General features: G+C 39.2%; 3 protein-coding genes across 3 annotated transcripts; 1 reads left to right on the top strand and 2 right to left on the bottom strand.

The window, feature by feature from the left end:
- Window positions 1–493: 493 nt before the first annotated feature.
- Window positions 494–4865, bottom strand: s100a10b (S100 calcium binding protein A10b). The gene is made up of 3 exons (XM_036592963.1): window positions 4733–4865; window positions 3014–3163; window positions 494–721 (listed from the first exon to the last, which is right to left on the bottom strand). Exons 2-3 carry the CDS (start codon window positions 3152–3154, stop codon window positions 578–580), a joined length of 285 nt encoding a protein of 94 aa, XP_036448856.1. The 5' UTR covers window positions 3155–3163; window positions 4733–4865; the 3' UTR covers window positions 494–577.
- A 7721-nt stretch (window positions 4866–12586) lies between these two features.
- Window positions 12587–21075, bottom strand: krtcap2 (keratinocyte associated protein 2). Its single transcript, XM_036592939.1, has 5 exons — window positions 20929–21075; window positions 18861–19015; window positions 16046–16109; window positions 13760–13826; window positions 12587–13163 (listed from the first exon to the last, which is right to left on the bottom strand). The coding sequence occupies exons 1-5, from the start codon at window positions 20930–20932 to the stop codon at window positions 13043–13045; spliced, it is 411 nt and encodes a 136-aa protein (XP_036448832.1). The 5' UTR covers window positions 20933–21075; the 3' UTR covers window positions 12587–13042.
- Window positions 21076–24029: 2954 nt separating this feature from the next.
- trim46a (tripartite motif containing 46a) lies at window positions 24030–51728 on the top strand. The gene is made up of 12 exons (XM_036592926.1): window positions 24030–24171; window positions 26165–26420; window positions 29324–29474; window positions 33798–33996; window positions 35887–36033; window positions 38031–38126; window positions 39722–39975; window positions 41662–41783; window positions 41975–42313; window positions 47950–48179; window positions 48276–48343; window positions 51210–51728. The coding sequence occupies exons 1-12, from the start codon at window positions 24112–24114 to the stop codon at window positions 51598–51600; spliced, it is 2313 nt and encodes a 770-aa protein (XP_036448819.1). The 5' UTR covers window positions 24030–24111; the 3' UTR covers window positions 51601–51728.
- Window positions 51729–72089: the final 20361 nt, after the last annotated feature.

Genomic DNA, 72089 nt, shown 5'->3' with positions numbered 1-72089 from the left:
TCAGCTTGTTATCAGTGCACAGTTCAAAAGCCAGTATTCATGATGGTATAGGGATGCATTAGTGCACATGGTGACTGGCACATCTGTGAAGGCACCATTAATGCTGAATGATGAAACGAAAAATACAACAAAGGAGACCCTGAACTGATGAGCAGCTGAAATCCTGTTAAGCAAAAATGGGATAACATTTCACTTTCAAAACTGCAGCTGTTGTTAAAAGAAGAGGTGATGAAATACAGTAGCAAACATCTCCCCGTCCTAAACTTTTTTGGAACCAAATGGGCATATATTTTTCAGTTTCGACATTTGATTTGTTGTACTAACTTCAATGAAATAGAGTGTTTTTATTTACATTTGGCACAACCTTTTTGGAAATGGGGTTGCATAACAGAAGCCAATGGGCAGTTATTATTATGAAATGAATATGTGTATACATGAACTAAACCCTCTTATGAACCCTTAAGACTTTGAATTTACACACTCAAACACAGGCTTGTTGTTCGCAGTGGTGTTTATTAAAGCTCATTTATAAAATGACTCAGTAGAAAACCCGACTTTCTTCTCTCTCATCCTTCTTTTACTTCTTCACCTGGTAGCACTGTTCGCAGGCGATGGACAGACCGACCACCAGCGCCACAAACTCTTCAAAGCTGACCTCTCCGTCTCCGTTAGTGTCCAAATCCTTCATTATCTTATCCACTGTGGCAGGGTCTTTCTGAGCCTAGAGAGAGAGAAAGAGAGTGAGAAAGAGAGGGCAAGAGAAAAAACAGAAGAGAGAGAAAGAGAAAAAACTAAGAGAGAACGAGAGATGAAAGAGAACGAGACAGCAAGAAAGAAGAGAGGGAGTTAGAGAAAGAGGGTGAGAGAAATAAGAGAAGAGAGAAAAACAGAAGAAAAAAAAAAGCAGGAGAGAGTGTGAGAAAAAAGAGAAGAGAGACAAAGAATGAGAGGAAAAAAGGCAAGAAAAAAGAAAAAAGGAGCGAAAGAAAAAAGAATGAGAGATGAAAGAGAGTAAGACAGAGAAAGAAGAGAGAGGGAGTGAGTGAAAGAAAGAAGAGGCAGAGAAAGCAAGAGAAAAGAATGAGAGCAAAAAAGGTGAGGGAAAAAAAGAGAGGGGGAGAAAGAGGGTGAAAAATAAGAGAAAGAAAAAAGAGTGAGAGAAAATAGAAAAGAGAAAGAAAAAGCAAAAGAAAGAGAAAAAAGGAGAGACACAAAGCAAAAGAGATGAAAGAGTGAGAGAAAGAATGTCTGAATATATCTGTCTGTTATCAAACTGGCTAAATGAATGAGCTGGTGTGAGAGTTTAGGAACAGACCTGCATCCTGGAGAGGAGAAAATATATTAAAAAAGAAAAGAAAAAGGAAAAAAAAGGGATCTGAACTGAAGGTTATGAGTGAGAGAGTGGAGGAGAAGTAGAGGAACTGAGTGATTGAGCAAGTGCCAGAGGAATGAGAACAAAGGGTGGGGGAAATGTGTTCCAGGGCGAGGCTCAACATTCTGAGCCCCCTGAGAGAAATTTACAAAGTAACACAATGATATCAGTTAAAAATGGCATCTGCATTCTGAGACTGTGACGATTACTCGATTGACCTCTCAAAACCCAGACCAGAGGACTGTAAAAATGAAGAGTCAACTCAACTTAAAATCATAAAGTTACTCATTACACAGCTTTTCTTGAGCTGACTCAACTTGAGGACCTCAGAGTTCACACAACTTAAAAGTTCTTCCAACTCAGTTTTCCAGTTCTGCGTCTCAGTTATGTGATGCCATAGCCATCCGTAAGTGGGTACCACAACAGAGAAAATGACTGATGAGATTGTGAGTTGGGTGAGCTCGGGTCTTCTCAAGTGTTACCTTACAGTTTTTTGTTAAGCTGACTTTCATTCTTAACAACATAAAGCTTATTATTCTGTAACAACATGGACTTCAGTTCAAATTGAGTTATTCTTAGGTTGCAGAAGTATGTATTAAAAGTGGGGTCAGTCCTGGACATATAAAGGGAAATACCTGATTAAAAATGGACCTTCTCTAGGAAACAGCTCTAATTAGTTGACAATTTGCATAATGTTAATAAGTTAACAAGCAAATTTGTAACCTATTTTCAATTTTTCTACTGGTTTCTATTACAGAAAAAATATACTTTAATACACCATCACTGTCGGAACAAAACCTATTTTACAGAGGCTTTTTTAACAGAATTAGAAACTATAAAAAGGGTAAAAATATCAAGGTAAAAATCTTGTTTTCTTAACTTCCATTTCCAATTAAGCATGTGTATCTTTACAGAAGAAGGAAAAATCCTTCTTTACTTTCAATGTAAGTCAATGGAACCAGAATTTTTGCCAAGTCATTCTGGGCCATTTCTATTGGTTCATTCATCATGAAATTTACACACAATGCAAAGGCCAACAGGCATTTCAAATTATATATATATAGTTCAGAATTTGGATAAAAAAATGCCTGCAGAAATCTAGAAAACAATGCAAATATTTTACCTTTGGTATATACTTCTATTTTACTTTTTTGGTATATACTATATACAGTCTTTTAAATCCTTGTTTGTCTTTTTCCAATATAGTGTATTGGAGAGATTGTTTTTTTTCAGTTTAGTCCATTTTTATTGTTTGGCCTTTCAAAAAAAAAACATTATTCATCAAGCATTAAGGTAATATAGATTTCTTCATTACCTTGTCAACGATGATATAATCAATAGTGATATAATCAACAGTGAGATGCTTTTGTATTCACTGCCTTTCTGTACTCTTAAGTACCTTAAGTAAAGGAAATGAGTGAGGAGGATGATGAAGAGCAGGGAGAACCAGACTACTGTATACCTTAAGGGAATTAGTGAAGAGGATGAAGAAAAACAGGGGAACCGGACTACTCTACCTAAAGGAAGCGAGGGGAAGAGTGAAGAGGATGATAAAGAGCAAAGAGAAAAAGGGCTACTGCGCCTGAAGTGAGGGGACGAATGAAGAGGATGATGAAGAGCAGGGAAAACGGGCTACTGTACCTTTAAGAAGCTGGCGAGCTCGGCCTCCATGAGCTGTCTGAGCTCTCTGCGGCTCAGCGTGTTGCTGTTGCCCTCTTTCCCCGCGTAACGGTGGAACACTGTGATGAGGGTTTCCATCGCTCTCTCCAGATCAGACGGCATGGTGGCTCACTGAGGAGAAACCATTTTGCACATTCACATCATTTTGTACGAACCTCATGAATTATACAGCACATCTCCATTCAAATTAGGCATCTCCTCAGCATAAAGAGCAACCGTGCAAGTAAACCCCTCCTCCATTCCTTGAGTACATACCACAAATCTTCCCTTGTAGAACTGGCTATGTGATAGGAAGGTGTACATCATAAACACCAACTAGAAAACTTAAGATTTGTACGTATTAGTGTAAAAATACACACACATGATATGTAGGATATGTGTTCTAGATAAATCTAGAGTCAGAATTGTGCACAGTGATGGTGATAGGAACCAGACGTCCACCTCTACAAGCTCCCTCACAGAAAGTTACTACATGAAATGGTTAGATATACACTGCCTGATGTCTGACACATTGTTTTGTGATAAAGGTTTGCATTTTAATTGATTCATGGTGGAGGGGCACATGCAGGGCGTTGTGAGACAAAATAGTCCCCCAAGAAAACATATTTTTTCCCGATTTATGACTATTTTACCATCATAACATTACATCATGCTTAACTGGACAACTTGGTGGCACAGAGAATCATGTTAAAGGCAAAATGTACGTAGACATAAGGCAGACAAATAGTGAAGAAACAGTAATAGATCAACAGGATCTATTTATGGTGGAGGGATACATGCAGGCCATTGTGAGAGAAAATAGTCCCTGAAGAAAACTTATTTTTTTCCAAATGTATGACTATTTCACCATCATAACATTACATATAACACCTCAGAAGGCACGTGGAGGTTCACTGGTGGTTTTGGATAGTAGATAAAAGGGCTATATTTGTGTTGTAGACATCGTGACCCCTGGTTCCTATCACCACTGTAATGAAATCTAAGTCAGTACGTTTCTCTACAAATGAACCATTTCACATCAAACCACTCTGCATGACTTTGTTTACATTTTAAGGACTGAATTATTTAGAAATTTTACAAAAGTGGTCAGTCTAATGGGCATGTTCAGTGCTACAACTACAGTACGCTCCCCCTAGTGCAGACCAGCTAGCCTTAGCACTGGACATTTGTCTCGTTTCTCTCCTTCTGGTCCACCATGAGCTTCTTCTGCTTCTCCATCCACTGACTGCGGAGCTCAAATGGCCTTTTTTCCTGACCAGCGCAACTTGCGTAAGAATGCGTAATGCCCCTGGAATGCGTTAGTAGCAGCATCAATAAAAAAGACATAAAGTGCTGCTTTCTAAACCCACACTGTGGGCTACTACACCAAATGGTCAACTGCAGTCAATTCAACAGCGTAGTTCACTGCAGGTGAGTTTGCTGGCCCTGGTGCCGGCCAACGTGCGTCATGCGTAACTGGACAACGTGTTGGCGCAGAGAATCGTTTAAAAAGCAAAACGTACGTAAAACGTAAGGCGGACAAATCATGAAGAAACAGAAATAACACAACAGGATCGAGTCTCAAAGCTTTTAAGCCGCTCAAAAGAATAAGTTTAAAAACTTTTCTATTCTTTTAAAGATTCTGGCTGACAGAATGTAAAGAGAGAGCGACTTTATTAAGACACTAAAGCAGGAACTTACCGCTTGTTGAAGACGGAGAGGAACTGTGAGAGCAGGGATTTTTGCCTTGCAGGGGAAAAATGCCAATGTTTGCAGGAGACTTTATACTCAGGCACCGCCCGAACGCTGCGCATGCGCAGTGTGCTTCTCCGGCCTCTCCCAGCGCTGATGAGTGAGCTCAAGGCGGAGGAGGAGGAGGTGAGCAGAACAGCTTGAAACCATCCTAAAAGGGGAATTCCACTGATTTTACAAAATGTCTGCCTAATTCAGTGGTTGAGATGTAAACGAAGTCCTTCAGAGTGGTTTGATGTGAAATGGTTCATTTGTAGACTCAGATGTCTTTACTGTGGTGCTGAATGGAACCAGGGGTCACAATGTCCACAACACAAATAAAGCCATTTCATTTACTATCCAAAACCACCAGTGATCCTACACGTGTCTTCTGAGGCTTTATATGTAACGTTGATGCTGGTAAAATAGTCATAAACCTATAATTCTCTGGGGACTATTTTGCCTTAGAACACCCTTCTTGTATCCTTTCACCATGAATGAATTCAAATAAACTGACTAAAATACGGTTTAGATCATAAAGCTGCCATAAGATAATGTCGCAGACATCAGGCAGCATATTCATAACCATTCTGTGTAGTAACTTTCTGTGAGGGAGCTTTTAGAGGTGGACGTCTGGTTCCCATCACCACCACTGTGAACAATTCTGACTCGGCAAGTTTCTCTAGAACAAAGCATTTCACACCAAACCACTCTGAATGACTCAGTTTACATTTTAGCCGTTGAGTCGTGCAGAAAATGTGATGAAATAGTGATTCAAGTCGAAACAAAACTCAACTTCAAGTAGAACAAAGAACCCAACTTGTGTTGGAATCAAAAGGTTTTGAGGTGTAAGTAGAACTCCAGTAGAGCTTCCTAAGCCCACCCATCATCTATTAGCATGAAATAAAAGTTTGTTAGGCTCTGTTCTTCTCTTTTTTGGTCTAAAGTATGACAAAGTCAAAAGTGAGAGGTGTGAGTAACAGGAAAACAGCCCAGAACTAACAAGAACAGAACGAGATTAAACAAGACATAGGTGATAGTAATAACATGTCGAAGGAGTACAAAGTGGAGTGCTTTACTTGCAGATATACTTGAGTGTTTAAATACAAATCCTTCTTGGGTTTTTATTCACTGATTCTTTTCCCTCATTTATAAATCACCTCTATACTGAGGGGAGTAAGTCAACTCCACGCCTCTACTACAATGCTGTGTATATAGACTTACAGCATTGATATTTGTTGAGGGAAAGTTTATAGAGAACATGGTGGAGTTGCCACCGCCCTACTGATTCTCAGTCTCTGCTTCTCTTTCACAACCCAGTGAGTCATAGCTTCCAGAGGTTCTCCTAACCCACAGCCCCATGTGTGTGTGGGTAAGAGAGAGAGAGGAAAAGAGTGTATTTTGGACATGTGTCAAGAGGCGGTTGTTATCAGAACATTATTCTGAAAGGAAGGGCTGCATACACACTAATCCTGTCTGGTTAGAGTGTTCTAGACTGCAGCAATGTTGTAAAACAGTGGATTAGCAGTGGCCCATGACCTGTTACGGTACACTTAGGGCTGGATGATATGGCCCAAATTCCTAACTGTGATATATTTTTTACCTCTTATTTACATGTTTCAGTTACATGGAGCAATTACTAACAATGATTATATGATTGCGGTGATTAAAAATATCTTTAAAAACTGAATGAAAATGAATGTGCTGCATAGGCAATGGTGCAATCTTTGCACTCAATCTTGGTTTCATATATATATAATAATAGTTATACTTTTTCAACAACATCTTTGATTTAATAAGCTTTAATATGTCTAAGTAGCATTTGAGTATTATTTTGACCCTGAACCCCCTCCCCCAGTAATCTGATTTTTAAAAAAGCCTGAAAAGATATATGGGAGTACAAAATTTGCGGTAGGAGAGACTTAAATCTTGTCAATAGTTGTTGCTGATCAGTGTAAGATGAGTTGTGTGGTTTAAAGTGACCTGCCTACTTCCTGGCCGTGTCAGCCAGTGCTGAACAGCAGGTGTTCTGCTGTTGCTATGTTTAATAAAGAGTGTTTGTGTAAAGCGCTATGTTTCACATTGGTGTCAGAAGTGGGATGCATCCCCCAGCAGTCTGGAGAAGAATCACACATTTACAAAACTCTAACAGGTCTTGCCTGGTGGTTGTTAGGAGTGTTTCTTTATATCTTTTAATCAATTTTTTTGGGAGTTTTTTTCCGACTGATTTTCCGTTCCTCTTTATTATGCATAGGGATTCTCTTATATCTAATCTTCTCAGAAGAAATTTTTTCTCCAGAAAATGAATAACTTGCACTTAATGGCTGTTTTGACTGGAAATTTTAATTATTGACTTTGCAGAGCACTGTATACAGTATTTCTTTAAACAGTGCTGGGGTCAGGGTGGAGGGGAGCATTTTCGTGAAAGCAGCCCAAGCCCTACACCCTCCGTTTAGCCTGTGAATGTCAGTGCTGGGTGTGTCCTGGTAACATCATTCTTGTGCAAACATCTGATTATTTCCCCCTTACAAGATCGTCCAAGCCAGAAATCATGTCAGCTCTTTTAAGGACAATTATGTATGACGTTCAGCTGTGTCTGTGGCAGCGAGTGAGGGAGTCCAGAGCAAAGATATGTCTTAAATTCCTCCCCAAGTGACAGAAACCTTGTAATTATCAGAAACAGCCATTTTTGCCAGGTGGGGTTGAGCACAGAGGGAGAGTGGGCTTGCGCAAACCTGTGATAATCACAGCTCTTTTGAAAGTAATGTTTAGCCCAGACATGTCTAGCTGTTATACAGCCCATGAGGTCCAATACCTTACCTGTCCTCCTTTGTTAGAGACGATCGTTCTAGAGCCTTCAGGAGTGTTCCCATTCTCTACATTCCAGGACAGCAGTGTAAGAAACTAGAAGGGGAAGTTCACCAAATTTCACATTTCCAATTCAACTTATGGCCAGTTGATCCTTTATAAATTAGGCTAAACTAAGGCTGGAATCTTATTTCATAATTGGAATGTATCCAGCACATACAGTCATGTGCAAAAGTTTGGGTGCCCCAGGTCAAATGAAGAATACAGTTTAATTTAAATGTACAATTACTGCCTATTTACTAAGTTTAACACATGGGGGGAAAGAAAAACTTTAAAGAATTTGGCCTGTGCACACACTTTATTTTTTTCCCAATTTTCAACATTTCTACATTTCTCTATCATTCAGAGTGGTTTGATGTGAAGTGCTTCATTGTAGAGAAACTTACTGCCCCTGATTTCTTTACAGTGGTGGTGATAGGAACCAGGTGTCGCAATTTCAACAGCACTAATGTAGCCATTTTATCTACTATCCAAAACCACCAGTGAACCTACACGTATCTTCTGAGTTTTTGTTTGTAATATTGAGCATGGTAAAAAAAACAGCAGTAAATTAGTTTCCTTTGAGAACTGTTTTGCCTTTTTAAAGCATGAACTTAAATTAATTTATGCCAAAACCTAACAAAATGTCCGGAAAACAGTGAGGCATAAGTGCATACCTATCCATTTTGTATAATAACTTTCTATGAGCACACTTTTGTGGGCATTCAATTCGTCAGACGTCTGGTTCCTATCACCGCTACTGTGAAAAATTCGGACTTGGCAAATTTCTCTAGAATGAAGCATTTCACATCAAACCCTTCTGTGGGACTTTGTTAACATCACAGTCTTTTAATTATACAGATTATTTCATAAATATGCAATATTCCCCTTTAAGTTTGTTCCCTGTTCAAACTTTTTGCATATATGACTATATATTTTTGATATGAAGAATGCTAATGCTGCTTTTTTTAACAAATAAATGTTTAGTCAAATGTCTTTACATACTGTTTTCTGAAATTCTTTCTTTCTTTCTTTATCAAAAGCAGAAGATTTCTTAGTTGTAACCTCAAATGACATGAACAGGCCACCCATATACACCAATGTTATCCACAGAAGGGTGGGCCAAAACATTTTTTGTAAGGGCAAGTCAAACTCACATGTGAATAGACTGGATCACCTGACTGCAGTTGTCCACTTACCAAGAGGTCATTGTTTTAAAACTGGTTCTCAAACCGGCCCTCAGAGAATCTCATCTCACAACACAACCTGCAACACGTAGAGCAAAAATGCGGCTTGTCTAGGGCAGGAGTGTCCGGTCTTGTCCGTAAAGGGCCGGTGTGGCGTTTTTATTCCAACAAAGCAGGAGCACACATGATGAACTGTTTGAAGACTCAACTGATCAAACAAGTGGAATCAGATGAGCTCCAGCTTGTTTGGAATGAAGACCACACCGATCCCTTTGTGGATAAGATTGGACAACCCTGATCTAAAGGTTCCTGAGGACTAGTTTAAGAACCACTCTTCTAGAAGGATATCAACACATAGATTTGAGAATACTTTGACAAATGTTTGTCAATAAACATTAAGAATAAATTTGAATTAAGACTGTTCAGAAACGCTGCCGACTTCTCTGGGTCTATTACGTCCTCTATTACAGCTTCCATTCTTTTCAGGAGACTTGCTTTTAGTTTTTTTCAAGGAAATCTGCAGTGATATTTTTCCAAAGTTCAGTCTTAGAAGTTCTTCCTACAATCCAAGTAATCCATAATATAAATTCAGACACTTGTCCAGTTTCGGTGTTCTACAGCACATTTTCTTCTTTTCTTCCTTTTCTCCATAAGGGAGCTTGATTTTCTCCTCTCTCTTAAAGATGAAAGCTTTAATGTAACGTTTGAGGCATGGAGGCGGGATGCAAATGTGAGTTATTTTTATTGAAATTAGAGTCCATGACAAAAAATAAACTAAACTAAACTACAAGCAAACAAGCGACAAGGTTACATCCACAATGCAAGACAAAGACTGAACAAACACAGGGGTATAAATACACAGAGGGGAAATAAGACACACCTGGGACTAATGAGGGGCGGAGCTACAGGCAGGTGGAACAGATAACAAGGGGGCAGGACCAGGGAGGAGACACAGAACAACAACAAAAAGCACGTCACAAGAAAACAAAAAGACACATGGCTACCATAGAGGGGGCGAAAGATGCACTGAGAGGGACAAAGGGAGAATCCGTAACATTTAAGGGCGCTTTATCTGAAGTCTTGGGGGTCTACCGGGTCTTGCAGGTGCTTGTTGGGAGATCCAATGTCTCTGTATCTTTTAATTTTTTATGAACTCTAGTTTTGGTTGATGTAAGATATTTTACTTTAAGCAACCTTTTGCCAAATTTGAATCAAGGAAATTTCAAAGAACCAAAGAACCAGTTTTAGTGCACCAATTCACACAAAAACAATTATTCGCTATTGATCTTCATAGTATGTATCTTTAGATTAACACTTAATAAAGTCAACATAAGCACATTACATGGATTATTCTACGAAATTGGTTGAAAGTCAGAGTTCAAGCACATTTCAGACTTTTAACTGACTTGGACTTCAGACTAAAATTGTTTTGAGTTACCCTATAACTTAATTATGCTCAATTTATTACAATAAATGTTTGAACATTCCATTTAGTACTAAAACAATCATAACACTAGTAAAACTTTTCTAAATTTTCCCACAGTGACTGCTTCATTAGTGACAATTTTAGCTCATTTTCAGCAGAACTCAGAAATGCTAGCCAGTACATGACTAGCAAACACAGCTGTGAACAGTCGTTCACACATAAAATCATCAAGTTTTTCATTAAAACACAAAAAAGTTTACTTAATTGCAGAAAATGTGTTTTGGTAGTGACAATACTGAATGTTGTGTGCTCATTTTCAGCCTTTGGGAGGCATTTACTTCAAAACAATGGGATCTAACTGCTCACCATGTGGTCATGAGAGACAGGGATGCAGTCTCATTTCATGCTTTAAAATGAAGGGGTGTGGCTAAAATAAGACTCCGTCTATGGGCTAAAAACCTCTGTTTTTCGGGGGTGAAACGAAAACGTGGGACATTTTTTACATTTAAAAATGAAACTTATGATGAATGTAAATCTTTCAATCTCAGTTTAAAAGATAAAAAAAAAAAATTAAAAAAGTCTTTAAAATGGAAAAAAAAATGTAGGAGTTTGGGACAGACACCTCCCAACAGAAAGTGCCCTATAAATGATGATTTTGTATATATTTAGCTTATTACCATCTCAATTAATGCCCTGGGTTTAAATAGATCATAACATAATCCAGTAAATATCTAAATTCTGAATACTTTTTTATTTATTTATTTATTTATTATTAAGGGACTGCAGTTTATTCAGTAGAAAGGTCCATTTACAGTTGTATGCAAAAGTTTGAACACCCTGGTCAAATCATGTTTTGTTGATTTTCTAAGGGAAAATAAGTCCTCTACATCGAGCAGATGTAAAAATGACCTTTTCCTGATCATTTTGGAGCACTAGGTCTTTGTGTTGTTCCATCCCTATCAGTGTTGTGCCAGCTTTGGCTGACTCCTGTTCCAGTTTCCTAAAACGTGTTTTTCTCATCTTGTACAGGCTGCGTTGATTTTTGTCAAACAAACCCCTCACATTCGAAAAGTCTTTAAGTATGAACATCTTATGACATACTGGGCCTGTTTCTCAGAGCCAGATTATGCCTGTAAAGGCTGAGACAGGATGTGTTTAAAACTAGCAACACTTAACTGTTTGAGAACTGAAAACACTAATTGTTTCAGTTTTAAAATTTAAATTTTTCATTATTTCATAATGCGCCACGTTTTTAATTGGGAACAGGCAGGCCGGTCTAACACTCGCACTCTCTGATTGCACAGCCATGCTGCCATGACAAAACATAAAAAAAACCTCCAAAATGTGTAATTATCTTTTAAGTATTAATGGTGCCTTCACAGATATGAATGTTACCCATACCATGACAGACCCTGACTTTTGAACATTTACACTGGTAACAATCTGGATGGTTCCTTTCTTTTTTGGTCTGGAGAATGTCCATTATTTCCATAAACTGTCATAAAGGTTGATTTGGCAGACCCAGAGAAGTCAGCGGCGTTTCTGGATGTTTTTGACGTGGCTTCTGCAGTGTGTAGTCCAGTCTTAAATCAAACTGTGTTTACTGGCAAAGGTTTGTCAAACTATTTTCGTGTCCCTGTGTTGATATCTATAAAAGAAGGCTATCGGGTTTTATTGTAGCGCCCTCAATTCTGGTTTTTGGCTTTGTACCGTTTACATCTTTACACAGAGACATTTCTCTGGATTACCTGAATTTTATGATATTACGCACCATAGATTAAGTAATTTCTAATTGAGAAATTTTTTCCTTGAAATGTTAATTATTTGCAAACATTTTCACATTTTTGGTAAAGTGGTGGGCCTCGACCCATCTTTGCTCAGGACTATGCTCCTTTTAAACCAAAGCACGAGTGCACCAGTTTAATATGTTTTTTGAACATTTCACAACATTCCTAGATTTTTCGGAACATGTTGTGGATATCGATTTCAGAATATATATATATATATATATATATATATATATATAAAAATTCATTATAAAATCTAAATTCATTTGATAAGGCAAACATCAAACATCTTGTCTGAAACATGGCCTGCGAGGTCAACAGCGTAGATGCGGGGAAACAAATGAAAAACTCTGCCGTTTTCCTTTAAATGTCTTTGCAGTTTAAAAACGTGTTGCTGTTGTATACTTACAGGCAGTCAGGACATGACCGAGGACTGAGACGCTGAGAGTCTCATGATGCTCAGCAAACCCTACGGCTGTTTGCTTATAAACAACACAAACCCATTACTTTTGTGTGCTTCTGCTACAGTGAAAATGAAGGCATAAATCAGTCAGAATGAAAAACTACAGCCATTTGATAGTCTTTTTCAGTGTTTTAATAACAAATCCTTTAACAAAAATACTTTGTAAGTGGAACCAATTCACACAGCTATGACCGGCAAGACAAGATAGTGACTTATCTTGACATTTCCTGTCAGGAATCACTGTAAGTGGGAGGCCAGATTATTCCACTGAAGAAACTCAGGCTTTTCCATGTGAACAAGCAGGCTGCAAGACTGCAACTGCGTAAACATACAAATATGTCCATTAATAATATGCTCTTTAAACTCCCAGCTAGCCTTAGGGCAGCTGTGATGCCATTCCAGAAACACCTGATTGGGACTTAAAAATGACTGGGAATGAATGGAATGTAGAAATCATACAATCTTTTAACTTCTAAAGAAAATGTTACTGCAGTGTAATGATTCGCTTCACTGTGGTACACTGACGCCATGTGTAGGGCTGTTTGGACAATAACGGACAGTTTCAGTGCTTTAGTTCTTCCTCTTTCCCTTGCTGGTGGTTTTGGCGGGAGTTGCCACCGGAACCGCAGCCTGGTAAAGAGCTGCAGATACTTTGTTGATGTAGTAGAGGGCGAAGAGTGAGAATATCAAACTGCAAAGGGAAAGAAACAAATCATCAAAATATGATTACAATTAAAGCCTGAGAATCACTACAGGCCTCATGGAACAATCACCCACAACTAGGGCTGCAACAGACAACTAATTTGATAGTTGCGTAATATATCGATTACTGAAACGAAATAGCTTGTGTAGCTATTAGCTTTTAAATTAGCTTGGGGTTGTTTTATGCATTTGCTAACCAACAATGAAGACAATAATGATGAATAACATTCACCGTTTTAATGAACTTTCCTGCTAATACAAAAAAAGTAAATAAAAACGCGAGACAGACGCGTAATGACGTCACCAACTAATTGACTACCAAGTTAGTTAAGTAAGTCGAATAATCGTTGCACCCCTACCTACAACACTATTCTACTGTGATATGTGGTAAAGACACTCGGTAAATGTTCTGCCCTTTCGTCAGGAGATCGTGGGTTCGAATCTCAAAAAACTCAACTATTTACATTTTTTCCCCATATCTGTAAAAACTGTGGATCATCAGTATCAATCAACCAATCTCATTTGTGCTCTACTTCGAATCTTAAATTCTTTAAAAAATAATTGCATTTCATTTCTTTAGCTTACCATGTGGTGACACACACGCGATGCACCAAACCGGAGGCAAAGAGGGATAGAAACAGGCACAACAGAACTGAGAGAGAGAGAAAGAGACAGTTAGTTTATGCCTATGTGTTCACTAAACATTTCAAAGCCCTGTTAATAACAACTGTGTCATTATTAAACCTAATGCACGCTTACACCAATAAGTCAAAATACTATGACCACCTCCCTAATATTCTGTTGGTCCTACACATGCCACCAAACCAGCTCCAACCCGCCAAAACGGGGACTCCACAAGACCTCTGAAGGTGCCCGGTGGAAGACATTGCTGCTGTCGTAACAAAACCTCGTATCTCCAAAATGGTAACATTACAGGAGAAGGAAAAAACCCACTTTACTTTTAATGTAAGTCAGTGGAACCAGATTTTTTTCCAAGGCAATTTTGTCCATACAGGTATTTTGTCAGGTAATTATGTCAAAAACTGAAAAACCCCAAAAATGGAGATACATGGTTTTGTTCCTGCAGCAGCGAGATATACATATTATATATACATATTAGTGGTAAGTGCAGCGCCCGGACAGTCTGTGGCGGCACATAACAAAAACACAACTGGATGAGTGAGAAATCCGAGCGGCTCCCTCTGCATTAAAGCCAGGTTAGATCAGGAGTCACAACACAAATGATAAGAAGAGACATTTTGTCCTTTCAACATAAATCAAACCAGCTTGGGAGCCGCAACACAATGTCCAGTATGTCTCAGTGTGTGTTAATGTCCTAGTATAGACTAAACAATATAAACGAGAGCGCAGATTTACTTTGCTCTGCTTTAAGCTTTAGCTCAGCTTTAGCCGCCAGAAAACTTTTCCTCAGAAGTTGATCAGTTAAATGTCTCTCAGCGTACGACTGTCTTACGAGGCTGAAGTCGCTTCTTATTCTCCAGCTTCTTGTTCGAATTTACCCGTTCCACCTTAAATTCTGACTGAGGCGCTGAATGAAAATGCGGCACCGTTTAAGGTGGAACGGGAGAATTCGAAAGAGAAGCGAGTTCAGCTTCGCCACTTTTTAGTGTGTGACAGTCTCTCGTTGTAGATTTAACGTATCAGGAAACCAACTGCGCTGCTTATAAACGCGAATAACGCATCGCTGCTGTGTGACCTGCAGTCTGCACGCCGGTTCTCAGTCATTGCGAAACAGGGCTTTCGCGCTATGTTTCACACAACCCGTCACAAAGATACTTTACTAACACAGCGATCCCCCCCGTCTCTACAACGAGACCAAAACCGAAGTTATAAAATCACTAAAGAAAACGGGTAGAATAGCTGTAACGTGCTGTGTGGATATCCACTGCCACTGGATCTTATTTCACCGTAACTGCGCATTTTATCGCAGATGAGTAGCAGCAGCTTCTCGTGCTCCAAACAAGAGCACTGAATGAGAGCCGTCTAGTTCACTTGCCACATCACTTCCATTTGATTTATTAAAAAAGATATTGGAAGTAAATTCATTATGGATCATTACAAATACTTTGCTTTAAAAGTACCGAAACACTTTAAATAACAATAACACTGAGTCAGTTAGTCACTTTAAAATGTATATTGTATCTATATTCTGTATATTTTGTGTATATTTAATATATTTCAGTTGGTTTTTCTTGTATTTTTATTTTAACTTATTTACTTTCTGTAGAGTGATGTAGCTTCTGTAGCTGAGCCTCACCACAAGCATTTCACTGCATAAATATCCTGACATGTTGTGCAAATGACAAATAAACTTGAACTCGAAACTTGAGCTCACACAGTGAGAAAATGTAAATGCTATATAGGAAAAAAAGATGCATCGATAATCGTTTTATAATCGCATCGCAGCCCTCTGAATCATAATCGAATCGTGAGGTGCCTAGAGATTCCCACCCCTAATATATATATATATACGCATGTCAAGGTGTCATTCATATATATATATATATATATATATATATATATATATATATATATATATGTATATATTTATGAATGACACCTTGACATGCGCCAGTGTTGCAAGACAACACAGAGGAATTAGACCTCCGCATTTAACCCATCCATGCAGTGAAACACCCATGCACACATACATGCACACTAGTGAACACACACACTAGGGGGCAGTGAGCACACTTGGTAGGTGCCTTGCTCAAGGGCACTTCAGTCACATACTGTCAGCTGAGGGGATCGAACAGGAGACCTTCTGGTCACAAGGCTGGTTCCCTAACCTCCTGCCCCCATAATAATGTGATTATATGAGAATTCACTATTTCAGACTGGCTCACTCACTCTCTGGGAAGATTTTTGCCTGGAAGCCTTTACCAAAGACAAGATTCTCCAGATTATTGAAGGCCTAGAATTAAAGGTTAAGGAAAAACATAGGAGAACAAATTCTGATGATACTGTGAAAAGCAGGGCTTTGTTCACATAGAGCCACGCGCAAAGGTTTAAACACCAGGTCAAATTTCATGTTTTGTTGATTTTTTTTTCAAGTTAAGATAAGTTAACATATCTGCTACAGAGAACACACTTAAATATAGTATTTTTCTGCAAATTCTAAAACAGAATCTGTGCATTACAATATGCAGAAGTCTGTTCTCTGTAGAGGATGTATTAAACCTATTTTCACTTAGAAAATCAACAAAACATGCCATTTGCCCAGGCTTTGCATTACGACTCTTAGGCTCACATGCTGAGCAAAGCCGCCAGTGGATATCTGCACCCATTATTTGAGCACATATTATGATGCACTTCCTCCTCCCTCACAGGACAGATATTTTTGTGAGATTTAGACCAGAGTTGTTATCAACAAAAACTAGCAGCTAAAGAACATGTTTGTTAACTGTAGTATATATTAAAATGAGTTAATTTAAAAACAGAAACTCAAAAATCTGTAATATCCACTGCATCATGAACTAAACAGAATTATAGAAAAAAAAAAGAAAAATTTCTAATGGATTTTAGTCTTATAGGAAGTGGACCCCTTCTATAGCAATACAAAAAGCAACCAGGAGATGGCGATGTTTTTAAAAGAGGAATTCAAATCTGTTTTTCAAATTTTCTGCAGAATTCAATCATTGAGATGCAAAGAAAGTCACTAAGAGTGGTTTGATTTAAAATGGTTAATTGTACAGAAACTTGCCTAGATTTATTTACAGGGGTAGTGAATCGAACCAGGGGTCTTGATTTCTAAAACACAAAATATGGCCATTTTATTTACTATCTAAAACCACCAGTGAACCTCTGTGTGCCTTCTGAGTTTTTATATGTAATGCTGATGATGGTAAAGTTGTAGTAAATCTGAAAAATTAAGCTTTCGTTGGGCACAATTATGCCTTACAACATCCTGCATGTACCCCTCCATCATGAATGGATTTTAATAATACATTTCTGACCAAAATGTTACCTTATTGTCATAAAATGTGTCAGGCAACAGGCAGCGTATTCATTATCATTTCATATAATAACTTTCTGTGAAGGAGCTTTCAGAGGCATTAAACTTTTCAGACGTCTGGTTCCCATCACCACCACTGTGAACAATCCTGACTATTACTCTAGAATGGAGCATTTCACACCAAACCACTCAGAATGGATTTGTTTAGATCTTATCTTATATCTTATATTTTAAGATTAGATATAAACAAATTATATATTTTTTTATATATATCCATATATATTATTAAATATTGACATATCTTACCAACTAATTATGCAGAAATTTTGAAAAACTGGTTGAATTCCCCTTGGAGTAAAGCTTGCACAGCCTAGCTAAGCACAGTTTGCTGTTACGCTAAGAGGTGTTTTGTAGTTTAAACAGACTTTATGCATTTTAAACTTTTTACCCCACCCTCCTCAAATACAGTCATATGCAAAAGTTTGAACACCCCTAATCAAATGACGTTTTGTTGATTTTATAAGTGAAAGTAAGTTGAAACATCCTCAACAGAGAACACACTTCTGCACATTTTAATAAACAATTACTGTTTATTTTCTGAATTTAACATTTTGACAGGCACATTTTATATTTTATGTCGTTCCACTATGTTAAACTTAACAAATAAACAGTAGCTGCGCATTAAACTGTGTTCTCTGTAGAGGACGTGTTAACTTATTGTCACTTAGAAATTCAACAAAACATGTCATTTGACAAGGTGTGCCCAATACGACTGTGGCCAATATTACAATATTTTATTGTTATTGTGATCAATTGTCACAGATTTGCTTTTTTAGGGCATATGATGGATATTGTCAGCATTTAAAGAACACTATCTACAAGTGCAGAGAACGCAATAAGGCCTGTTTAGTTTGATTTAGTGCAGTTTGTAAAACACTGAATCCTGGAAATCCCTGTAGTTGTAGGTTTATTAGTATTATTATTATTATTATTATTATAAGTATTTTTATATAGTACAATACAGATTCTATTTGGTCTGTTCCAACTTATTAAATATCAGAAAAACTAAATATTATGCATCTTGTAATGTCTTTAAGTACCGTTATATATGTTTTTGCCATATCACCCACCCCATCTTCCTAAAATGCTTCTTTGTTATTGATGTGTACAATCCCTGTAGTACATAAAGGGGAACTCCACTGAATTTTCAAAATTTTAGCATAATTAAATTGTTAAGATGTAAAAAAAAAAAGTCATTCAGGGTGGTCTGATGTGGAATGATGTGATGTGAAATGATGTGATGTGAAAATCAGAACTGTTCATGTTGGTGGTGATAGGAACCAGACATCCAGGGCGCTTAATGCCTCACAGAAAGTTATTGCGTAAATGTTTTACCACTATTTTACCATCATTAACATTACATATCAAAACTCAGACATGTGCAAGTTCACTGCTTACTTTGGGTAGTACATAAAATGGCTATAATTTATGACCCTGGGTTCCATTCACCACCACTGTAAAGAAATCTGAGTCAGTAAGTTTCTATACAATCAACCATTTCACATCAAACCACTCCAAAGGACTCTCAACCACTGAATTATACTGAAATTTTAAATGATCAGCTGAATTCCTCTTTAAAAGCAGTGCATGTGTTGAAACCATCTGATCTGGGGTCACTGTGCTGAGAGATCAGAAGCTATAGCAGGATACAGTGAGGGAGCAGACGAAGAGCACAGAGCCCAGGAAGCCTCCCAGGATGGTCAGCCACTCAGAGGAGCCCAGCTGCCTGCTGAACATCTGCATCCCTGCAAAGACCAGCACGGACAACAGGCTGGACAACACCAGAGACGTCCCTGTGTTCACCGCTGAGAGAGACAGACAGAGAAAGGGTATTAAAATAAACATAACACAGTTGCTCAAGTCGCAGAACACAACAGACTAATATTATGAGGCCTTCATTTATCATTTATAGCAATAATGCAACACTATTCCAGTATTTTTTAATAAACAATGTGCTATTGGGTATTGAATGAATGTTTGATACTGCACAAAATTCTCTGCTGTAGGCTTCTACAAGGCATAGAACTCCATTCTGTTTCAGTTCCAAAAGGTTCTTGTGCAATCAGCGATATAAAAACATCAAGTTCTCGAGTTATTATGAAGGAATATTTTAATGTACTCACTGAACACACAAAATCACTATTCATCAATTAGCTTGATAGCCTGTACTGCCCAAGATGGAGGAAAGCTCATCACTACCCACAACAAAGGAGAGCCCAGCAGTTAAATAGTCCCTGGCAGGTGTGTGATGTCCTTTAACAGGTCTCACCATAAGATGACAGCACAACTATTGGAGAATATTGGAGAATTATCACTGCATGTGCATTAAAAATGCGTTGTTCTATGCTCCGTGGAAGCCAATGAGAGGCAGCATTATGTTGCACATTTCATGTTAGAAATGAATAAGTTTAGAAAAGACCCACCAAATTAACTCTAAAAAACCTACAAACTCTGGAAAATTTCATTTTTTTTAGAAGAAAATATTCGAGCTGTTCTTTTAAGGAAGGATTCTGCCATTTTTCAGAAAATTCTGCAGGACTAAATCGTTGAGTGGTTAAGTGCAAAGAAAACTGCTGACTCTTGGTTTCATTACAATGATGGTGATAAGAGCCAAGGGTTGCAAAGCCTACAGTGCAAATGTATTTTATTTACTATCCTAAAATAACCAATAAGCTTACACATCTTCTAGGTTTATATATGTTATGCTGATAATGGTACAATAGTGGCAAACCTGAAAGCTTGGGTACTATATTGTACTTATAATGCTCTGCATGTACCTCTCTGCTATTCATCAATTAAAAAAAATATATTTTTAAGCCAAAACCTTCAATGTCAAAATCATCCTAACACAAAATCTCAGACATTAGGTATGATATTCCTAATAATGTTGTGTAATAAGCTTTAGTGAGGTTTCTGTCACCACCACTGTGGGCAACATTGACATGGCAAGTTTCTCCCGCACAGAGCATTTCACACCAAGCCGCTCTGAAAGTTTACATATCAACTCCGATATGCAGAAATTTCGAAACATCGGTGGAGTTCCCCTTTAAGTCACATTGAGTTACGTTACAATTAATTCATTAAAACCGAATTTTATCGAGGACAACTATGCGACCTAAAATACAAGCCAAGTAAGACGAATTTAAGGCAAAATTAACGAGAAAACATTTATTTTCTGACGGAACAGATGCGCTAAAGGCTCCGTGTAGGACACGTCATGTGTACACTCCTCATTCTGTTCCGGCTGGAAACAAAACCGGCTCTCCACTGGGATACTTACTGACCTAAAAAACCTTTAAAATATATGTGTATATTAATAACTTGCGTTTGCACCGTGACACCCACGTGCAGAAGACCTGTGCGACCAAACTGTAATTGTACAGCAAACCAAATGACCAAATTAGGCTTATACGTTGCTATATAGCTGGAGCTAAGCTAACGTAGGTAGCTAATGTGTACATAGGTTAGCTAGCAAGGAGAACTAAACCCTAAAATCAGACGAACGTTATTATAAACAAAAATAATAAATCAGAGCATAACGATCTGCATTTTTGGGGTAATATTCTAAACAATACACTTGTAGGATGAATAATCAACATTATGTCTGCACTGCCAGCCACTGACCCGGACTCGTTCACCTACAGCTGTAACGTTAACCGTGAACCCTGCGGTTCCTCACAGTCTCCCTTAAAATACAGAGTAAAAAACAATGCCGTACCCATCCTTTATTCCGAAAAACAGACTGAAAGATGTCTTGATCCAGGCAGTCTATCTAGATCTCGGCACTTCAGCTACTTTCTCTTCTCCCTCCTCCTTCTTTTAGACCTGTGTTCAGCCTGAACGCTGTGACTCGTCTTGCTGCCACCTACAGTTCACACTGATGAAGGTTCCTTAATGTAATGTAAATGGATTTGGCATCTCATTATTCCAAATCCCTACTGTAAAGAATGGAATAATGCACGAAAAAGCTGCTCTTCAGGGGTAAATCTGACACTAATGCGTGGCCACAACTTAGTAAGGCGTGGGAATGAGATGATTAAGTCGTGGCCACGACTTAGTAAAGCGTGGGAACGAGATCACCGCTTACGAAGTCGTGGCCACGCATTAGGATCTCGTTCCCACGCTTTACTAAGTCGTGGCCACGACTTAGTAAGGCGTGGGAATGAGATGATTAAGTCGTGGCCACTCATTATTTTTATTTATACAGGATGTCACCAGCGGGGCTCCGTAGAAAAGAAATATTGTGAAATACGAACAATTATGATTGCCAAATTTTGTTTTCCCAGGATTCCAAGGAAATAAATACTATGACCTGAATATTCTCCGTAAAGCTGGTCCTCAACAATCAATAAGAGTTTGTCAAAATAATTTGATACAATCATTTTATAGGCCTTTAAACTCAGGATTATTATACATTTCCACCACCTTGTGAATTTATCCAATATTCTTTTAACAAAATATGCCAGCATGTGTCCAAAAGTATCCAGACAGTCCTTCTTATTAGTGAATTGAACTTTAAGATGTACCCACTGGGGGGCCTGAAGTGGCCCAGCTGATCCACCTCAATCATATTCTTTGTTATTCAAAAGAAAACATGACTTCATTCATTATGATCAGGAAAAAGGTATATAAAATGTAAACTAAGTCACAGAAATGAAATATATATTGGTTTGTGTGTTAGTGTGTGTTGCACTGGCCGCTCGTACAAGTGGATCAGACACAGCAGTGCTGCTGGAGTTTTTAAACACCTCAGTGTCACTGCTGGACTGAGAATAGTCCACCAACCAAAAATATCCAGCTAACAGCGTCCTGTGGGCAGCGTCCTGTGGGCAGCGTCCTGTGGGCAGCGTCCTGTGACCACTGATGAGGGACTAGAGGATGACCAACACAAACTGTGCAGCAGCAGATGAGCGTCTCTGACTTTACATCTACAAGGTGGACTGACAAGGTAGGAGTGTCTAATAGAGTGGACAGTGAGTGGACACAGTGTTTAAAAACTCCAGCAGCACTGCTGTGTCTGATCCACTTGTTGAAGAACTACAAAGTCCACCTATATGGCAAGTGGAGCTGATAAAATGGACAATGAGTGTAGATACAAGAAGCCATTCCCAATAAAGTGCACAGTGATTGTGTGCATGTATGTATATATATATATATATATATATATATATATTTGTGTATGTATAAACATAAATTGACATAGTTTCTGTTTAAGTGGTCTGTGCATCGTGTCTGTCTTCTTGATGTCTTGGAAGCAAAGTCGTCTCATTATTGATAGTTTTCTGTTAAAATCATGATTAACTCAAATGATACTGGGCCGTTTGCCATGCGCCACACTGCCATGAGGAGCTTAGGGTTTGGGGCCATGCAAAGTGGCTCTCGGGACGCACTACACTCCTTAAAAAAAGGACAATTCATTTAAAAAGGATGATCAATGTTGCCGTTGTTGCCTATGTGTTGTAGTTTGAGTGGTTGTGTTTATTAGTGTAATTGTGTCCGAAGAGAGTGGGCTTTGTAGTGTAACTAGTGGTTATGAGTGTATGAGTGTCTACCCTCCTTGTATGTCATGTCCTTTGGCATTACTCCCTGCCCCATGTTTCGTATTGGGGAGTGCTAGGCTGGGCCTTTAAAATACCTGTTCAATAAATAAGAGAGCGTTTACCTGTAAGATAGACCATGAATATACGTATACAGCCTATGGCCTGTATGCGCACTGTTTTCAGCATCTTCTTCTGGACTGATGCTACAATATAAAAACAAAAGTATCATAATAATGGGGCCCCTGGTAGCTTGGGGGCTACAGCTTCAAGCTGATAAATAGTGTTTTTTGATACAACAGTTCTAAAAATGGCCTATTGGGCTGAGGAGCAGTGTAACTGCATTCTCTGGAGTGACAGAACTGATCATCCAACATCGGTACCTGACCTCACTAATGCTCCTGTGACTGAATGCAATCAAATCCACCAACATGTGGACTAGATGTTCCAACATCCAGTATAAAGCCTTCTCAAAAGAGTAGAGGCTGTTACTAAAGCAAAAAGTGAGACAAACACCCTATTAATACCCTTCATTTCAGAACAAAAACGTTTCCACAAACATATGGAGATGTGATTATATTACAGACACTATAATTAAACAATTGACTGCACAATTTTTGGATGTATGATTTTATGCTATTCTGGACGCGGCCGTAGTTCATTTACCTCTATTAGGCTTAAACTCAAATGGCTCCCTGCTCCCGGTTATTATATGGCCTATATAGTGCACTACATAGGGAGCAAGGAGCCGTTTGAGACTCAGCCGAAGCTTCATGTGGTAAAACCCTCCTCCGCCCCCTGCTGGACGCGAGTGTGCAGCGCAATATTTTATGTAAGCGGATATTTTCTATTGCTGTGTAACGTCAGCGTATCACATACCACATACCACATATTCATATTTATTTAAAAAAAAAGAAATAAAATATAAATCGATAACTATCACGAGCTGATAAAAGTTCTGGCGTAGATTTTAATGTTTAATGTCTGTTTCAGTCTTTACATCGTTTTTCACCCTCCGCTGCTGCCGTTATGTCCACAGATATCCAGCACGCATGCTCTCCTCGTCTCATCAGGACCCTACACAGTGGAAGACACGAGTCACCTGCTCCCAGAGCGTCTTACCTGCATCCTTAAACGCTGAAATGGACGGACTTAAACTGGACTCATTCGCTGAATCGGTTCTTCACGCCGTTCGCCAACAGTTTAGTCTCCGTTGATGCCAGTTCTCCAGACCGTGTGCGTTTATTCGCCTCTGATGCTCCGCTGCCTCCAGACTTCAAACGGTCTATGCTCGACGTGTAGATGAGCCTGGAAGGAAAATAGCATTTTTCAGTCAATATTAACACCCTTGGCTCATCCCAGTCATGACAGACGCGGAGTTACAAACCTTTACATCCATCATGGATGCTCTCGTACGCATCAGCGTGAGTATTACTTGCGTTATTTGCCTGTTACTGAGGAGTTTGACTCGTTTATCTGGGCCATATAGGCTTCATTCCTAACCTAGTTCGTTTTTTTTCGGGACAAAAATAGCAGCCTACCTTTCGAACAGGCCACTCACTGGCCAGTACAGCCTGAAAGTATGAAGCTTATTCGAATTTCCCCGTTCCACCTTAAATGGTGCGGCGGTTGCATTGTGATGATTGTGATTGTGAATGTAACTGCTGCACCTTTTAAGGTGGAACGGCTAAAATTCGAACAAGAGGCTGGCGAACAGTGAAACAACTTTAGCCTCATCCTGAGAGAAATGTTTATACGTAAATTGTTCCAAATTTGCTATTAATAGCACATATTTTTAAGTATTAACCTTGTTTGAATTGCTCCATAGACATTACAAGCTTTTTTTCCAATATTTTTCTGTAAAACCAGTGGCCTCATGGAGGGCCTGTCAGGTGGTCTTGGCTTTAGTTCAACGGAAAAATGCCTTCGCTTTAGCTTGTGTAGGTTAGCTGTGCCACACTCTCATGTCTATAAACGGTAAATTACTATTTTAATGTAATTTTTACGGACAGTATGTTGTGGGGAAACTACAGTATAACATAGTGAGACGGTAATTAGTACATAAAGATAGAAAACGAATAATAAAAATAAGAATATTCAGTAAAATACCGATAAAAAAAACAACAGGCCCTGGACGTGCTGCTGTCCTGGTAGGGAAGCTAGTTGCCATAGTGACGGAGCGTGTGAGGAAGGTCGATTCAATTTACTGAGCCGATTCTTTCGAGCTGTCCGTTTCACTGAGTTCAACCGATTCCACGAAGGTTGTTCTTAATAATTTGTTTTGTTTTACGCTTTTATGGGGTTAAACTGTAAAACAGTACACAAAATATGTAGGTAAGATTCCAGTTGTATTAGTCTTTAAGCTTATACCGCGAACACTGCCTAGATGCTAAAACACTTCGTTTCAGTTTGAATTGTGAATCGGTTCAGTTTATTCAAAAGAGTCGATTCTTCACGAGACATTTCTGGTCTGGATGCTGAATCATTTTATGAAACTTGAAATACATTTCTTGTTTTTTGTCTTGGCTTTTCTTTTCAAAATTTGATCCCTCAACGTTGTATTATTGGTAGTAAAAGACTTTTCTCTGTAACTTTCTGAGCTTTAAGCCACTTTTCCTTTCACCTGAGACTTCTGATCTTTAGTACTTGGAGAAAAGTGAAGGTGAAAAAATGGAGACCTCTGCAAAATGAATACGGAAATCGCAGTGTTCACTGTCCCAAATTACTGTTTTGTAAAAATGATCTAAAAATATATTTGAAGTTATGTAGTCCATCACCCAAGATATTTTTAGTGCCCAAATTTAGCATCATTGGTTTAAAACTGGAGCTACAAGGGTTGTTAGCTAATGTTGCTAACAAACACAAGAAGCAATTTTTCCATCGGGGTGCCAAATTCCAGCGCTTACCTACACCATTTTGTTCATTTTTATCGTTCACATGAAGTCATACTGTGTCCTAAAACACATTGACACAAGTCTGCACAACCCTAATGAAGACCTGGATCTGGTTTGAGCAGATTAAGGGAGGTTTTAGGCAAGTATTTATAGAAGAGATTTTAGGTGACTACTGACTTCTACTATTTGTTAGCAGTGTTAGCCTCATAGCTCCAGTTCTAACCTAAAGAGGGAAAATCTGGACACCAGACATGTTTTGGCTAATCAACTGTCAGGGGTTAAGTAGAAAATTGTGTAGATTTGTTTTTTTGCCGAACTGTTCTTTAAAGGAAGATGTGTAAGCTCTTGCTCCCTGACCAGGCCGAATGATTCACTGCCCTGTGTCCGTAATATATATTTAACAGCTTCTGAAACTCAAAGGATATGATTATATAAGTCAGATGTGTTCTATATGTGCAGAGAGGCTTTCCATCAACTTCCTATCCGTTAGCCGGTAATTATTAACCATTCTCTCTTCCTCCAGTCCAATATGAAGAGCATGGAGCGTGAGCTGCGCTGTCCGGTGTGTGAGGAGATGGTGAAGCAGCCCATAGTCCTGCCATGCCTGCACAGCGTATGTGTTTTGTGTGCAGCTGAGGTGTTGGTCCAAAGGGGCTATCCTCCCCCTGAGTTACCCCCGGAGCCCAACACGCCCACATCCAGCCCCAACACCCGCTCACCCCGGCAGGCCCGTCGACCCCCGCCAAAAACCGATCGCCTCGACCGCGTGCTCAGGACAGGTGTGTATGTATTTGTATGTGTGTTTATGAGCTCAGTTAGGCCCTGTTTACACTTGGCATTAAAGCGTACACTGTCAGATAGCCTCGATCAATTTTCCAGCTGAAGATATTCCATTCTGAAGATATTGAACGTTTAGATTTGAGAACCTTTAAAGCTCGGTTCCTACATGTGTCAGAGTTCATTTGGACTGTTTCAGCTGGTGGGGGTGTTCCCTTTATCGGCTCTGCACAGCCTGGTCATGCCTCCTTACGTACCGCACAACTATGGGAGATCATTTAGCTTTGCCACTTTGTAAAACTACTGATACAAATATCCTAAACTGCATTTGACCCCCGAACACGTATGGCTGCGGCATCGTCAAGGATCGTGCTGTGTGCAAGATACGGGAATAGCCTACCTCGGGATCAGCTACATCTGAAAACATTCCTATTACAAACACGGATAAAGTCTTTTAGATGCAGATACGGGATGCATCTTAATACCAAGTGTAAACAGGGTCTAGTTGTTATGATCCTGAAGCAATAAAGCACTCGGACCTGCTTGTCTGCGTTCAGGTTCTGGCATTCAGCTTTCAATACTGTTCCTGCCTCTCTCATTTAACAAGTTGTTATTTTTAATCATGAAAAGATTGAGGACAACCTTGGGGCGAGACGGAATGCGTGCTAGAGCCATGCCAGCATGCAGCTGAAAGGTTTAAAAAAGCACTGCATAGATTGTGAAGGCCTGATATATATATAAAGGTGAAATGAGATCCAATCATACAAAAGAGCAAGTGTAACGTGCTGCGTCTTGATTGGATGATATGTCTTAGACAGCAGCTGAATCAGCCTCGTGTTTTTTATACAGTGACACCAGTGTAATGAGTAAGAGCACCTGACCTTAATGAAATGTAAAATGACATCATTAAGTATGACTTCATCACTCACGATGTGTTGCATTTCTGCATCTTTGTGTGTGTGCTGTTTCGCTAAACAGATGTACTTTTCTTTATTCTGCAGGTGTGTATGTGTGTGTGTGTGTGTGTGTGGCAGCAGCTGGGCTAATTCTGAATGTGTCAGCACACCCAGTTTCTCTCCGTTCTCATCTCTTTCGCTCTAACACTTTCTCTCTCGTCCTCAATTCAACTCACACAAGCGTTTAATGGTTAAGTTCGCTTTGTGATTGTCAATACATGCACACATACACACATATGTAACCACACCCTGCTAATCTTACATAGGCTGATGTGCCAAAACATTACAACCACTTGCCAATATGCTATTTGGTCCTCCTTGTGCCACCAAAGCAGCTCCGACTCTACAAGACCTCTGAAGGTGTTCTGTGGAATCTGGCACCAAGACATTAGCGGCAGATCCTTTAAGTCCTGTAAGTTGCGAGGTGGAGCCGATACTTGTTCCAGCACATCCCAGATGCTCAGATGCTCCATTGGATTGAGATCTGGGGCATTTAAATCCAGGGCAACACTTTGAACTCCTCGTCATGCTCCTCAAATCATTCATGAACAAGGTGTGTAGTATGGCAGGGTGCATTATCTCGCTGAAAGAGTGCACTGCTATCTGGGAATACCTTTGCAGTACCATTCCAAGTGGTGTTCCTGGTCTGCAACGATGTTTAGGTGTCAAAAATAGTCAAAATGATGTCCACATGAATGCCTGGGCCCAGGGATTCCCTGCTGAACATCACCCAGAGCATCACACTCTTACTGTCCACTCTATTAGACACTCCTACCTTGTTGGTAGACCTTGTTGATTAAGTTAGAGACAGGACCTCATCTGCTGCTGCACAGTTTGTCATCCTCTAGTCCTTCATCAGTGGTCACAGGACACTGCCCACAGGATGCTGTTGGCTGGATATTTCTGGTTGGTGGACTATTCTTAGTCCATTAGTGACACTGAGGTGTAAAAAACTCATACCAGCACAACACACTCTAAAACACCACCACCATGTTAGTGTCACTGCAGTGCTGAGAATGATACACCACCCAAATAATACATGCTCTATGGTGGTCCTGTGAGGGTCCTGACCATTGAAGAACAGGGTAATAAAGTATGCAGAGAAACAGATGGACTACAGTCTGTGACTGTAGAACTACAAAGTGCACCTATATGGTCAGTGGAGCTGATAAAATGGACAATGAGTATAGAAACAAGGAGGTGAACTTAATGAAGTGGCTGGTTGGTGTATGTAAGCTGTCAGCTGTGGAAAATGATTGTGGTCAGCTGAAATCATTGCAATCAGGTGATTATGTAACAGTTGTGACAGGTGTAACTGGTAGTATTTCTGGTGCTGTGCTGTCAGTGTGCCAGCCTACTTGCACTCGAGCTACAGCACTCTTCTACTTCTCTGCCAGTGAAAGCAGCGTTACCCCACTCTTTTAACAGTATAATTATTACTGTATTATTAGCATCCAATTTGAAAGCTGCATTGAGCCTGAAATGTTGCTACATTAAAATAAAAACCTCATTGTTGTTAATCAGTATCTTCGGTTTCTGTGTGTGGCTCAGCAAGCCAGCAGATTAGGTCGTGCGATTCACCTGTGTGTGATTTACTACCTGCTATTTATTTGCCTCTCTGTTGCAGCTGCATGGTGGGAACCAAGAGAGAAACTGACTGTACAACATCAGAACCAGCCTAAGAGCCTTCAACAAAGCAGGCTGAACGCTTTTCATGTCTTATAGTTGTGTCTTATTTCGATGACAGCTGGAAAGCCAAGAGGAATCTTCATTAAAACCCCCAGCTCCCATGTCCCCTTTCCTCCTTAAAACCGAGGGTCGTTCACACTCTGTTTTAAGCAGTTCAGCAAATGCTGGGATGTCTGTTTTGAACCTAAAGTGATTGTTTATACCTTTTCCCACCTCTCTCTGCCTGTCTGTCTCTCTCTGTCTCTCTCATTCTCTCACAGTTTGTGGAACATATCCGGGTCGTAGAAGGAAGGACACTCCTGTCCTGATCATGATGTTTCCCTGTCCGACCTGTCGTTGTGACGTGGAGCTGGGAGAGCGAGGACTCATGGACTGTCTCAGAAATCTTACGCTGGAGCGCATCGTGGAGAGGTACAACACACACAGACACACAGCAAAACACTTGAAAATGATAGACTGACAAATTAAGTTTACACAATTTTGCCTTTACCACAAATGTAGCCGATCAACGAAGACACATTTGAACACACATCGAAGCTATGAAACAAAAAAAATATATAAAATGGAAAAATTACAAAATCCAGCATCTGATATTTGTCTTGAAAATGTCTGCTGATGCCGATACATAAACATTTATAAAATGTAGACACTGGGATTACATCTACCTTACCCGAAACTTGACCAGGACTTAGCACCACAAAAGCTTGAGACTTGACTGGACTTACACCACAGAGACTGAAGACTCGACTCGGACTTACATTACTGAGACTCGAAAACTCGACACAGACTTGTACCCAAAGGCTTGAGAGTCAACTCGGACTTACACCTCAGAGACTCAAAGCTCAACTCAGACTTGTATCCCAAAAAGTTGAGAGTCAACTTGGACTTTCACCCCAGAGACTTGAGACTCAACTCTAACTTGCACCACAGAGACTCAAGGCTTGACTCAGACTTGTACCCCAAAGACTTGGGTCACCTTGGACTTTCACCCCTAAGACTTGAGACTCAACTTGAACCTACACTACAGAGACTCGAGGCTTGACCCAGACTTGTACCCCAAAGACCTGAAAGTCAACTATGACTTTCACCCCAAAGATTTGAGAGTCAACTCAGACTTTCACCCCAGAGACTTGAGACTCAACTCTGACTTACACCACAGAGACTCGAGGCTCGACTCAGACTTGTACCCCAAAGACTTGGGTCACCTTGGACTTTCACCCCTAAGACTTGAGACTCAACTTGAACCTACACTACAGAGACTCGAGGCTTGACCCAGACTTGTATCCCAAAGACTTGAGAGTCAACTCGGACTTACACCACAGAGACTCGAGGCTTGACTCAGACTTGTACCCCAAAGACCTGAGTCACCTTGGACTTTCACCCCAAAGGCTTGAGACTCAACTTGAACCTACACTACAGAGACTCAAGGCTTGACCCAGACCTGTATCCCAAAGACTTGAGAGTCAACTCAGACTTACACCACAGAGACTCGAGGCTCGACTCAGACTTGTATCCCAAAACCTTGAGAGTCAACTCAGACTTACACCACAGAGACTCGAGGCTTGACACAGATTTGTACCCCAAAGACTTGAGAGTCAACTCAGACTTTCACCCCAGAGACTTTAGACTTGACTCAAACTTGAAACCAAGAGTCTCACGTGAAGCAGCTTGTGAACACCTCTCATTTGAAATATCAGTCAAAACTAAACATCTGTCCGACGCCAATGATTTTTTAGTAAGCCATTATCTGTGGATACCAATATGAATCTTGCATCCTTAGCTATCTCTAGTGCAAAACTTAAGAAGCGGACTTTAGACACCAAACGTGTCTTGGCAGGTCAGCTGTGTATGAGGTAAATCTTATTTTGTTTTTGCTTCTTTAACATACAGAAAACACCCTTTTAATCCTGTCCTTAATCCCGACATGCACTTTATAGTGCTGAGCTTACACCCAAACTGAGCCCTAACTTTACTGTCGTTTTAATTTAGTTGAATACAAGCGGGGGCCATCAGAATGTCCCCCATAATGTCCAAATTTTTTACAGGAGTGTGGGGAAATTTGTTTGACATTTGATAGTGACATTTTGCACACTTCCTTTTGGACTTCCTGGATTCATTAGATGTTTCGTCAGCTATTCACAGCATAGCACAACACATTCATTACGTTCTGAAGAATTCCTGTGAATAGATGGAGAAATGCGGTTGCACTGGTTGGTACAGCCGTTTCTAGGCAGTGTCCCGTTTCTTCTCACAGCGTTTTGTTAGCGGGGCGTAGTTTTTCATGCCTGAAGAACAACACAAGGCTACAAACTGGCTTCAGTAGCACAGCGGAGAGGCTAAGCGTAAAAAGCACTGCTGCAAAACGAAAGAAACGAGCACTTTGAGACAGACGAGAAAGCTTCGCTTGGCTTTTCTTGGCAACAGACAAAAAGAAAGTGTCCACTTAGCCCTCCCAATTCTTTAAACTGAGAAATGTGCTTGTCTCGTCCTGGCCCGGAAACACCAACTGCAGAAGAACTAGCACAGACACTGACCCGCACTTAATTAAAGATCAGCAAAGTGAGTGGGTTGGAAGAGAGAAAAGAAAGAGAGGGCGAGAGAGAAACCGAGAGGGAGGGGGTGTGGAATGGGGGGAGTTGGCCCTTAGCAGTCTGCTGACGTTGTGTTTCGTGCAGCCTTTGATACGCTGAGCTGTTGCAGTGCGTGAAGATATATGGGGCAGTTGCTTCGCCAAACACTCTCAGATGTTTGCACGTACTCAGCCTTTGCTTTAGCTTTTTTAGTGTTCAAAGTATAAAGAATAGCATTCCTGAATAACAGCCAGCAAAATATCCTCAAAGAATGGAATTGTACAGATTTTTTGAGGGCATCTAGACAGCAGACAAACACACATAATCATGGCTAAAGCCTTATATAGTGGGGTCAGAGACAAATAAGGCTTTTAAAATGATCATCAAAAAACATCTTTTTGAAAGGTTATGATGTGAATTATTGTATCTACAAGAATCTATTTCATGTATTGACATTTGTTTATTGTTCATTATTCTTTCAAAGCTTTATAATTACATTTTAAACAGGATCATCAACTTTTATCACCCAGAAAACGTCAGGTTGCGCAGCCAATGTATATGGATAATTCTACCACATTGATTGAAAGGCAGAGTTGAAAGCACATTATAGACTTGGACTTAAGATTAAAATCCTTTTGCCTTGCGTGTCCACATACCTTAATAATGTTTATTTTATTCAAATTAATGATTGAAATCTGATCTCTCTGACACGATGGTTCACACTCGTTTAGGTAAGTGCATGTGCACATCCTACTCAGTAACGTCACGTGAATGAATCACGTGCATCATCAGCAAACAAACTAACAAGCAGAACGAGCTTCACTGAAGATAATTAACTCTGAACAGTCTCAGCTGCTCATCAGGCAAAAAAGGTGAGATGTGTTGCTTTTCCACCATTTACAGGCTTTATCTTCTGTTCGGCGCATGACCACGAATGGGATACGTATCCGATCTAGGACCACATATGAAAGTGGCTCAGGTCGGATTTGAAAAGATCAGATTTGCGTGTCCACACAGCCCTGAAAACATCAGATCTGAGTCACATTAGGGCAAAAGATCGGATTTGCGCCACTTTAACCTGGTAATGTGAACGTGGCCTTAGTCACTACCAAATCAGTCAGAACACTAACCAAGACAGTAACAAGCTAAATATATAGAAAATCATCCGTTATAGGGTTCCTTTTAGTGGGAGCTTGCTGTCCCAAACGCTGACCCTAACTAATTATGAAAGTACTACATGGATTTGTTTGCATTTTTTTTCAGTGTTGTTTTTAAAAAGATAGTTTTGATTTCTTAAAGAAACTTTAAACATGTAGATTTATTAAAGTTTAAGATTTAAATGAAAAATGTTATTCAAAAATGCTGTCCCACATTTTTAGTGCACAGGCGGAGATTTACTTTAGCCACGCCCCTGCATTTTAGAACAGGAAGTGAGACTGCATCTCTGTCCCTCATGGCCACAAGGTGAACATTTGGGGCCCATAGTTTTGAAGTAAATGTGTCCTAAAATCTGAAAATCGGTGTGTAACATTAAGAACTGTCACTATTGAATCATGTATTTTCTGCAGTTCAGTAAACTTTTTAGTTTTAATAAAAATACTATGATTTTATGTGTGTACAGCTGTTCAAAGCTGTGTTAATGACATTCATATTCAGAATTCGACATATTATTATTATTATTATTATTATTATATTAATTATTATTATTATTATTATTATTATTATTATTCCCCTGGTCAGATGGAATATTTTGCACTTACTGTTTATTTGCTTAATTTAACATATTGGGGAGAAACAAACATAAGAAGTGTATGTTTTATTCCAGTATGTTTAAATATGTAAGATTCTAATATCTAAGAAATTGCAGCCTAATATATATATAAAATATGTAATATATCATATGAAGTGTTGATCAAATGTCAGGGTAGATTTTAAATAGATAATTGCTTATTTTCTACAAATACTGAATAAAATACCTAAATCACATTTTGATGATTATGCTTTTTAATGTACTTTATGGTTTACATTGTATAAGTTATTGCTGTATTTAAAACAACAAATATTATATAAATATGTGTATATATGATAAATTCAAGCTTTTGAACAGTATCTAAATTCTTTCTGGATGATGAATGATTACTAATCTGTCTGTGTTTGTGTGTAGGTACAGGCACACAGTCAGTTTGGGCAGCATGGCGGTGATGTGTCAGTTCTGTAAGCCACCTCAGACCTTGGAGGCGACTAAAGGCTGCGCCGACTGCAGGGCTAACTTCTGTAATGAGTGCTTCAAGCTGTACCACCCATGGGGCACGCCACGCGCCCAGCACGAACACATCCTGCCCACGCACAGCTTCAGGCCCAAGGTAAGAACACGCTGCCTTTGGTTTCAATCCAGAATGCTTCCTTTTGGATTCAAAGGTTCTGCTGACCAGGCATTCGGGACATGCTGTTATTGTTGGTATGGACAAATGCACAGACACAATTCAAGCTTGCTGCTATTATTGTTTTTAGCTGTGTGATGTCTATTTTTAAAGATAATAACATCTTATATAGCATCAGAACTTAACAACTCGACATGGTTTGAGGGAAGTGTGATGATTTAGGAATGCAGTTTGCACAATACAGACTGTTCGCTGGAAGCATCTATTAGTTAGCTACATTAACCTCGTAGCAAAGGAAGCAAAGGTAACACTTGACATGCAACATTAACTATGCTGTCATGAGTCGGGAGGGAAGATTTAGTTCATTAAGTTAACAGTGTCGTGTTATTATCATGACAGATGCCATAATGTTTGATGTCATGACAGCTAATGTCACACGCACATTTTTGCTGTGTACTTTAATAAGTCGTTATGACGTCAAACATTATGGCAATTAACAGTAACAGTAACACGACACTGTTATATCACTGAACATAATCTCTTGTGACAACTCATGACAGAATATCAAAACTACCATGATGTCTTTATGGTTAGTTGTTATGGCATACACTATATGGGCAAAAGTATGTGGACAACTTACTGTCACTTACTGTATGATCTGTGTCTGTGGGAATTTGTGCCCATTCGCTCAAAAGATCATTTGTGAAGTTTGGCACAGATGTTGGATGAGAAGGCCTGGTTCACAGTCAACATTTTATTTCATCCCAAAGGTGTTGAGTGGGGTTGGGGTCAGCGCTCTGTGCAGGCCACTGGAGTTTCTCCATATCAGACTCTTCAAACTATTTCTTTATGGACCACGCTTTGTGTACAGTCATGCTGGAACTGGAAAAAACCTTTTCCAGACTCTTGTCACAAAGTTGGAAGCATGTAGCATTAACATTATCCTTTGCTGGAACTACAAAGCCAAGCCCTAACCCTGAAAAACAGCCCCAGCTCATTATCCCTCCTCCACCAAACTTTACTGTGGGCACTATGCATTCTGGTAGGTAGGGTTCTTCTGGCATCCGCCAAACCCAGATTCATCCATTAGACTGCCAGATAGTGAAGAATGATTTATCACTGAGAACACGTTTCTGATTCAGAGCCCAGTGGTGGTATGCTTTACGCCACTCCAGGTGATGGTCAGCATTGTTTATGGTGATCTTATGCTCGTCTTCTTGGAGACCCATTTCAAGGCCCAAAGCACAGTTTTTGTGCTGATGTTGCTTCCAGAAGCAGTTTGGATGCAACAGAGGACAGGCAGTTTTTATGCACTGTGCGCACTCGGCAGCCCCACTCTGTGAGTTTGCATGGTCTACCATCTCATGGCTGAGTTGTTGTTGCTTTTTCCATTTCACAATAATATCACTTATAGCAGACAAGGGCAGATCTATCAGGGATCTCTCTATCCTATGACAGTGCCATGTTTAAAGTCACTGAGCTCTTCAGTACAACACACTGCCACTATTTGTCCATGGAGATTGCATGGCTGTGTGCTATATTTTATACACCCGTTAACTCAATAATTAGGAGAGGTGTCCACATACTTTTGGACATATAGTGTATGTCATGATGTTTGATGTCATGATAGCGAATACGGTAATGATAACATGACACTGTTATATTGCTGAAAGTAATCTGTTCTGATGGCTCATGACTGCATATGACTTCTGCCATGACATGTCAAAGTTATATAGCAGGGCTCAAATTAAGTGTTACTGAAGCTTCAGACACCAGGCATATCATGGCTGATCGACTATATGTGGTTTAAAAGGGGAAACGGTATAAAAATTAAGTTCTGAAGTTCCCTCTGTTTGTCTCTTTCTCTTTCAGGTTCTGGTATGTGTTGAGCATGAGCAGGAACGGCTGCAGTTCTATTGCCGGTCGTGCCAGCGTCTGCTGTGTGCTCTCTGTAAGCTTCGGCGGGTCCACAGTGGGCACAAGGTCATGCCCATCGCTCAAGCCTACCAGGCTTTAAAGGTAATCTCCCCAACTCCTCCCACTTACCTTTTAACATCAAATTTCAAACAAAATCCCACTAACAAACTGCTAAAGAAACTGTTTTACATATGTATCCTATATTTTTCTTGTACTTTATTTTTCCGCTGAGGTCCACTTGTGATGTTTGTGTGGATTTATGTACCAAAACCGGTCATAATTCATTTTTACATGACCATTTTCTAACCTCTCTTTATCTCTTTGATTTAAACAGGCTGTTTTTGACACAGTCATATGCAAAACAAGTCAAAGTACATTTTGTCGATTTTCTGAGTGAAAATAAGTTCATACATCCTCTGCATAGAACCGGCTTTTGCACACTTTAATGCGCAATTACTGTTTATTTGCTGAATTTAACATACTGGCTGAAATGTGGCCTGTTATGGCACAATATATATATTTTTAATTTTTAATTGTTTCTAAGATTTTAAACTGGGGTGCTCAAACATCTGCATACAACTGTATATGTAAACCTTCTTTTTGATTGGCTGCCCTGTATTCAAATTAATCAAAAGTCTATCTGGGCTGAAACACTCCTTATAACTTCACCATAAATGGGCAGAGCTGCACTGCTGTAGGCTGAACATGCTAATGTTTGTAAATGCATTGGTGTTTATGACATCTCAAAAGAATTCAGGCTGTTTTTTGTAGTTTCCATATAGGGACCATATGAACTGGGCCGTGAATGGTACATCTTGAAAATGTACCAATGTTTATCTACTACATCAAACTTTATTTTAAAATGAGTAAAATTCTTCTCCATGATAGATGCCATTTGAAAGATCTTATCAGCCTGTTCCTGTCGTTTTGATGACGGGCGTTTGCACTGGTTGACTAAAATCTATTCAGTAAATGAAGTGTTTCATGACAGCATGGTTTCGTTTTGGCTGCCATGTTAACCAGTTTATCCAGATACAAATTCCTAAGGCAGTTAACTACATTGTAATCAAATCTAATTTTAAGCAAGTGTGTGAAGTGCACATGATGTTTGTTGAACATTTTCATGACAGTAGAGAATCTGCGTGCAAGTATGCATGTGTTGGCTAGACAACTGTGACAGGCAGCTTTTGACAAATATTTCAGTGTATCTAAGCTGGACAAGTAAAGCTAGGCTTCAAACAGACAACATGCCATGAGAGTTTCAACAAATTTCAATGATTCATATGTCATATATTATAATATACACCAATCAGGCATAACATTATGACCACCTCCTTGTTTCTGCACTCATTGTCCATTTTATCAGCTCCACTTACTTTATAGGTGCACTTTGTAGTTCTACAATTACAGACTGTAGTCCATCTGTTTCTCTGCATACTTTGTTAGCCCCCTTTACCCTGTTCTTCAGTGGTCAGGACCCCCATGGACCCTTCTGCGGTACTATTTGGGTGGTGGGTCATTCTCAGCACTGCAGTAACACTGATATGGTGGTGGTGTGTTAGTGTGTGTTGCGCTGGTACAAGTGGATCAGACACAGAAGAATGAATAAATAAATAAATAAATAAATAGAATTTACTCAGTCACACTACTACACTGCAGGACGAAATCCAGCTAACAACATCACATCACACATTGTGAATAGATGCTGTTCCAGGATAGATTTGTTACAGGATTGAATCAAATCCATTCTTTTTTTTTCCCTCTGAAATCCAGTCCAGCATTTACTGCTGATATTGACCCGATACCTGCTATCAGATCAGGACCGTCCCTACAATGTTGTCACTGAGATATTTGAACACTTTTTGTTGAAAATGCAAAAACTATACTTTGTTTAATGGAAATGCTCTACATTTGCTCAGATCATTGAATGTGAATTCAAATTCAAAATTCAAAGAAAAGCATAATGCATTAAACCTTTGAAATGAGTCTTCTTGGCGAAACATATTCCAATAAATAAATAATTCATATTGTCATAGTAGTTATGTTATAACTGGTTTTGTACTTTATGCATCCTAAGTGACTTTGTTACGATTTCACAGGACAAAATCACCAAAGAGATGAATTACGTCTTGGCCAATCAGGAGATGGTACAGGCACAAATCACCCAAGTAGAGAGCGCCATCGCTCAGACAGAGGTAAAGACTTGTTTGTTGAACTTCTAACCAACATATAAATAGAAGCCACTGCTGTGAATAATTAGTGCATTCACATGGTCTAACTATCTTTTTGTCTTTTAAAGCAATAGTTTGGTAAAACATTTACACAATTTGCCTCTTATCTCAAATGTAATCCATCAGCCAAGACCGTTGGAGGTCTGATGTTTGCTTATTTAGTTTTGCACTGGAGCTACGATGCTACTGTAGCTAACAAGTAATGGAAATTTACAATTGGCGTGGTGTAAACTGCAAGCCTACACTTGCATTAAAGTGCATGGAGTTGTTAAGGCTTCAAGTTGGCCGTTAGTACTGTTTTTATCTGTGTACCGTCTTGTTGGCTGTTCTTACAGATACACTGTAAGGCCAAAAGTATGTTGACACCCATCTTAATTATCGAGTTCAGGTGTTTCAGCCACACCTATTGTTAACAGGTGTATAAAAGTAAGCATGTAGTCATGCAATCTCCATAGATAAACACTGTCATTAAATGGGTTGTACTGAAGAGCTCAGTGCCTTTACACTTGATACTGTCAGAGGATGCCACCTTTGCAGTTTGTGAACTTTTGGCCCTGCTAGATCTCCTCTGGTCAATTGTAAGGACTATTATTGTTAAATGGAAGTGTCTAGGAGCAACAACAGCTCAGCCATTAGGCAGTAGACCATGCGGACTCACAAAGCGGGGCTACCGAGTGCTGGAGCATGTAGCACATAAAAATCATCTGTTGCGTCTGTTGCATTAATCATCTATCCAAAGTTCCAAACATCCTCTGAAAGCAACATTAGTGCAAGAGCTGTGCATTGGGAGCTTCATGAAATGGGTTTTCATAGCAGAGCAGCAACACACAAGCCTAAGATCACCATGTACAATGCCAGGCGTCTGCTGGAGTGGTGTAAATGTGTTCCCTGGACTGATGAATCACGCTTCACAATCTGGCACATGAATCTGGGTTTGCCGGATGCCAAGAGAACACTGTCTACTGGAACGCACAGAGCCATCAGTAAAGTTGGGTGGAGGAGGGATAATGGGCTGCGGCTGTTAATGCTACAGCATACAAAGACATTTCAGACAGTTTTATCCTTCCAAATTTGTGGGAACAGTTTAGAGAAGGACCTTTCCTAATGTTTCCTCTAGGAGTTTTTTCAGCGGTGGCGGCAGGCCTTCTCATCCAACATCAGTGCCTGATCTCACAAATGCACTTCAGTCACACTCCAAAATCTTGTAGAAAGCCTTCCCAGAAAAGTGAAGGCTGTTATAGCGGCAAAGGGTGTGGGGGGTCAACCTCATAGTAATGCCCATGGTTTTGGAATTACATGCCTAATAAGCTCATATAGGTGTGATGGTCAGGAGTCTGCATACCTTTGACCATATATTGTAGTTTTATGCATGATGGTAATTGGTGGGGTGTAAACTTCCATTTATTGAATTACTTATTAGTTACATCAGCCTTGTAGCTCCAGTGCAAAACTAAAAAAGCAAACTTCCGACATCAAATATGTCTCCATCTGATCAACTACATTATTTGTCTAACTTTGGATTTTATCTAACATAATGTATGTTTTGCGTGTGTGTGTAGGTGAACAGTGCAGTGGCTAAAGAGCAGCTGAATCAGTGTGTGAGTGAGCTGCGGGGGGTGCTAGCTGAGAGGCAGGGAGCTCTGGCTAAAACTGTTGAAGGAGCCAGGGCTCAGAGGGCTGAAGCTTTAAACAGTCAGCTCTCCGAGAAACAGAGCCTGCTTGAAAACGCTGGACTCCTCACCTACACACAGGAGCTGCTCAAAGAAACTGACCAACCTTGCTTCGTCCAAGCTGCCAGAATCACCCACAACAGGTCAGACTGTGTGTGTGTGTGTATGTGTATAAATACACCTTTGAAGCTGATTTTTTGCAAACATGTAGTGTGTTACTTTTTAAAACATCAGTGTGTCCAGTTAAGGACACGGACCCCTTAAACCTTAAAGTATATGGGTCAACAACTTGTCACGCCCGTAACTACAGAATAGTAGATACTAAATAATACAGTAAGTATAATTAGAATTACAGAGTAGTAAGCCTGGTAAGGTGCTAACATAACCAGTGCATTGAATGTGTTCATTTTTAAACACAAAAATATCTTCTGATGGGCTAATTAAAATCATTCATTCCAATTAACAGATATCAACAGGTATCATTTTAAAAGCCTGTTAAACACTGTATTTAAACAAAAGAGGCTATAAGTGTTTCAGCCTGCACTACTATGAATAGTTTGTAGAGACAAACTAGTAAAATGTGTTAATAGTGTTAAAAAATTAGCAGCATCAATAGTTTATCATGTCTACACTGTTCTCACTTTGACAGCTGTAGTTTTTTGGAAGTTGTTTTGTAGTGGTGGCCGATATACATAGTAAATAAAATCCAGTGAACCCAAACTGTCATCACCACTGAGCAAGCTTTTCAGTCGGCAGCTGTGACAGAAGAACACCTAAACAACCTGGGATTAGCCAGAAATGAACCGAATACCATTCGCCAAACAAAATGGGCTATAAGATGCTTTACAGACTGGCTGGAACAAAACAACATTAATATTGATCCAGCAAAAACTGACAAAACTGAGCTAAACTTGATATAGTGGCAGTTTTATGACTCAGTCTGTACTTCAAAAGGCGAGGCTTACAGCAGACTGTGCAGCGAGCGAGCGGAGTTCGTTACTCTGACGTAGCAACAAGCTGCTTGTTAAGGAACTATAATTGGCTGGAAGGAATTGCTAACATTAAACCATATTAAATGCCGCGTTCACAGCCCAATTTATTTATTTCTTACTTTATTTATTTAACTGTTGTATAAAAGCATTTGAACACTCGAGGTTGTGTGTTATTTTGTGATAACACACTCCCTCTCGTGTTCTATTGCTTAAATAATGTTCTATATAGTACTCCAGTATAGAGAATAGTGATTAAGGACTATTTCTGTTATAGTGTTCAATATAGTGCTTCAATGCAGGGAACAGTGATTAGAAGTCCATTTCTGTTCCCCATCATAATGTTCCATATAGTGATCCAGTGTAGAGAACAGTGATTAGGGTTCTGAACTCTGGTCCTGCAGTACCCCTGCTCTGCCTGTTTTATTGGTTTATCTATTCCCAGCACACCTACTTTAAGTCAAGAATGGCTTGTTAATTAGTGGATTTGTTGGATCGGGTGTGTTGGGAGCAGTAAAAACACTAAAATGGACAGGGCAGGGGTACTCCAGGACCAGGGTTGGATACCACTGTTCTAATCTAACAAATAGCGATAAGGGGTCCATTTCAGTTCCTTATAGTATTGTTCTATTTAGTGCTCCAATGTAGGGAATAGGGATTATGGGACAATTTCTGTTCCCTATGTAATAGCGTTTTATATGGTGCTCCTATTTTTGGATATTCCGAATAGTGATCCGATCTTTTTGAACACAATGATTGAATGTCAGTGAGTGACAGATGATCTTTATAGACCCATGTTGTAGTTGCGAATCTTGTTTTCTGTGCTTCTCTGTTGCTCAGGCTGGTGAAGGCGATAGACAACTTGCAGCACTTCTCCCTCACTGCTGATCCCTCATTCCGACACTACCATATGGACGTCTCCAGAGAGCTCAAGCTGCTCTGCAGCATGGATTTCATACAAGGTTTCTGCTTGAGCCACCAAACTAAAACACGTCCTCACTGTAGAGTTATTGGAAAAGAACATTTGTTCTTCAATATAAAAATTGGTCAGGTCTAGATTCAAATTCTCACCTGATAAAGGTGATTAATTGTGATGAGTTAATCACTTGCGACTGCTAGCCTTAAACCAATCTCTGTATTTTCTCTCCTGCAGCTCCACTGGCTCCTGTAATCGACACTCAGAAGACTCTGGCCTATGACCAGCTCTATCTGTGCTGGCGGCTCCCCCAGGACTCCGCCCCCGCCTGGCATTACTCAGTTGAATATCAAAGGAAAGTGGGTGGAGCTGGACCGCTGTGGGGCGGCGTCAAATCTGAAGGCACGGGAGGTGGCAGTAGTCCATGGCAGCGATTGGAAGAGGTGGGCGGGACCAGTGCTGTGATTGACAGGCTGGAGATGGACAGTGTGTATGTGCTGAGGGTGAGAGGCTGCAACAAAGCGGGGTATGGGGAGTACAGTGAGGAGGTGTATCTGCACACACCACCCGCACCAGGTAAGACACACGTAGACACACACCCATAAACAGTAGAGGTCAAAAGTTTGGGCACACTGTATTGAATGTATTCGGTAGGCTTCTGCTTAAATACTTGAAATAGAGGACAAATAGAAATAGTGAAATTGTATGTATGAATTGCTGCCTGTTGGAAAAGCATCCCAGGTGGCTGCTGATAAAGTTGCTTTAGAGAATGCTAAGAGAGGGTAGAGCTGCATCAAGGCATGTAGGGGCTTCTATAAAGAATCTTAGATAAAGGTATGATAGGTGTAGATAAACAGAAGATCATTATATTTCATAATAAAGATGGTTCCTTAGTCACTGTCTATGGCCCAAACTGTGCCCTATTTACTTTTCCATGTAGTAAGAAGTATTTTGTGAGAATATGCTGTGCACTCTTACAGTCCCATAATGCACTTCATACTGCACAAACTGGGGGGTTGATCCAATATTATCACTTTTCTAATCATTGGAATCAGCCTTATAACTTGTTTCCTTGCCGAAAAAGGCTTGAATGTCGAATGCAGCTGTGACAGAGATACACACTGTAGGTTGGCTCTGTGTGCCATGTCTAAGCCTTATTGGATTGGTCAACATTAGTATGACATGTCGAGCCCAACCAGTCAGCCTAGGCTGTTATTTTCCAAATGCGCCCTTAGTACACATAAAAATTTTTGTGGTCACTGCATAGTTCCATATGTGTTCTTTCAGACTAGTTCTAATGTCTGCATTTATTCCTAAACAAAAGGTAAAATAGGTAAACATAAGGAAAACATCATATGAGTTGGTGTGTTCAAACTTTTGACTGGTACTGTACATACATACATACATACAGTGTTCCAGTGCTTCTCAGCCTAATCTCTGTCTGGTAACAAATGACTCAAAACCACAGATGGTAATTCTTAGAAAAGAAGAGAAAACCTGTCAAATCGAAACATGCTTATAATGGAAGTCAATGGGCAGATGCTGGTTTTCTGCTCTTTTTTAAGTATAGGAATGCCAAAATGATTGTCTGTGGTAATACAGTAGGCTACAGTATGAGGTAGAGATTAGGTTGAAAAACACCAGAGTATTCTGTTAACCTATAATCCCAGTTTGACTGCTGAATTGTATATTCTTAATATGGATCATTCTACCAAACTGAGTTCAAAAGCCATTTTGGATTTTTAACTTGGACTTGGAGTGACTGTATACCTTGGTTATGTTCACTGTATTAAAATAAATGATCGAACATTCCATTTTGTCACTAACAAAACAGTCATAACACTAACGAAACTTTACAGGTGTTTCAGCAGTAACTGTTTCAGTAGCCAGTACATGACTAGCAAACACAGTTTTGAACAGTTGTACATGCATAAAATCATAATATTTTTCATTAAAACGCATAAAATTTACTTTATTGCGGAAAGTATGACAATTCTTAATGTTCCACTGACTTTCAGACTTTTGGACACATTCACTACAAAACAATGAGATTTAACTGCTCACCATGTAGACATGAGGGACAGGGATGCAGTCTCACTTCCTAAATTGCAGGGGTGTGACTGCTATAAAGCTCCGTCTATGGATTAAAACTCCTAGATTTTGTTTATGTTTTTGTTTGAGCTTTTACTATTTCAGTGCCTTTTAAAATAGATCGTTACATAATCCTTGTAAATATCTAAGGCTACGTTCACATTACCAGGTTGAAGTGGCACAAATTCAATTTTTTACCCTGATGTGACTCAGATGTTTTCAGAGCTGTGTGGACACAAATCTGATCTTTTCAAATTTGACCTGAGCCACTTTCATATGTGGTCCTAGATCGGATCCGTATCCGATTTGTGGCCATGTGACCATAATGTGAAAGCTCAGATCTTAATTCATGTGCTTTTTTTCCACTGCGCGTGCGCCATCATTCAGCATCGCCATGGCAGCAGCACTGATCAGAAGTTAAAGCCTGTAAACGGTGGAAAAGCAACACATCTCACCTTTTTCACCTTCATCTCGCTCTAATAATGAAGCTGAGATCTGATCAGAGTTAATTATCGTCAGTGAAGCTCGTTCTGACCGTTAGTTTGTGCTAATGATCCTCGTGATTCATTCACGTGACGTTACTGAGTAGGATGTCTGCATATGGGTCATTTCAGGACGCCGGTTCGTTCACATTAATGACAGATTTGAATCACTGACCTAAACGAGTGTGAACCATCGTGTCAGAGAGATCGGATTTGAGCAGTGAGGCTTGCAGTGTGAACGTAGCCTAAGTTGGGTTGGTTTTTTTTTCCAAATAATTTTTTTTCACTGTGGGGCCACACTAATCTGGTAGAATGGTCCATTTACACTCACTGCCATACTTTTTCATTTTGAATTCACAGTTTTCTTCATCCATCTCTGCACTTTTGTTTTTCTCTTTTCCATCCACCTTTACCTTTTTTGTTATCCATCCTCATTCTACTCGCCTTCTTGCCTCCTCACTTCTTCCCTTCCTCCACTCGTCCAGCTTTTCTACTGCTTTCTCTCACCGGATGTGCCTTCCATTTCTCATGTCCTAAAACAGAAACTACGCATCCCACTCGTGTTCCCGCCTCTCTCTCTCTCTTTCTCTCTCTCTCTCTCTCTCTCTTTTGCTTTCTCTCGCTCTCATGTGTCAGCACACTCATCCTGCATCTCCTATTTTTTTGTTCTTTCCTCATGTTTTCTTTTTCACTCCTTCTTTCGTTTCCCTTCGTTTCCTCCACCTTGGCTCTGATCTGTATTCCTGTTTGAACTGAAATATATCAGCTTGACCTTCTCTGAACCCTGGAATATGTTCAGTAGCTGGGTTTCCATCCACTTTATGCGCGTTTTGCATGCGATTAAATGGAAATAAGTTCAAAATGTTGGCGAATTTTGCTAATTAGCATCGACTAGGCACTTGAAAACAGCTCCTGCTTTAAGCTAGAAGGCCAGACCCTCCCCATCCCAAACTTGATGAACAGAGTTGACTGAGGATCAGGGTGATGGCATTTCCTGCAAAAAAAAGAAAGCATATTAGCGGCGTTCAGACAACACCTTTTCAAACTCTGTGAAGCATTCTTCTGTCCATTGTTGTCTATGAAGCAACTTAAAAGCGCTCAGCTAGGCCGTGCAGTGTGTTTCGTGCTTTTAAAGTGCACGTTTAGGCCCGAAACATAATTAATGCAAGGATGTGAAAGCAGATGCTTCAAGCTAATCAAAGCTAACGTAATTACGTTTAAAAATGCGTCACAACACATTTCATAACGCAATGTAAGCGTAAGCTGCATTCTGAGTGTTACAGCAAGGGGCGCTATAACGACAGCCAAGCCTGACCAAACGGGCTTGTACCACCAGCGTGCTTTCTTAACCGCCATAGCTGACGAGCAGTTGAGTCTCACGCAATGATGGCTTACATAATCATAAAAATATGATACATTACTGCCTTTCCATTCCAATAGAACAGGTAGAGCAGCTCACTCTCCTCTACTTGTCCATGTTTACCTGTTGAGGCTGTTGAAATAACAGTAAATCCTCTCTGATTTTGAGTGTTTTATCTGCTACAGCAACGTAAGAATGCACAGTGAGTTCGTACAGAGGACCGAATATTTGCCATGCATTGGCCGCGTGCTGTCCTTTGTGTTTGCGTACTTGCGTTGAGTATGTTTCTGGCCTCAGGTTGATAAATTGCCTCCATAAAAACACCATACATCACTCACAGCTGACCAACCTGTATCGTAGATGCCTTCGTTGTGTTCAAAATAGCCTACATACTGCTTGCGTACTAACTGTGCCGAAAAGTAGTAACCAGTATGTGACCAACAGTTCGCCAAAGATACCAGGAGAATGTACTACCTGTAATATTCCAGTACGCAACCAGCACTATCTTTGCAGTTGCGTCAGCACAGAAGCAGCTCAATTTACAGGACAATTTACAATAAATTCTTGTTGTATTTGAATATAAAATGCCAAATGCCCCAAAGTACATAGTGGTTCTTACTTATGTTTTTCTCATTTTCCATCTTACAAAAGCAGCTGGAACTGCTATAAGTAGGCTAATATCAGTCCCACTGTGGGATCCTCTGTGTTTGCTAATGCTTGCAGATGAAGCTAACAACAATTTAGCGAATCGTTTACTCTTCTAGATGAAGTTACCAAGCACTATATGACCAATAACAGCACTAAAATGTAAACTAGGATGGTGTGTTGACGTGCTGAGTGTTGTGTTTGGAATTATTACTCGTCATAAGCTGGTGTATTCTAGTTAAGTAGCTAACACTATTAGCTTTTATGCTAGCAGCCACAGGATGACTCATACGACACAGAATTGCTCATATTTTCACACTAGGCAGGGAACCGTTGAAACTTAGTTTGATTCTACACATGATTCTGTGTTAGTGTAGTCATTTGTGTGAGTGTGTAAGCAGAACAGAGCAGTATATTGTTTTGAATCAGCTAATAAGGTAAGCTAACCGGCAAACCAGTTTAGCTCATTAGCCAAACTGAAGTTGTCTATCAGTTTTCCACAGTTTTCCACTGTCTCATGCTTGTCAATCAGATGCAACACATCTAACCAACACATCTTTTTAAGCATGAAATACGGCACACTTCGCGTATATGACAGTGTTGTCTGAATGCTACTTAAGTCACAATTTTAAGTTTGACGTGTTTTATGCGTAGCGCAAACGGTTTACATTTCCTTTTGTTTGGCATTCTTTTGTTTATAGATGATTGATTTACGTTGAGCAGGTTATTATAATTCTTATTTCTGATGACGGCACAGAAATGATGCAGCGATGATGCGAGATGCCGTGAAAAGCGAAGATGCTAACATGGATAACAAATGGAAGATAGTAGCGACTAATACCGACTCAGTTTGTGTGAACTTTAGCATTAAAATCAGCTTCCGCATAAAATGGCTGAGATGGAAACCTGCCTAATGTTCCTGCTTTCCTCTCTCCTCCTCTTCTGCTCCTCGTCCTCCCCTTCAATGTCCCTCCCGAACCCCCTTTTATCCCTCTATACTCCTGCTTCTCTTTCTTCCCCTCTTTTCTTTGCTGCTTCCTTTTTATGTTTGCATTTCCTCTTCTACTTTCTCCCTCTTTGCGTTTGCCCCCCTCCGCCCTGCTCTCCTCCTTCCCTCTCTTTCTCTTTCTTTCCTGCGTCCCTCTTTCTCTGCTTCTCGTGTCTCTTGCTCTCTTTCCCATCTCCCTCCCTTTCTCTCTTCCCCTCTCTTCCCCTCTTGCTCTTTCCCATTTCTCTCATATACTCTGTCCTTTCCTCTCTTTTTTCTTTTTTTCTGTATTCCTCTCTGTCTCCTGTCTCTGTTTTTGCTCTGTCTCCTTGTCTCTTCTCTCTCTTTCACTCTGTCTCTCTCTGTTTCTCTCTCTTTCTCTCCCCTCTCCCTCTCTCTTTCTCTTTTTCTGTCTCCCTCTCTATCTTCTCTCTGTTCTCTCTCTCTTTTTCTGTCTCCCTCTCTGTCTTCTCTCCCTCTCTCTCTCTCTCTCTCCCTCCCCCTTCTCCCTCTCTTTTTTTCCCTTTTCTCTCTCCCTTCTCCCTCTCTCTCTCCCTCCCTTCTCCCCTCTTTTTTCCTTTTCTCTCTCCCTTCTCTCTCTCTCTCTCTCTCTCTATCTCTCTCTCTCTCTCTCTCTCCGTGTCAGTCTTGTCATTTTGTCTGGACTCCCGTTGGGGTTTACATGCGGAGCGGATCGCTTTAGGTAAAGGTCAGACGTACGCCCGCAGCGTGCCCGGACTGACCCTTTTGCAGGCTGCTGACCGCGCCCTCACCTCCTGCCATCTGACCTCTGACCTCCTGGTGGCTGACGCGTCCGTCACTCAGGGCCGTCACTACTGGGCGTGCTCGGTGGAGCCCGGCTCCTACCTGGTCAAGGTGAGCGCGCGGCAAATGTTACCATTCAAATACAGCGAGGAGTGGTGATGTAATGCTGACTGACAGTGATTTCTGCCTCTCTGTATGTGTGAGCAGGTTGGTGTTGGTCTGGAGGCAAAGCTGCAGGAGTGGTTTCACTTACCACAGGACATGGCCAGTCCACGGTAAGGATCCTGAGAACAAATGAAAAGCTGGATGTGAAACATGAAGTACTTACATTCCTGAAAGCTTTTAACGAGCCCATATAGTAGAAACCTGAATTGTTCATGCTTTGTTAACATAGCATTCTAGTAAACATTGCCAAAGATCATATATGATACATATGTGGAAAAACAAGGTGCACTGAATTCATAATGGTTGTGATGTCATCATAAAAACCATATGACCACATATTTAGCCTACAGCAGTTCTATTGAAGTGATAGGGAGTGTTGTTACTGCAGACAGTCTGTATTGTCCATTGTCAAGGCATCGCAAGTTCACGTTTTACAGCAGAAACAGTCAAACACCAGCGCTGTTCTCAAGCAGAACACAATAAATCTGTTCAGCCAATCAGTGTGCAGTATTCGGATCAGGTGACAAACTGTTTTGGGCAGAATCTCAAATGGCCATTGGAGTTATCTGCTTTTGGCAGTAGTGTGGACTCGAGTCAAATTTGATGACTTGATACTCGACTCGAGAAAACTGACAAAGTCTTGCAACTCGATTTAAACACCAATGACTCGGACTTCGGCCTTAACCCTGCATTCACACCGGCAGCGACGCAACGCGACAAGGTGGCCGAAGGTCATTCATTTTCAATGAGAGCTGTCAAATGAGAGTGACAGGAGGCGGTGCGAACGTTGGCAACACAAAGTGGGTGGAGTCAGCGACGCAACAAAGTTGAGGCGATCTGGCGATTACCAATAGGAACTGAGCACTGAGCAGCATAGTACACGCTTTATCTTAGCCACTGTGAAATGGTACGCTCCTTTTTTGGTTCCTAGATAATTGGTCCTGCTAGAGATGGAATAATGGCAGCAGTGCTTTCGCTGCAAGTAGACAGTAATCAGAGACCAAGTACTGTTTTCCTCACATACTGACTGCACAGAGAGGGATTAAACAAAAATGAGCATATAATTCTAGCGGGAATGCATCTGATCAGTGCTTGACGTCAGTGAAACCATGGCAACCAACGGTCAGTTGGAGTTCAGAAACGCCCACAGGCGATGAGTATCAGCGATTTGGGTGACAAGAGGCGAAAAGTCGCTGCCGGTGTGAATGCAGGGTAAGACTCGGAAAGACGTGAGACTCAAAGTGTAAGAAACATGGAGAGAGTCTGACTGCAGACTGACTCTACACTGCCGCTTAATTTTCCTGTGAATGGATTCGTTTCCTGCCGTAAATTGAATATACAGCAATGTCGCCAAACATCTGTTACTGTGCTTATGCTCGGTTTATTTTATTTCAACAAACACAGCTCTCTCTATTTGACCATTTTAACAGCTTCTGCAGGTAAAAGAGGCGCAACAATTACCATGAAGTTGAAGTTGACTTTTATTTCACCTTGAATGGTGCAGCAGTCAAGCTATGATGTTAAGCTTGACATCATAACAATAGAGGAAGCCTTTTAAGTGCTATATAGAACCCTCTTCAAAAAGGTTCTATGTACACCCGTCTACAGCACATTCTCAAAAGCCCTTTCATGATGCAAAGAACCCTGTAATTATGGAAGGGTTTTTTTTGAGTGTGCATGGTTCTTTATATAACCATTTTCCTTACTAAAGAACCCTTGAAGAGCCATCTTTTGTTAAAAGTGTGGTTATCTGTGTACCATGGATTTTGTATTTTAGTTGGAAAGATTATATATATATATATATATATATATATATATATATATATATATATACACATATATATATATATATATATATATATATATATATACATATATATATATATATATATATATATATAATAAAAAAATACTATACAGCCATACGCTGCTAACGTGCTGTCATTAAAAGGCTATAGTACTGTTACCATTATTCAGTGTTATGGCTTGGGATTGACTTGGGACTTGACTTGAGACTCGCCTTCACTGACTCGGGACATAAATCGAGACTCGACTCTCTTGACTTGGGACTTGTTCCCAACTCTGGCTTTGGCCAAAACCAAAATTTAAATAAAAAAAATCCCAATTTTTCAGTAATGTTTAATTTTGTTACCTGTATTTTGTTGAGTTATTCTTACATAATCAAAACAACCCAAGTTGTTTTGATAGTACCTGGAATGCACAATAAAAAAAGATGAGTTATGAAAATTCATTACAATATCTGTTTTTGCAAATGAAATTATTATTGGAGCTTAAAAGGAAGTTTCTTTTGTCCAATCTCACTGAGGATCTAACAGTTTGTTCCACATTTCCGCCTGGACTTCTTTTTAAATGGATTACTAGCTAGCAAGCTAACTAGATAGATAGACAGAACGGATTACTACGGATTGCAGTGTTACAGTAGCAAGATACATAATTGCGCATAAACTTACATATGTTAGGCAGAAATAAAAAGACATAAATTAGGCAGGAAAAAAATGCCCAGAAATTAGGCAGAAACACCAAAATGCAGCACATGGCAGCCAATCAGAACAGAGTTCATTAACATACACTATACAGCCAAAAGTACTTAAGCGACTTGCATGCTAACAGTGCACTTTACTAGAGAAACTTGAAGCCTCGTTCACATGCTTTGCATATTACAAAACAAGGTGATTTCCGTCATTATAGTGAATTTGTGCTGAAATTCAGCTGTAGTTGCTGAATAATGTAACATAATGTAAAAACTAATATTTAATATTATTATTATTTAATATAAGCATTATTTAATACCGAGTACACTTAGTTCTCTTTGAACTTTGTGAAGCATCATCCTCGTTATTACATTATTCATGATATAAGTATCCTTGTGATAAGGAAAATATGTCAGAAAATTGTCATGTAAACATAAAAACCACACAAATCTTGCTTTGTTTCGTGTCTCTCCTTTCTCTGTAGGTACGACCCTGACAGTGGCCACGACAGCGGCGCTGAGGATGCTCAGGACTGTCCTCCTCCGTTCTGTTTCCTGACCATGGGCATGGGCAAGATTCTGCTGCCCAAGTCTGCCTCGTCTAACACATCGTCCGCCCCCCTCACCGCCCCCCTGCCGCCCCGCCTCGGGGTGTGCCTGGACTTCGAGAAGGGACGGGTCACTTTCTATGATGCTCACTCGCTCCGGGTGTTGTGGGAGGGGACTGTTGATTGCTCCGCCCCCGTCTGCCCCGCCTTCTGCTTCATTGGTGGAGGGGCTCTTCAGCTGCAGGAGCTGATAGCCAATCGCAGCACGGAGCAAACCCCGCCCAGAAGAGTAACCATCCAGTCACGTGCTACCAATCTCAGTAACTGAAACGACTGCTATGATGAATTCTTCAGGATAATCTTTAATGACAAGCACCTTTAAAGTCTTTTTATTTTGTTTTTTTTATTTTTATTTAGTATCTTTTATGCTTGTGTTTTTTATTTATGCCTCACAGATTTTATAATAAGGTCCGCTTATGCATTAAATGGAGCAATGCGTAGATACTCCAGCATGCCAACTATGTACATGGCGATAATTAGAAGGCTAAATAATGAGAAATCGATTGACGATGCTTAACAAAAACAAAGTATGTCATTCGGTGCATGAATGTTACGATTCAGCTTTAGGCATATATAAAAAAAAGTTCATTATAGTAAGTATATAAATGAATGATTTCTCATTATTTATGACATATTTTTACATAGTTAGCCAGTGAAGCACCTAAAATGGGTATGTTAATAATTTGTAAATAGATTGAAAGTATTTCTGATTTTGTGCTTTTTATAGGATTGTTTAATTGCCTTGAATACGTTTGGGTCTCCACTAGGCTAGAAATATCTAGTTTTGTTTCTGTGTCGTAGTCACGAGAGTCCTGTTGACATTTGTTCGTAATGAAACGTCTCCCTGACGTTACATTGATTGTATCTACGATACTTAGAGCCAGGTTGTCTAAAGGTTTAAGCAGAACGTCGCTGTCGTACAAAACCTTGTACCTTCTGAATGGTAACTATATAGGAGAAGGAAAAAACGTTATAATATACCTTAATGTAACAAGATTTTATTCAATTTTATTGGTCTGTTGTGAAATGTTCACACAATGTGAATGACAGCTGGTGTATTTTTTAAAGAGTAACTACACCCCACTGTTTTCAGCCTCCATCCCAAGCTTATCTTAGAAAAATGCTTAAAAATAAGAAGGCCACGTTGGGAAGGACACTGCAGTGATGTTTGGGTTTGGAGGTGGGGCTGGAAGGGAAACCGGGAAGGCTGGGCTGCTCTGTTTTTAAAGCTAATGTTAGCTACCAGAAAATATGGAGAGTGACAGAATCAAATGACACTTTTGCAACTGAGAGATCTTAAGAGGTTGATTTTTCTGAACTACCATCCCCATCTTCGACGAGGGAAGGTGATTCTGATCAGGCAGTGCGTCTTCAGCCTTAACAGTATGAGCCACGGACTCAAGCCGCTAAAGAGTTAACATAGTGCCAGAAAACGATTAACAGCAAGCAGCAGAGGCGCCAAACGGTAGAACGTTCCGTAAAACAGTGACAGCTAGCTTCTAATTATCTGTTCCACAGGTCCATATTCAATAAAACAAAGAAAAAAGTTGACACAGTCAGTAATAATGGCCATTTAATGTTAACCTTTCCTGAACCGTTTCGCTTTCTGTAGTTCCAGTGTTGCTTGCCGTTGATTCTGTTCAGTGAGTGCGAGTTTTAGTTGTGAAGGGAAACGTGAATTGGATGCAACACCAGCAGCTTTATGGAGACTTGCAGGAATCCTCACTTTATCTGTCCTTCAGGTTACCTACTCATACGCTGAACATTATCAGTAAATGTGCTAATGATAACATCTTTAATACAAACTAAGCTTAGATTAACTGGGTTATTTACAGTTGTTGCAGACATCTGGCGCAGCGTGTGAGGAGGTGCTGGGGGTATTTAGCTCAGCGCGTGAATGTGGTTATCTCCTCGCTCTCGGCTCCAGTGCGTTCATATTTATGCATGAGTAAGGTGTCATCAGGGGGCGGTAGCGTTGGTTGCATAGCGTAACGTGTCATCGTACTTTGGTACGAAGACATGTCATCCGCGCCTATAGCAGAGTTGAACCAGAGGGGCGCTGCAGAGGCGGAACTGACCATGATAAAAATGATATTTTTACAGTTTGGAAAGATGTGTTCACATTTCAAGCAAGGCTGGTATATTTTGTTCTTACAGACTGACAGTCTTTTGGCAAGGTGTCCAAGATTTTATAATTTCATAATTTGAAAATTACAGTTGCCTTTGTTGTGTTAATAATTTCCCGATGAACAGAGCAACTGAAATGGTAAAAATATGTATTTTTTGTTATCATTTAGTGCCGACAAGTGCCGACTCTGGCGACCACTGGGACAGCGTTTCTCCTGTGTTCTGTTTGGGTCTTCAGGTCTCTGAATGGCTGGTCCATGATTCCTCTGATTGTGTCCATTCATCTTGTAGCTGGTCGTCTTCTCCATCTTTTACCTTCAAGCCTAATGGCCTTTTCCAATGAATCGGTTCTTCTTAGAATATATCCAAAATAAGAGAGCTTCAGTTTGGTTACCTTGGCTTCGAGTGAGACATGAGGCTTGATTGGTTTTCTTTGCTGTCGAAGGTACCCTCAAAAGTCTCTGCCAACACCAAAGTTCTAGCTCCTTCCTGCTCAATCTGCTGAGGTCCAGTCTGTGTCTTACTGGAACTTGTTGATCAGAGTAGGCAAACTGTCCACCATTTCCACATCTTCTCCGTCAGTGGTAAAGTTAGCAGTCTTTCCTGTTGTCATAACTTATTTTTCTTAAGTCTTCATAAGTCTTCTTGGTGTTCAGCTGAAGTACTATATTTTCACTCTGGTCCAAATTAACTTGGAATGAAATCTTGTTACATTAAACAGAGTTATGGAAAAACTGCAGTTTGCGGGGAGGAACATGCCTGCAACCGAAACCCCTTCTAGATCCAGTTCAATGCCCTATAAATTCACATCCTTACCTTCCGTTTCCCATGACCAAGTTCTCATAGTCCCCACCACCACCCCATCTCTTCCCTGTGCCTCAGTCCTATGACAGTCCTACCACAGTTACAAGGGGGTCCGGCCTTCTAGCTACAGGCAGTAGCCACCCAGAACCACATCCCAGGTTCTCAGAGTTCTCCCCATCCCTCAGTCAGTCTTCCCTCATACTACCACCACCATGTTGAAGGAACGGTCTGAACTCGCAAACTTCCATTGAGGTAGTTCCAGTGCCATAATCTGATGGTTGAGAAGTGTTCTAGCCATACTGTTATTGTGATAACAGCAGTTTTTTTAACAGCACAACAACTGTATTATTCCGCTGAGCACTGCTTGCTGAGTAATGACTGCTAACGCTTCTACTTTATCATATGCAAAACCAAAAAATGACATTCATATTTGACTTTTTCCTCGATTTCTCAGTAACAAACGTACATTTTCTCACCCCTCAGAAGAAGACAGCAAACGACAATTAAATATATTTTAAAAATGTCCGTCCATTTATGGCATGAAGTCCAAGAGATTGTAATTTGGGAGGAAATGGCCCTCCCTCTCCACCCATCCTTCAGCACATTGCTAGCCACAACAGCCATCTGTTAGCTGATATAATAGAATTAGCTGTCAGCATTTTCCTATGTTGGACAGGACTAAACTAAGGAGAAATTTGGGTAAAAAAAATCCCAAAATAACAAAAATAATAATAACAGAAATGGGAAAAATGATGGTGTTATGACATGACAGTGACCATATGTTAAAGATGTTTTAGTGACATTGATGCAGTCTGTGTTTTGAGATTCCCTTAAACCAAATTTTTTCTTATTTTTTCAGCTTATTATGTTTAAACTGAGCCTAAATGTTTTTGAAGCTCTTCACTGTGATCTGTCTTCATTAGGGATGTGACGATGCAAAGAACAAATTAGGTAACACTGCAAAATTTGAAAACCCCCAGTCAAGTGATGTTTTGTTAATGTTGATCTGAAGGGAAAATAAGTGAACACCTCCTCTACAGAAAACAACCTTAAATTTTAGTGCAAAATATGTACTTTTTTGTTTATTTTAACGTTGAAAAAAGAATACAGAATATAAAATGTGCCATAATGTTTGCACCGGCCACATTTCATGTATTATTTCATGTTAAATTCAGCAAATAAACAGTAGTTCTCTAGAGGATGTGTTAACTTGTTTTTACTGAGGAAATCTTTAACACATCCCTTGACCGGGGGTTGACTATACGACTATATCCTGATTGTCAGCGTATATATTTATTCTTGAGATGGCTGACTTGTTTCTAAATCTGTATGTTTATAACTGTTGTTTATTTGGATAGTACACTGTAGCCCCTATAGAAAACCTACAGATGTTCAGATTGTTAGCAAACTCTTTTGGTGACTCTCAATATAGCTGATTTGGACCAGGGTGAGGGTTAGGCTTATGGTCAGATTAAAGGGAAGGACAAATGAATTCAGTGTATTGTTGCTTGTATCTCCAAAATGGCATCTTTACAGGAGAACGAAAAAACATTCTTAACTTACACTGGCTGTGTTTACACGCAAAGATTTTTGCCAATCTGATTAAATACATTATAATTATATATTAAGACTGAGGTGTTTATGCCCACTCTACTCAACGTTGGAAAACAATGGAAAATCTCAGTTTACATGCTCACTACAAGCAATCTGATCCACTTAGTGTAGACGTTACCATGACAACTAGCATCACGTGAGTCCAGTCAGAGTGAGATGAGCAGCAGTGAGCAGTGATTGTGTTTTTAATTGCTTTAAAATGATGTCAGATTCAGGAAAATGTACTTCACATGTCCTTATTAAAGAAGGCCGAGAGGAAGACGTCGTGTTCTGAGACACATAAGCTGGACGTCCGTCCCACCGCCGTCCTTTAAAGATCAGAGCATAAACTTTGTCTCCTCTGCAGACCAGTTTCTGCTCCTGCCATGTTGAACAGTATAAACTTTCGCTATGATGTGACGAACATGGTCAGAACGTACTTAAACTTTCCGATTGGGAATGTAATCGGATACAGGGGTTTACATGGTTATTATTCTTCTATTTAACGGATTATTTACAGGATTACCCACCTCATTCAATCGGATAGGTATTGTATTCCGAATGGCCTCAATGAGACTAGACTATTCCGATTGAGGTGTTTACATGGACGTATTCTATTCCGGTTGAGCTATTAGTCGGATTGCTAAACGGATTATTAGGCTGCATGCAAACGTGGCTAATGTAAGTTAATGTAACGAGACTTTTTCCCCAAATAAAACTATTTCTTGTTGGTCAGTTCATCATTAATTTTTTAAACCATGTACAGGGCAGTGAGCTTTCAAAAAAAAGACAAAAATGGAGATATAAGAGAGTTTTCTCGCAGCTATATATTACGTTGAAAATACAGCCATTTGCAAGTGTTTGAACACCTCCATTCAAATGACATGTTTAGTTGACTTGTCTAAGTGATAGTAAGTGAACACATTCAACTTTCAGTGCAAATTGTGTGCTTATTTGCTGATTTTAACATATTGGGAGAAAAACGAAATATAAAATGTGGCAATTCTCTGTAGAGGATGTGTTATTTTATTTTATTTTATTTTTATGTTATTTGAGCAGGGACACCCACATTTTTCAAACAACTGCTAGTATCTGTAAGGCAGCTGAAGTGTACTATCCAAATAATGTGCTACTATTTGTGTTATAATTTGCTTATATAAAATATAAAGTTGCTGCTGGTAACAATTTCCTACTACAGGATTGTGATTATTCAATTATTTACCATTTAATATCATGATATATTGTTATATCCCTAATAGTCACCAATATTTATCGGGGGTAAATATTTGATTTTGGATTGGCTTCAGTTAAGATTCTTTCACGAAACATTTCCTTGTGTTATGAAATGTCATATTTGGCCACGATTTGATTCCATTCAGTTATTTTGGTACAATTCAGAATCACTGAATTCTCAAATGTGACTGGAGGAACTGTTTACGTTGTAGTGAAATACAGACAATAAAGACGATGCACCTTTTTTAAAAAATTCTGTTTTATTTTAGCCATACTTTGTTAAACATCAGTGCACTAGGATTACCATGTTCAGATCAATGTATGAATGTGTTCAAATATCCTAAACTTTTGTTTAATATCTGAATGGAAATACTGATTATTTTGGCACATACCCACGGTTTTGGTTCTGGAAAAGCAAGCAAAGTTTATTTATATAGCGCTTTTTACAACAGGTGTTGTCACAAAGCAGCTTTACAGAAAAATCCAGGTCCAAGCCCCCATGAGCATTAAGCGTTCCTTTCTTTTTGAGCCTGTGTGTGTGGCGTTTATGCATAAACGCAAATAACATGGTCTGAAAAACTGTCTAATTATTAATTCAGACTTTTTTCACCTAACTTATTTATGCTGCTCCTTTTAAATTTTAACAAAAACATCTTACAAAGTGCAGCTTTAATATACATTAAAGAAATACTTTAGTTTTACAGCCAGATCTTTATCTTACAAATATAGGGCTGGGTATCCAAATACAATACTTTTATGGTACTACTTTCATGGTATGGCACTGCTACCACACTACTACAAAGTACTGAAAAATTCAGTACCAAAATTCAGCACCAGTCTTAGTAGTCAGTCTTATCAGCGTCTATGAACCAATATGCTTTTCCAAAATCTAGACCGCTGATTGGCTGTCTTAGTTACATTCTATATGCATGTTATTATCGTCAGCGCTTCTTGATTGGTTTGCTGTCCGTTGCGGTCAGTAAATATACCCACCCCCAGCAGCTCCCACCCACTTTTGCTTTAAGCCACACCCACTTTTGCTTTGGAATTAGTACTGAAGTCAAGGTATTGGTACTGATATCCCTACTTACAAATGTTCCAAGTCAAGGTTCAGTGTTTTCAGTTCTTTTTGTGCTTAAAGTCAGTGTTTCCAGAGATTAGATTAAAAAACACTGGAATATTTCTTGTAATAAGTCATTCTGGACGGTCGAGTGTCTGAAATGGAATGAAATGGTTCCTTTGTAGAGAAACTTAGAGAAAGTTCAATTGGCACAATACATTTTACACACCAGTGAACCTTCACAGCCGTCTGAGTTTTGATACGTAATGTTGATGATGGTCATGTTAAATCCGAAAAAAAATATGTTTGGGGTCTACTTTGCCTCACAACGCCCTGCATGTACCTCTACACCATAAATGGATGCAAAATATAAGTTTTAGGCAAAAACTATTGTAAAACAATGACTCATAACTTACTATGAGGAAGCTTTAAGAGGCATTAAACTCTACTCCACTACTGTGAGCACACAGTAGAACAGAGCATCTCACATAAACCACTCTGAATGACTTTGCTTACATCTTAACGATTGAATAATGCAGAACGTTTGAAAAATCTATGGAATTTGCCTTTAATCCCTTTAAATCACAGGTGTATCACATACTAAGGCTTATTATCCAGTATCTGCAGGGACTTAAGCGCAAACCGACTGAGCTATTCTTAGATTATAGAAGTTTATAATAGAACTTTGGGCCCACTGGCAGGCCCTGGACATTTAAGGGGTTAAGTCTCTGAGTGTCAGGAGTCAGTAAACACGCGACTCGAAACTGGCCCGAGTCCGAGTTGCTGGCTCGAATAACCTCTGATTTTAAACCATTTCTATTGGTCCATTTGTCAAGAAAATTCCGCACATTAATTAGCTGGTGTTTTCACATCGTGTAAAAAAGATGTTGACAGTTAATACTGCCATGCTGTTCCATACAGCTGCACAGCAAGGATGAAAATGTTGAGGTAAGAGTGATTAGGGAAGTGCTCAGTAGTGAAATGTAATGCTAATTTCCAATGGTGCACTTCCTGCCAGTCTTGCTCTGTGAAACCCCCTGCTGCGTCTACTGCCTCGTGCTTTTAGTTCATGCACTGTTTTGTCTCTATCATGGCTGTCTAGCTTTAAAGGGAAACTCGAGATGCAAACAAAGTGGTTTGGTATGAAATGGTTCATTGTAAAGAAGCTTACAGACTCAGATCTCTTTACAGTGGTGGGCATAGGAACCAGGGGTCGCCATGTCTACAACACAAATACAGCCATTTTATTTAGCACCAGTGAACTTACAGATGTCTTCTGAGTTCTTGTATGTCATTTTAGTCATAAATCAAAAAAAAAAAAAGGTACTATTTTGCCTTACAGTGCCCTGTATTTGTCTGCCATGAGTGAATTTTTTTAATAGAACCTCGGGCCCACTGGCAGGCCCTGGACATTTAAGGGGTTAAGTCTCTGATCCAGGCTGAGTGTCAGGAGTCAGTCAACACGCGACTCGAAACCGTTTTCATGTTCTGTACTACCTGTCTGTGAGGGGTGTTTTAGAGCCACTAGCTTTAGATGTCTGATTCCTTTCTGTTCACCACTGTGAACAATTTCTAATAAAGTGACCATTTCATTATGCAGAAATTTTGAAAAATTGCTGAAAGTCTGAGTATTGCTAGAAGAATGCTTTAGGATGGACTGAAACTGAGTGACTGATGTGCTGTTGTATGCACATTGCTTTCTGTGTATTTCTTAATGCAGTATTCTCAGGAAAACTTCATTTGTCATTATTGTAACATCAGATAAGATGGACAGCATATTGTCATTGGCATATCAAAACCTCGTAAGTGCTTTATTCATTCATTTATTTAGCAAAAAGTGCCAGCTGCCTTTGTATTGTGTGAACATTTTATGATGAATGTATGAATAGAAACGGGCCAATATTACTGGCACCAAGCGAATAGTTTGGCAAAAAAATCCGCTTTACCCCAAATGCAGTCACTCAGCCAAGATATGATTAGTTTCCAAATCATGCTTCTTTAGTTTAGAAGTGGAGATCTAAACCCCTGTCAACAGGTCTGTGTGACCTGAATTAAGACCTGGGTGTGGTATGAGCAGTTTTGGTGACTACTGACTTCCATTGTTTGTTAGCACCATTATCCTAGCAGCTCCAGTTCTAGACTAAAGAAGCAAAATCTGTGCACCAAACATGTCTTGGCTGATAAACTTTTGGAGTAAGCAGAAAATCATTAAATTTGATTTTCTTCCCCAAACTGTTCCCACAAAGTTGGAAGCGTACAGTTGTCTAAAATGTCTTGGTCTGCTTCACTGGAACTAAGAGGCCTAGACGAACCCCTGAAAAACAACCCCATAGCAATATCCCTCCTCCACCAAACTTTACAGTTGGCGCAATGCAGTCAGGCAGGTAAGGTTCTCCTGGCATTGTGACTCGTCCATCAGACTGACAGATAGAGAAGCGTGATTCATCACTTCACAGAATAGGTTTGCACCGCTCCAGAGTCCAGTGGCGGCGTGCTTTACACCACTCCATCTGACACTTGGCCTTGTGCTTGGTGATGTAAGGCTTGCATGCAGCTGCTCGGCCATGGAAAGGTGGAACCCTGCAGTTACTCAGTCAGCAGAGTGTTGGCGACTTTTAGGCACTATGCGCCTCAGCGCTCAGCAACCCGCTCTGTAACTTTATGTGGTCTGACACTTCAAGCCGCAGTTACTATGATTCCTAAACGCTTCCACTTTTCAATAATACCACTCACAGTTGATCGTGGAACTGACTTGTTGCAATGGTGGGATCCTATTACAGTACCAAGCTCTTGTTCAGTGAGCTCTTTAGAATGACCCATTCTTTCACAGACATTTGTGAAACATGTTGCTTGATTTTATACACCTGTGCCAATGGAACTGAATGAAGCACCCAAATTCATATGGTGTGTCTTAGACCCTGACATACACCGTTAGAATGAGATTATCAATGGAATCCACTTCATCTGAGAGCGGTCATGTTTTGGCTCATCAGTGGTGCTCTTACTGCATTTGTTGCTGGAGTAACAAAAGCATAGGCCCAGTTTTTACTGGGCCCAGCTTAAGATTGGAAAAATTCCCTTTTTTCCTAATGTTTTTGTTTACTGCCTTTTGCTGTCAAGCCTTAATTAGATTAGAGTTTTGCAACACTAGCATTGGAAAAATCTGGCTTTCTTTTTTGCTAACATAAAGGGGGACCATAAGCGTGTGAAATGTTCATTATCCTTCTCAAAGCCACACTAGTCGTTTCAAGCGAAAGTATTTTGAAAACTTCCTCATGCCACGTCTGCGGTGTTTTTTTTAAAGACCGATTTTTACTGTATAGACTAATAATTAATAGCTCTCAGGCTGGAACAGTGTGATGTGAGTGGAGGTTTACGGATCAAACCCAGAATGAAAAATCGTGGGTTCTTGTCAAACGCTTGGTGGAAAACCTTGAAGAAGCCCCTTTGACCAAAAACCCTACTTGGAGCAAAGGATGATTTCAAACAAGCAAAAGTTCCAGGAAGGAGAAACAGTTCTTGGTGGAAAAGGTATTAAAGGACATGAGGCCAATCCATCCTTAGGCCAACTCATAAGTTCAAAACAGTTTGTCCTGTTCCCAAGCGAGGGTAAGTATTACGTTTGGAGGGTGTTAAAGCCCTCGCTTGGCCCCAACTCTACTGCATTTCCTGGTACAAATAGTTCAGAACACGTATAACAGCATTCCAACCTATAGGGAAGCTGGCAAAAGGGCAAATGCATAGTTATTAATAAAATAGCTGTATAGTTCCTGCTCTCTGATTAGTTTAAAACCTCATTGACTATATGGACCCCAGATCGTCTCATTTTCAGTCAAGTACAAGTTATTCCTTTTTTCAGGAGATGTTTCTGAGGAGATTCAAAATGAGGTAATCAACTTAGGTAAGGAAGAAAAAATAAATAAAAACATACAGACAAAATGGGACTCTTAACAACCACCTGGAAGACCTGGTAGACCAACAAAACTGCCCCCATCAGATAAACAGCCCTGTTTCTGTCCATCCTTCCACTTCGAGAAGACAACTTACTAAAAAAGAAAATAAGAACAAATTTTGCGAATCAAACAAAGAGGCTGCTGGTGTTTTCAGAACAATGGACTGACCACCCCAGCGTCCAGACCTCAACATCACTAAATGTGTTTGGGATTACTTGGATCTTGAGAAAATGCAAACAACTTCCCCAACGGAACTTTGGAGGTGTGAAAAGATGAGCTGCACATTTCTTTGAAGGACCGAAAGCAAGTCTCCTGAAAAGAATGGACGCTGTAATAAAGGCTATAAAGAGTGGACGCACTAATTAATGAAATCCTTAACTACTGAAAATGTTGATATTATATGTATTTAGTGAGGCTAATGTGTAGTTGATGTTGAATATGTTTTCCTGGCACTAAAAAATTTATAGCTTTTATATTTAAAGGCAGTTTTAACTGAACATTAAATCAATGATAAGTGATCTGTATGTAATAAGATTTTTTTGAAGTGTAATCATAAACCTAACCCTAATCTTAACCTCAGGATCTAAAAAGAAATGGTTTTCCCGTTTTAGTTCAGTTTTTTATTTTCTTCTTCTTCAAAAAAAAAATACTGAACATTTCTGTCCTGAAACTATACAAAAACAAGCCCACAGTCACACACATGCCTCATTTCTCAGTCCCTCCCTCTCTTGTTGTGCTTCCTGTAATTGCCAGAATAGGCAGATAAATAGGAGGAGGCATTTAGTTGCAGCACTTCTTCATTCCTGCTGTGTTCGTGGTCTCTACTCCTTAAGCAGGTAAGTCATCCTGACTCATTTTGACCGGAGTTGTGAATCTCTCTATACTCTAAAAAGTGGCTCTTCAGATCTACTTAAAAAAATTACTTCCTGCGGTGACAAAGCAACTGAACTTCTTTTATTCAACTTGAAAGAATCGTTCATTCAAAGTATTTATTTAGGTTGAATAAAACTAGTTAATTTACTTGTTACCACATGAAGTCATTTTTAGGTAGATCTGATGAGAAGTCTCACATCAGTTTGACTAAAATGTGATTCTTTTGGAAATGTTTCAGTGAATCATTCATCATGATTCGTTCTGATGTGATTCCTTCAGATTGATTTGAGATGACTTGTATAAATACACTGAATACACAGAATTATGAAAATAGACAATAAAAATACACCAAAAAAATGTTGGGAGGGATTTTCATTTTTAAAAGTAGTGGATGTAGAATTTTCTTTTGGCCCAAAAATTAGCCTCATCGCTCTCCAAACATGTACCAAACATGTCAAACTTGATGTTTTCTTGATTTTGTAAATGAAAATAAGTGCATGTCCTCTACAGGGAATGCATTTTTGCACATTCTGCTCAAGAACTGTTTATTTGCTGAATTTAATATATTGGCCAAAAAATAAAAGCATAAAACGTGGAATGTGCAGATATTATGACATATTTTATGTTTTATGTGTGTGTGTGTATATATGTTATATATATATCTGCTGTCTGAAGAAAACAGTGTATCTCCATTTTTGTCGTTTTTCAGTTTCTGACAAACTTTGAAAATGCCTGTACTCTTGCGTGTAAATCTTATGAAAAATGGACCAAAAGAAACGGCCTAAAATGGCTTGGAAAAAATTCTGGTTCCATTGACTTCTCTTGTAAAGTTACCAATTTGGAGATAAAATGTTTTCTTCCTACAACAGCAATATATATATATATCGCTGTTGTGTATATATATATATATATATATATATATATATATATTATTATGTTGTATATATATATATATATATTATATATATAGCTGCTGTCTCTCTAAACTGAAATCTTTACAGGAGAAGGAAAAAAACCTACTTTACTTTTAATGTAAGTCAATGGAACCAGACATTTTTCCAAGTCATTTTGGGCCGTTTCTTTTGGTCCATTTTTCATAAGATTTACACGCTAGAGTACAGGCATTTTCAAAGTATGTCAAAACCTGAAAACAACATACATCTCGCTGCTGTCGAAACAAAACGGGTATCTCCATTTTTTTCCAAACACGGCAACTGTTCTTCACATTGCCTGAAAATCTCATGATAAGTGGACCAATAAAAAAGCTTCAAAATGACTTGTAATACATTCTTTTTACATTAACTTCCATTAAATTTACAAATGTTTTTGTCTTCTTCTGTAACGTTGCTATATTGGAGATACTTTGGAGATTGTTTTTTTGGACAGCAGTGAAATTCCTTATTATATATTTTATAGAATTATAACGTTCCAAAATCTTGCAGCCACAGTTCTTATCACTTTAAAATCTACATTTTAAAGACACTGATTAGCTGGACCAGATGTGTTATACAAGGTTTGCAAACAAGACTAGTAGCTGTCCAGGAATGACCTTGGGCCTTGACTGATGTTTTCCAGAGCAGTACTCATAAAGTCCAGTATATATAGTTAAAATATATAAAATATAGTTTCAGTTAACCTTTTTTGGACTTCCTTGAGTTTCATTGGGCCACAAAGGTTTCTTGAGGTTGGCCAAGGTCACTAAAGCCTACTAGTTTTTGCTCGTTTCCTGGCAAAAAAAACCCAATAAACAGGCCATTTTCAAATGCTAAAACGGAAATACAAAGATTAAATAATACTACGTCTATATTCCACTCTTATGTACTCCATGCAGTTGAATCACATCGAATTGAAAGATCTTGAGATCAGATTTACACCGCTGATATGGGCCGATGATGCCTAGCACAGTGCTTACAGCGTCAGTGAAACAAAACACTTTGCAGTTCAGAGTTTTAGTCGACTAACCGGATCGACGGCTCGAGCTGTCACGCACGATGCAATATAAAACATCTACTCATTCTTTCTCTCTCTCTCTCTTTCTCTTTCTCTCTCTCTCACACACACACCCAAATAGCTGGATATCGGTACTGGCTTGATGAGGTTGGCGCACCAGTGACCGTATGCCATTGTCGGCCCACTCTCTGTCCACCCAGATTTCTGTCTGGCATACAATGGCTAACTAGCTTTAAACCTCTTTAAGCAGATTTTAAATGCACATAGACTTTTATTTTGGAATATAAACTACAACAAATATTACAAACAAATTGAGAGTCAAGAAGTCAATAATTAGGCTTAATATAAAACATTGCTGACACCGTTTGGTTATAGCAGAGAACTTGTAGAGAGGAGAATTAGTACTCTGTAAGGTCTCCTGGGTCTCTCAAACACTAGAGGGCGATCAGCACTCAGTACCAGTAATGTTAGCGTCCTGCGGCCCAAAACCGTAAGCAGACTTAAGCAGGCGATAAGAGCAAAAAGAAATAAAAAAGAATTTGATAACTTTATTCAAATTATAAGCAATTTTTAGAAAGAAACATTAACTGAAGAATTACATGAAGAAATCTGCCTAAGATTAGCAGCAAGGAACACTGTGACCCCCCCCACCCCCCCACATTTAGATGTATTCTAAATGTGTCCTAAATACCGTCGTGTGCATAAGTTTGGGCACCCCAACAATTGCTGTTTATTCACTCAATTTATCATATTGGGGGAAAAATAATAAAAAAGAAAAATGACCTGTCCAAATGCTAAAATGCATTTTATATTTTATTTTTTCCCATTATGTCAATATATATTGTGTACAAAAATAACAGAAAAATGCCATATTTAAATTTGTTCCCAGGTGTCTTATTTTCAAATCAACCAAATGTTATTTGACTGATGGTGTACAAACCTTCGCATACGACTGTATGTCACTTTACCTACTGTAATAGAATGCGTTACTCAATATATTTAGGACAGAGTGGTCAGTATTCAGCCATCACTTCTTTTTCAAACTTTTCCAACTCTGTTAATGTTATAAACATTATGCAAATTCAGCGAGCAAGTAGGCTTCCCATTACAGGGACGGTATTTGTGCTGCAGAGATGGGCATTTTTGCTATTCAAATATCTGAATGTTTAAACAAATTGTATTTGACCATCCCAAAAAGAAACTATTTGATGTTGTGTCACTCAGGCAAAGTGCCAATCCTCCCCATCACTTATTTTGGTATTTAGCGTGTGGGCCTCTGTAAAACTAGCACAGCCTGTACCGACACAAAAGAAAGCATGACGTGTTCCAGTCAAGTCCATGAGCTTTGATATTTTTTGTTATGTGTTCATAACCGTTGACAGCCAGTAATTAGGGACGGGCCTTTCAGTCAAACTTGATAAACTGGAACTGAAAGAAAGCTTCATGACAACACGCGGCATCAAAAAAAAAAAAACAATAACAATAAAACAATAAAACAATACACCACTCCAATTACAGTATTACTGCATTACAGACCCAGACCTGGACCAAAACTCCATAATGGGTGACATTTGGCTTAAACCAAGAAAAGCAGCCAGTCTAAAATCTTCAAGATAAACAGACAAATGCTACTTGACTGTTACCTCAGCTAGCCCAGTCACATCGTAACTCATTTCACCTTCTTTCAGCTCAAAAACAGCATGTTTCTGGATAGCTAGCCAAGTTTTATTCAGTTAAATCTACATGAGTAGAGTGTAAAATGAGCTTAAGCTTGGGGTTTAACCCGTTTCTGCAATGCTAATGTTAATGAGAAGCTAACTTTTCAACAGACCTAATTTACTATTCCATTTTTAAACTTTTTTAAACTACTTGAACGCGTCTTTATACTGAATTTAATCATATAACAGTGTTTACTGGAGAAGCCTTCACTTTGTAAGTAGCCTTTGTTTATCACCACAGTGACAATGCTAAATATGCTAGCACAAAGTTAGCCCCAAGCCAGTGACGCTGCATTCACTTCCCCACACTGAGTTCAGTGCTGTCTGTAGTAGCTCTACTTGTACACTGACATTTGAAGCTTTTACATACGTGTTTATATTCTTTAGATGTTTTTCAGTGAATTTTTAATGAACTATTTTGACTAAATATTACTACAGGAGCTTGTTAGCGACAGACCTCTGAACCTCATTGTGTAGTTAGCATTATGCTCATGTTAGGAACTCCAAGTCAAAGTAGTTTTTCTCTATGGGAAAAATGACTCTCTTTTTTCAAAACCTGCCACTATCACGTTCAGTAGTAAAGAAAAACGCTTCAAACTTGGTACATTTTGAATATATGAGATCTTTTAGCAGTCAAAATATGAATCATGCTACATACAAGCTAAATCAAGCTAACACTCCTGTATATTGAAATGATGTTGCATGAAAGTATGTCTATATTATAAGAACAGCTCCTTAAACTGTAGGCTACTACTGCCAAATTAACTTAGCTACAACATTTTACAAAGCTTGCTGGTTTTGCGAAGTGTATTTGGGTGATTTAAACGCTGTTAATTTTTCCCATAGAAGATAATGCGGGCATGGCGTCACTACTTCAGAGGTCAGGTGTATGTATATTTGGGCCTTCTAAATCATATTTACGGAACAGAAAAGGGTCTTCTCCAAACTGTTCCCACAAAGCTGGAATATAATTGTCCAAAATGTCTTGGTCTGCTGAAGCATTAAGATTTCCCTTCACTGGAACTAAGGGTTCTAGGCCAACCCCTGAAAAACAACCCCATAGCATCATCCCTCCTCCACCAAACTTTACAGTTGGCACAAAGCAGTCAGGCAGGTAATGCTTCAGCACTCAGCAGCCCCTCTCTGTGAGTTTGCATGGTCTACTGATTTGTGGCTGAGCTGTTTTCTCTCCTAGACGCTTCCATTTCACAATAATAGCACTTACAGTTGACAGGGGCAGATCTAGCTGGACAGAAATTTGTGACAGAGCTGGCATCCTATGACAGTGCCATGTTTAAAGTCACTGAGCTCATCAGTATGACCCATTCTGCTGTCAGTGTTTGTCTATGGAGACTGCAAGACTATGTGCTTAATTTTATCCATCTGTTAATAATGGGTGTGGCTGAAACACCTGAACTCAATCATTAGGAGGGGTGTCTCAATACTTTTGTCCAGACAGTTTGTACATATTAAGCAAATAAACAGTAGTTGTGCATTAAAAGTGTGCAGAAGTGTGTTCTCTGTACAGGATGTGTTTACTTATGTTCATTGACCAAACTTATGCATATGACTGTACATATGTGCATGCATGCTGTTCTGAATTGCACAAAAATTACAAGATAATAAAATAAATTGTGTATTTTCTGATTACAGACTACACCTTCTTTAAATACCTGATTAAGTAAAGCAGACTGAGATCATCTTGTGACAGATGACAATGAATTATAGAACAGCTGTACACGCTTCATAATGCTTTTCATTTCAGCTCAGTCACATGGTCCTGTCATTCTGTCCTCCCTTTAGACTCACATTAATACCTACGCTATACCCGTCTCTCCCTCAGAATCTACTGCAATGGCACATTTTGGCCTGTGGATGGCAGTGTTGGCTGCAAGTTTCATCGCAGCTGTGGCAGACCCTTCACCAGGTTTGTACTGTGGCTTTCAGGACCTTCAGGAGTCATTACAAGAAAAATTTAACCATTTTAATATATCAGAAAAAAACAAACAAAAAACAAACAAAACGAAACACTGACTGTAATTGATGCAGACTGAAAAAAAAAATATATATATAAAAAATGAACAAAAAAATTAAAATACAATAGAGCTCTATGTTCTCATATCTAACATAAATAAATAAATAACTTATCACTATGTTTAAAAAATAATATTCAGAATGGAACCAAAAAGAATCAAGTTAATAAAAATAAAATAAACATTTAGAATAAAGTTCTAATAAATTAATTTCCAGAATAAAATTCTAGTGAAATTTATGTCCAGAATAAAATTCTGATTGAATTAACTAAGTTCTAAAATATTAATATTTGCAATGAAGTTCTAATACGATTAATATCTAGAACAAAGATTGAATAAAATTAATATCCAGTATGACATGAATATTAAATATTAAGAACCAGAATTAAAATGTAGGAAAATCAATATCCAAAATAAAAATGTAATAAAAATAAAATGACTCTCAAGGATGAAGTTTTAATAAAATCATGATCCAAAATCAAGTTATATAATTCAACAATACATGGAATATTATGTATATTCACTCATATTTGAAAACTGGTGAAAATCTGGAGGCAGATAATAACAGACCATTACAAATAACTTCAAATGTTTATTAATTAACGTCCCCCCCCCCCAAAAAAAAAAACATTAAATGATAAATAAAGGGTAATTTTGGACACAAGGAAAATAATTATAAACAAAGGTGCTTTGTCTCTCTCTCTCTCTCTCTCTCTAGTACCAAAGCAGTTAATAAGAAACACATAAACATAAATAAGAAAAAGATAATATTATAGATTATAACAGAACACCTGAAATTAAGTTATTTACAGGGTTATTAGTAAACAAAGAAAAAGAAAAGAGTCAAGACAAATTTCAGGATATATAATAATCAATAACAATCAATAACAGTTTGTTGGTTCTCTCTCTCTCTCTCTCTCTATTTCTTTCTCTCTCTCTCTCTCTCTCTCTCTATTTCTCTCTCTCTCTCTATTTCTTTCTTTCTCTCTCTCTCTCTCTCTCTCTCTCTCTCTCTCTCTCTCTCTCTCTATTTCTCTCTCTCTCTCTATTTCTTTCTCTCTCTCTCTCTCTCTCTCTCTCTCTCTCTCTCTCTCTCTATTTCTCTCTCTCTCTCTCTCTCTAGGGCCGGTCGGCCCTCAGCCAGATCTGAGTTTCATCTGCAGGCGCTTCGGCCAAGACAGAGAGAAGCTGAGCGTGGGCGAGGTCTTCAACATGGTCTTCCTCCTTTACCACCGTCAGGGTCAGTCAGCTCAGGTGAGTGTCCACGCCTGTGTCCACACACAGTGATGAAACTGTTCTAACCAGCGAGGGTCATCACAGCTGGCCTGCTGCCCCTCCCTCAGCCGCCTTCCCTTCCTCCAGACTTCACCACTCTCTCTCTCCCTGTCTCTCTCTCTCTGTCTCTCGATCTGACTCTTCTCTTCCTCTCTCAGGTTTTCTCTTCCTCTTTTCCTGTTTTATTTTTCTCTCTCTCTTGCTCTCTGCTTACTTCTTTGTATCTGTCCCCATCTCTCTTTTTAATGCTTCCTTTCTTTCTTTCTTTCTTTCTTTCTTTCTTTCTTTGTCTCTTTCTCTTTCATTTTACCCTTTTCTCTGTCTTTCTCTTTAACTTTCTTTTCTTTTTGTTCTCTCTGCCTTTTTTCTTTCATTTTTTCTATTTAACTTCTTGTTTTTTCTTTCTCTTTATCCCTCTTTATCCCTTTTCTTCTTTTCTTTGTTTCTTTGTTTCTTTCTTTCTATTTGTTTTCTTTCTGTTTGCTCTTTATTGGACTCTTTCTTTCTTTCTTTCTTTCTTTCTTTCTTCCTGTCTTTCTCTCTTTCCTCTCTTTTTTCCTTTATTTAACTTTCTTTTTGTTTTCTTTCTATTTGCTCTTTATTGGACTCTTTCTTTCTTTCTTTCTTTCTTTCTTTTGCCTCTCTCTCTTTCAGGGTCTCTTTACTCCTTCTTCTCTCTCACTCTTTCTCTACCCCTGTTTCTCTCTCGCTACCTCCCTCTCTCATTCTCTGTCTCCCTCTTTCCGTTTCACTATCTGTTTTATTATTTCTTCTCTCTCTCTTTATTTCTTTCCTCTCTCTTTTTCTCTCCCCACTTTCCTTTTTCCCTCTTTTCCACTTTCTCTCTCTTTATCTGTCTCTACCTCTCTTTTTTGCCTCTCTCTTTTTCTCTCTTCCAATAAATAAACAGAAATACAGCTGCTTCAGAACGTCTGCTGGAGAAAGTGCTGTGTAAATGAAAGTAAATAAATGAATGAATGAATAGGTTATGATTTTAATGCCATATGCAGTATTGCAAAATCAGCATAGCCTGCTTAGCTATTGCCACTAATTGCTGTTTAGTATTGTGAGGTAATGTTACCATGGCAACAAATGGCTTTTAAGGCATCAAAGCATTTGCTCCCTTTTAGGATTTACTTTATTGACATAAACCTTTGTAAAAAGCAAACAAAACATTTGAAAACAAAGTAGAAAAATCTAAAAGAAAACAGCAGCTTTATAAAAGCTTTAACATTAAATAGAGCAGCTTCGGGATTTACCTGTTGGAGAAAGTGCAGTATAGCACTATATTACAAAATGAATGAATGAATGAATGAATGAATGAATTTACTCCGTAAAATCCCAGCCTTATTACATACTAAGGCTTATTATTCAGTAATTACAGGAGCTTCAATGCAAAATGGCTGAGCTATTCTTAGGTTATAGAATTGTTTTGAAACTTTGGGCCCACTGGTGTGGCCTGGCCATTTAAGGGGTTAATAAATGAACAAATGAATGAATGAATGGACAAATGAACGAATGAATTAATGATTGAATGAACTAATGAATGAATGAATGAATGACTGAACAGATGAAAGAATGAATGAATGAATGAATGAATGAACAAACAAATGAATGAATCAACAAATGAATGAATAAATGACTGAATGAATTACTGACTAAATAAATGAACAAATGAATGAATGAATGAAAGGATGAATGAATGAATGAATGAACAAATGAATGAATACACGAATGATTGAATGAATGACTGACTGAATAAATTAATGAACAAATGAAAGGATAAATGAATGAACTAATAAATGAATAAGCAAACAAATGAATCAATGAACGGACGAACTAACAAACAGACGAATGAATGAATGAATACTGAATGAACGAATTAATAAATGAAAGAAAGAATGAATGAATGAATGAATAAATGCATGAAAGAATGAACGAATGAACAAACAATTTAATGAGCAAACGAACGAACGAACAAACAAACGAACGAACACACGAATGAATGGGCTTTCAGTTTTATTGACATACGAGATTTAGAGTTACACTGTAAAAGTTAGCATAGCCTTCTTAGCTATTGTTACTTAAAATTACTAAGGTGCTGTGAAGTAATGTTACCAGGCAACAAATAGCTTTTA

This window comes from Colossoma macropomum, unplaced genomic scaffold (assembly GCF_904425465.1).
Source record: "Colossoma macropomum unplaced genomic scaffold, Colossoma_macropomum, whole genome shotgun sequence".
In the NCBI taxonomy this organism is placed as follows: Eukaryota; Metazoa; Chordata; class Actinopteri; order Characiformes; family Serrasalmidae; genus Colossoma; species Colossoma macropomum.
Note: the sequence above shows the minus strand (reverse complement) of the source record. Positions and strands in the feature narration are given on the sequence as shown.

Bases quoted from the DNA above. Each gene is read 5' to 3' on its own strand.
- s100a10b (XM_036592963.1), bottom strand. From the start codon at position 3,154: ATGCCGTCTGATCTGGAGAGAGCGATGGAAACCCTCATCACAGTGTTC. The intron at 722-3,013 runs GTACAGTAGCCC...CTCTCTCTCTAG, and splicing joins AGCTCGCCAGCTTCTTAAAG to GCTCAGAAAGACCCTGCCAC.
- krtcap2 (XM_036592939.1), bottom strand. The intron at 13,827-16,045 runs GTGAGTGAGCCA...TCTCTCTCTCAG, and splicing joins GGCAAAAATCTTCCCAGAGA to TTCTGTTGTGCCTGTTTCTA. The intron at 13,164-13,759 runs GTAAGCTAAAGA...TTCCCTTTGCAG, and splicing joins CGCGTGTGTGTCACCACATG to TTTGATATTCTCACTCTTCG.
- trim46a (XM_036592926.1), top strand. From the start codon at position 24,112: ATGACAGACGCGGAGTTACAAACCTTTACATCCATCATGGATGCTCTC. The intron at 26,421-29,323 runs GTGTGTATGTAT...ATTCTCTCACAG, and splicing joins CGACCGCGTGCTCAGGACAG to TTTGTGGAACATATCCGGGT. The intron at 48,180-48,275 runs GTGAGCGCGCGG...ATGTGTGAGCAG, and splicing joins CCGGCTCCTACCTGGTCAAG to GTTGGTGTTGGTCTGGAGGC.